Source organism: Ursus americanus, chromosome 3, assembly GCF_024610735.1.
Source record: "Ursus americanus isolate L20-20 chromosome 3, mUrsAme1.1.p, whole genome shotgun sequence".
In the NCBI taxonomy this organism is placed as follows: Eukaryota; Metazoa; Chordata; class Mammalia; order Carnivora; family Ursidae; genus Ursus; species Ursus americanus.
Window position 1 is genome coordinate 95,584,408 of NC_142129.1, and position 62,809 is coordinate 95,647,216.

Genomic DNA, 62,809 nt, shown 5'->3' on the forward strand with positions numbered 1-62,809 from the left:
GTACGTCCACCTTGCTAGTATTTTAAAGCTCCTCACGTCTGCCAAGAGCATGGTCCGAGTGGAAAACTCAAATATTCCTTCGACCTAAAGTAACACTGGAAATTAAGTTTCAAGCAACCATTGAAGATTTTTAAAAGATTAATAATGGAAATACCGTTCTGCGTTGGTGCAGGGAAACCCCTGCCCTGTGAAGCACCCCCCCGGAACCTGGGCACCATCATGTGGCTCCACGGGGTCCCCCCACAGACTCAGTGGTTCTCAAGGTGCAGCCCCTGGACTGGCAGCAGCCCCCCCAAACCCTCTGAGGCAGAATTTCTGGGGCAGATCCCATAATCTGGTTTCAATGAGCCCCCCAGTGAGTCCGATGCCCTCTGGAGTTTGGAGATCCCAGGAGAGGTGGGTAAGGAAGTTTCTGGGTCCAGACAGGGGTTCCAAAGCCCGAAGTGTCACTGACCGGCAAGCTCGAGGCAAGTGGTCCGGTGTCTTTTATTCCCTACTTTCTCTCTGGGAAACGGGGCTAGGACAGCCCCTCCCTGGAGGTGCGGGCGGGGAGGGACTCAGGGCTGTGGGCTTCCTGGGCTCCCCACACAGGGAGCCCCAGCCAGGGGCTCTGGTGCCGGCTCCCCTTCCCAAGCCCTTACCAACTGGCACTCCACCGGAGGGATGAAGACTCCCGTGCTCCTCAGCTCTGGGAGACGCGGCGCTGCGGGAGGACGGGGGGCAAGCAGCCCAGATGCACCTAACGGGGTGGGAACAAATGAAGGGGTGCTATGTTAAGTACCACAGTTTCATTCACAGCCAGCCTGGGCCCCCTCTTCCAACCATATCGGTATTTTGTGCACAGATGACTGAAGCACGCGGCGGGCCACACACTGATGGAAAGTTGTTTCTATGGTTTTTCAACCGTGTGTTCCAAGTGTGGGGTCTGTTCTCAAACCATGACTTCAAACACATTTCTCGTCTTACTATTCAAACCGCCTGCAGGGCCGCTGGGTGGCTCAGTCAGTTAAGAGTCTGCCTCCAGTTCAAGTCATGATCCCAGGGTCCTGGGATTGAGTCCCGAGTGGGGCTCCCTGCTCAGCGGGGAGTCTGCTTCTCCCTCTGCCCCTTCCCCCCTGCTCCTGCTCTCTCTCTCTCTCGTAAAAATAAATAAAATCTTAAAAAACAAAAAATAAAATAAAACAGCCTCCCTCCCTGCTCCCTCCAGCTTCAGCACTGGGGGGCAGAGAGCAGAGCAGGTCAGGCCTGCGCCCCCCTGCCTGCTGCTTCTCTCCTGTTCCCAGGCCACCTTCCTTCACCTCAGCATGGACCTGACTGACCATGGAACAGAAGGGCCCGGACCAGTGGGGAGGAGACTGTGCACCTCGTGACAGTCACGAAGCAATGCCCCAGCGCGTCCCTGCAGTGTAATCGCCACCGTGGACCAGGGAGGGACAGTGCAGGTACGTTTTACGGTGAGATCAGAGCAAGCATGGAAGACAGGCAGCTCCGCTCAGCGGCTCTACCTTTAAACGTGATACCCCCAGAGCCAACAATTCACTGCACCCTCCCATGTTCCCAGAGGGGACAGAGGGGATGCCTGCAGAGCTCAGGACGCAGCTCCAGCGGCCCCGCATACGGCGGTGCATGTTCCTCTGGGCTCCCTGAGCCCACACACCTCTGCTGGGAGGCCCAGCGGGGTGGGGGGGAGGGCACTGGCCCTTCCCCTATATGTTGTGGCCTCTCGGGGCCAGGGGCACCCGCGTCTGTGTCCACGGGGCTGCCAGCCATCCAGAAAGATCCATGTGCAGTGAATCAAATAGCCCTAAACTGAGGTGTGGGGACTGGGGTCTTGACCAGACATGGGCTGCCATTTGGGGATGCCACCCAGGCTCAGCCCCCACCCCAGGGCTACGTGTGTCTGCACTGCAGGTGTGAATCCCGTTCCCTGAGGCTGGGGCTCACCTCCCGGTGAGAACACGTGCGGACTTCACAGCGAGCGGTTTCTGACCTCTCTGCGCTCCTGAGAGGCTCGGAGGGTATATATTTTAATCTAAGCAAGGGCTTCTGTGAAGGGAAGACTGACAGCTTCTTGATGCAATGACCAGGCAGCTGCCGCCAGAGGGCAGACGAGGACCCTTTGTGGAGACCCGGGGGCAGGGGAGTGGGGGGCACTGAGGAGTTCTGAGAAACGGGACACCCTGGGCTGAGGGCCTCTGTTCAGCTGCCCAGTGAGTCATCCCAAGGGTCTCCTTCCCACCCCTGACCACATCTGTCTCCCACAAGCTAGGGACCTGAGAAAAGGAAAAAACAGTAAAGAGAACAATTGGAATGGCGCATATCCTACTGCAAAAGTGGAGGGATTTCTGCGAGGGCCAGGGGCAGATCAGACAGGGAAGGCCCCAGGGGACCTCGACCACTGCAGGCGCTTGCCCCCCAGGCAGGAGCCGCTGCCAGGGCTGCACCCAGCCCACACCTGACGCAGTCAGCCCCTCCGAAGGTGAGCGCTCACGGGGTGTGCAGACCATGCACAGAAGGGATTGTGCCCTGAGAGTTCAAAAACCTTTTCTAATACAAAATGGGGGTGGGGGTGTGGAGAGGCAAATGTAAATACAAGAGAGACTTTTCCTGGCCCTCGTGGGCCGGGTTCTGGCCACTTTCTCAGAGGATATGTGTGCATGAAGCTGCCCCTGGGTGGGACAGCACTGCTCACACACCTGGGGCCAGGCCTCTGGTGAGTCGGGCTGTGCAGATGGCATGGGCCACCTCAGTATCTCCCAGCACCAAGAACGAGACCTTCCTCTCCAGAGCTAGGCAGGGCCGGCTGAGCCCAGGACCCCAAACCCAGGACCCCGGGCTGAGTTCACCACCGCCCGTCTTTCTTCTCCCCCACCTCCAAGGGTGAGGGCGGGGGAGGCACAGGGCACTGGAGTGACTCAGCCCCCGGACCTTCTCCTCAGTGGCTAGGGACTCACGGAAGGTGCTGTGGGGGGCACTTCGGCTTATCAGCTCTATCAAGGAAAACCTACACATACCCAAAGCTGTGTCAAGCCCCATGTGAACAGATGCATGAGGGGGGAGAGCAGGAACCCCCCATGTGAACAGACGCACCAGGGGGGAGAGCAGGGACCTCCCCCCACGTGAACAGACCTACAGGGCTGGAAAGCAGAGGAATCTGCATCTGGCCGGGCCCTGGGGAGAAACTGCCCAGAAGCGCTATTTACATGCTTTGCCTTCTGTTTTTTCCCGTGTTTGTTCCTTCGGGGGCCCCAGCTACAGGTCTGTGCTCTGGGAATGCTCCTTGCCAAGGTCCTGCAACAGGATCAACCCCAGCACCACCTGTGTAAGAGTCACACATCATAGAATCCTTGGAAGCCGCGGACTTCTGGTGCCTCTGGTGGTTTCCAAGGGAGGGACTGTGCCTGGGAGCCCTGTGGCTGTGAAGGGATCTCAGGTCCTGCGCAGAACTCGGGACTGGGAGGGGTCAGAGATCATGCACACACACACACCACAGTTTCACACAAACACAGAACACATGCACACACACAGACACAATCACAGACACACACACATGCATTCACACCCGTGTGCACACTCACAAACATGCCAGCACATACCCACACACCTGCACATTCACACGGATACACACTCATACACAAGCACATACGACAGATACACAGCATCTCTCCTTCACGCTCACACTCACACACACACACAGAGGCAAGAACACAAACACGTTAAGCCTAACTACGTGGAATATTCCTTTTGAAAAAGTCCTGAATACACCCTTTAAAATACAGCTTCTCAAAGTCCCTGAGACCAGTGCACTCACCTCTCTGGGTCATCAGAAACGCCTGTCAGGAATTCCTGGGCCCTAGGGACCAAGTTCCTTCCCGGTGTCACTGGGTCACGGGTCTGGTCACAGCAGTCAGTCTGCTGGCTTCCCCCTGCATCCCCTGGAAGACAGTGGGCAGGGGAGTTTATATTATGCTCATACCTGGACACTCGTCCCACATGGGGAGCAGAAACCCTGCCGATAATATGCTCCCCATCCGAAAAGCTTGCTTCCCTAATACTTTCATGGAAAGCTTCTCTTGTGAAGTGCAGGGGTCTCTGTGTGTCCGTCTGAAATGGGTCAGCGCTCCAGGGGAAGAGGTATCTGGTGGAAGAGAGAGTCTGAGAAAACCCAGCACCATGTCAGGGAGAAGGACTGGCAGGGGACTCCACGCTGGCCTGTCCCTGCTCCCACCTGCACCCTGCTGCTGCCCCCTGTTCCTGGGGCTGGCCCCAGTCCTCCCAGGATAAAAGTCTCTCCTTTTTTGACTATTTGTCAGTTCCCTTAATTCTTTATGTTGAGATTCTAACTGAATAGGGATTTTACAAAAGTTAGCTTTATTTCGTGTTTTACCTAGAAAACTAGACCACTTTTCTGTCTGCTCCAGGAGTGTTTATGGGTGTGCAAGCCCCTGGAGAAGACAGGGGTGCCAAATGGGGGCACGTTTTGTGGCAGAAGCTGGTTCCCACGTGGGGAGGGTGGGAGGGTCCCAGGAGGAAGACCAAGGAGCCTGCAGGTTCCCCCAGGCAGATTTCTCCCCACAGGCAGAAATCCTGTGATTTCTAGAATGTTGCTGGAGCCCTACAGATGGGCAGGTGAGTAAACAGGGCCCAGAGCCCCTGGTGACTTCAGGCCTGTGCTGTTGGCTTTGCACACTGGGGGCCCTGCCACCTGGCCTCCCCAGTGTGCCTCCAGGCCCCTTTGACTGTTCTCTACTGGGAAACCCGTATTTTCCAGCTTTATCACTAAAGGCTTTCAAATGAGCTGTGCACACAGGAAGGATCCACTGCAATCAAATTCTCACTGAGTCAGCAAACAAAGCCCCTCTCCACAGCCCTGCAGCTGCCTCCCGACCATTGTCACCTTCCTGTGGGATATGATGGCCCACTTCCAAGCAACCACCCCGAGCTGGCATTAGCGCCTGCGGTCGGCACAATGTGCTCCTGGGTGTCTCCCTCCGGGTGGGGCCCAGAGTCCAGGGTTGAAGCTCCAGGCCATCGGGCTAAGCCAATATGCAGTAAGGCAGCAGAGAGAAGAAATGTCCCTGGGCCGTCCAACACACCAGCCGTGGCCACCCGGGGCTCCCTGAGTTTCATTAAAGTAAGATTTAGTGTCTCCATCACGTTGGCCGCGTTTCAGTGTGGGACACAGTACTCTCCGGGTGCCGGGAGCCACTGAGGCCGGTGAGGGGCTGTGGGCCAGGCCGGGCGGGGAACAGGAAGTGTGAGGACGTAGGGAAGCCATGGAGATGAGGGCAGCCCGCTCTGCAGTAGACAGGACAATGTCCCAGGAGCCTTCAGGACAGATTCTCCAGATGGAATCAGTTAGTGGCTTTAAGGAACGGCCGTCGAAGCTCCTCACGAGGAGCCACCAAGACTCCAGCAGGACGTCACCTATCAGTTCTGGAGGCTTCTCCCCACAATTTCCCTGCACCAGGACTGAACCCCTGGGAGAACCTTCCGGAAGGCATAGCACCCAATACAGCCATCCAACCCTCTGTGGGTTTTGCTAAATTTCGATAAACAAAAGCCACCTATTTGCATTTTTTTAACCACAAATGCCATATTTGGGATTTAATGCCCAGTGCACAAGGGCAGCACGTCCCACACACCGTCCAGCGGCGCGTCCATAAAATACACGGTGCCAACCAGCTCTGGAGTGCTGCTCCCCATGGGTAATGGCCTTTCGGGGCTCTCAGTGCACATCCGGCTTCTGCTGTGACCACAGGACTCCGTTCCCTCCCCCTCTGGATGGAGCTTAGCTGGGCATGCACCTGGCACCTTACTCCTACCCTACTGTGCGTTCTGCTCCCGGAGGCCCCCCACCACGGGCATGCACATGTTCATTGTCCTTATTTGTCCCAAGCCTCCCCCTTCGGCACGCAGGGCATCAGAGTGGGGGGTGAATTCGGTAATTGTGTTGCAGCAAAGGTGAGAGGAGCTGCTAAGATGTTGGTAGATGTGAACTTACCTTCCTTTGAGCTGACCCCAGGAAGGGGCTGCAGCAAAGAGAGCAGGGGCAGGACTCGCAGGAGCACCCTCCAGCCCGACCTCCTGCAGACCGATCCCATGGGGCCTCCCGCTTGCACCTCAAACCGTGGCAGGCACCCAGGACGGGCCTGCAGTGGCTGGACAGCTCTCCCCTGTCCCAGCCCCAGAGGACCTGGCCCTTAGCATCCTGCCCATCGGCCAACCGGCCAATCAGGAGCATGCTGGGTGGGGGAGCTGGGGTCTCACCCACCCATTCCCCGCCTCCCGGCTCTGCACCCCGCCTCCTCCTCCACCCACCAAGGCCTAGGGGCAGCCACCCCTCAGGCAAGCCTTCCTACCTGGTATGAATGTGCAGGGGAAAGTGTAGGTCCGGCCAGGGAGGCGCCTGTATAAAGTGGGTGAGGGTGACAGTGAGGGGGCGCGCTGCACTCCCAGGGGAGGCCAGCATGGGACACTCACTGGCAAAACCCTTTTCCAGGTGAAACATCGGCTACTCCTGCCACTACTCCTACACACTCAAACACTCGCTGAGGCGGTACCCGGCACCTGTCCCTCTAGAATCTTCTCTCCCCACTGGCTTCAAAAGAAAATTAAATATCCTTAAATCAGTACTTAAACACCCTCATAAGCGATCAATCCCAAACACCTGGGACGCTCTGGCCACTCGAGGGGCAGGGTTGCCATCCTGACAGCCTGATCTGTTTCTTAATTGTTTCCCTCCCCCCACTTCTTTCCTCTCCCTGCTTCCACCTCCCTCCTCCCCCTCTCCCTTTCCTACCCCCTCCCTCTCTCTTCCTCCTCCCCCTCTACCTCCTCCTCCCTCCCTCTCTCTTCCTCTCCCCACCCTCTCTTCCTCTCCCCCCTCCCTCCTTCTCTTCCTCTCCCCTCCCTTCCTCCTCCTCCCTTCCCCCATCTCTTCTTTCTGCCCTCTTCCCTCTACACCCTCCCTCCTACCTTTTCCCTCTTCTACCGCCATACCCTCCCCCCTCTTTCCCCCTCCCTCTACCTCCCTCCCTCCCCTTCCTTCTCCTATCCCCTTCCTCCCTCCTCCTCCCTCTTCTTCCCACTCCCTCCTTCTACCTCATCTCTCCCTTTCTTCTACTACCCCCCCTCCTCCCCCTCCCACTCCCCCTCTACACCTCCTCCTCCCTTCCTCCTTCTCTCCTCACTTCCTCCTCTCCACCCTCCCTCCCTTCTCTCCCCAGCCCCCTTTCCTTCTCCCTCTCAGCAAAATCACAGGGAACAATCCCACTGACGGGACACAGATCATCACAAAAGTCATCATACGGCAATGAAGACTTAAGTGACCACTTTGATTTTTCTCTTACAAAATACATTATGAGCAGGAAAATAACATAACCACTTCTGCATTCATCTTGTTGCAAGGCAGGAATTAAGCATAACTCAGATTGGGGGGATTTCTTAGGGTCCATAGTACACATTGTTACATGTGAGCAGAGTAGGACCGCTGGTGGTACCCCAGCCCTGCGTGGGCCGGCCCACTGGTCTCACTTTCTTTCCTTTGACCTATCTGGAGTAGCTTCCCCCTGAAATCTACACCAATCAAAAGTATTATTACAGGGGCGCCTGGGTGGCACAGCGGTTAAAGCGTCTGCCTTCGGCTCAGGGCGTGATCCCGGCGTTCTGGGATCGAGCCCCACGTCAGGCTCTCCCGCTATGAGCCTGCTTCTTCCTCTCCCACTCCCCCTGCTTGTGTTCCCTCTCTCACTGGCTGTCTCTATCTCTGTCGAATAAATAAATAAAATCTTAAAAAAAAAAAAAAGTATTATTACAGATAACTGATATATTATAAAATAGAAACAAGATCATCTTTGGAAGCCTTTGCTATATCCAACCACCCAGGTCACGTGATATAAGTCAAACGCTGAGTGTGCTCCTGGAGGCAGGTTCAGGACACGCCCTCACCCCTCGTCCCTGGTCCCTCTGGGCAGGGGCCCCTCTAAGCTTCTAGAAGTCGCTGCACAGCTGAGTTGTAGGCGCCACTGACTCCCCAGGTTACTCCAGACGTGTCCACTATGAAGGGAAGTCCCCTAAGTCCCTAGGAGCAGATGAGCTGCCAAACCCCCAAAAGCACCCTGCGCACGACCCTCTTGATGTGACAAGCCTGCCCACTCCAGGTGTTGGTGGAGCCCCTCCCCAGGGGCTCCTCAGCCAGGAGGTGAAGGTGAGCGCTCAGGGGAGCATGACCCCCCACTTCCTCATTGCAGGTTTGCCCCCAGTGAGAGGAAGAAGACAAAGGGACAAAAGCAGGAGGGGACGCCCTAGCTCCAGTCCCACTGCCACTTTCCCTGCTCCTCCTGCGCCCTGCGAGTGGGGGGGATCCCACCTGGGGTTCCCCTGAGAAGGACGAGGGGTTCCAGTCACCCTCTGCTGGGAGCACAGCACCGTGGTCAGGGTGTGCTGGGCAGCCTGACCAGACCCTCCTGGGTGCCACTGGGGAGGGCCGCAAGGACCAGGCCGGGTTCTGGTTTCTAACCTGCTCCACGACTCAGAGAGTGTCTGAGGGCTGCACGTCCTTTACCCCTACAGAGGCAGCCTCTCTGAGGCGCTAAGCCCCGGACAGGGATGCAGAGCCCCCCCCCCCCCCCCCCGCCAGTCTCCCCGAGCGTCTGATGGAAGAGGTGGCCCGTTCCTGTCCTCCCAGGGGTCTTCCCTCAGGTCATCGTGGATGTGTGAAGCCTCCGCCTCCACCACCCATAGCCTGGGACCCAGTGGCTGTCACCTCTCCTCACCACAGACTCAGCTACACCTGGGTTTGGCTCCTTTGCAGGCCGGGAAGCAATCCGTTCTGCAAGGCGCTGTTGCCTCGGTGATGCACGACTCAGAGCTGTGACCCTCCTGTGATTTCAACACGACACATAAGAGTGTACTTTTCTTCTCAGGAAAGGACATGTGTGAAGATGAAGAGTCTAAAGTCCAGTGGTGAGGAGACTGTCTTTGCCAGTGATTACTGTCTGCCTTTGGATAATAAATATTACTCAGTCCCTTAAACGATAATTTATTTTTTTGTTACAAAACCAATTATAAGAGTTAAGAAAATACTTAGGTTTTCAAAGACCGAAATGAAACATTCACAAATAACCAGGTTTAAGTGCTGGTATATATTTTTCCAAACTTTTCGTATCTCTCTCTCACACACTCACACTCACACACACACACACACACACGCACACGCGCGCACAAACACACACGGGTATGTGATTATTCTCAGAACCGGAATCCGACCGTACACATCCGTAACGCTACGTCATGAACACTGAGCCACATCGGTACGCTGTTCTTGCCACGTTCCTTTTAGAGCAGGAAATACTGTCACTCCACAGATTAACAAATCCCCCAGGAATTCACAGTTAGGGTACTTCAGGATTTTTTAGTCCTAGAATACAGAACACCTTTGATTATAAACTCTGCAGAAATTCCTATAATCAGAAATAATAGGTCAAAGGGCACACAAGCCTTTTTAAGGCTTTCCACACACAGTCATGACCCAACCGGACCCCACAGTGTCTCCCTCATCTCGTCGGGGTGGAGACTTCCCACCTCCTGGCTCAAGGACGACACTGAGAAGCTGAAACAGCCATAGGCGCTCGGGCTTTCCTGCAGACCCCCCACTGGAATCCACAGTCAAGGGCAGGACTGCAGCTCTTCAAAACACAGCTCCCTCCGCCCACTGGGCAAATCCACCAAGAACAGGAATGCGACTCAGCGCCTTCTCTGCCTGGACAGAGCCACACTTCCAGCCCAGGAAAACGCAGAGGCCACGTGCCAGGGTGGCCGGAGTGGGTCCTTCGCCAGGCCCGGGGGGACCCACAAGGAGGGTAACGAGGCACCGGGCATTGGTCCTGAGGTGCTGGGTCAGGGATTCTTAAACACCTCTGAGCCTGGGCACTGGGGACAGCCCCACACGACCGCAGCTAGCAGAGCTGGCTTTGTCTCCAAAGTGCAGGACGCGGGTGAGAGACCTCAGTACTGGGAGATGTTAGTCTTGAAATACGTTACCTGTTCAAATTCTAAACTGAGCTAATGAACCTCACCGTGGTACACTGCTCAGTAAAGCTGCACGGTGGTTTCCCTAAGCCCGAGGTGGGGCGGGGAGCGGGGGCCATCCTCAGTAAAGGCTCCGAGAGGCTGAGGCCCAGGCCAGCACGCAGCAGGGCGTGCTGCCAAGAAGCAGACACAGACCCCCGCGTCCTGACCCCCAAGGGCGGCCTGCTTTGCTGTGTGCCCACGGAGACTCGGGCCATCCCTAAAACCATCACAATCAGGTGCTGCTTAAACAAATGCTATATAAATCAATCAGAGGGCAATTCCATGTGGTTTTAGGACATTTTAAAAACTGCTTTACTACAGCCGAGTTACAGTGAAGAGACTCCCCAGACTCACAAACTGATGGGTGGACGCAGAGTCTGAAAGGTAGGACTCGTTATTCCGGCCAAGCAGCGGGGCCTGGAGGAGAGGGTTACTGACCGCAAGTCAGATGCCTGGATCCTTGTCCCATCTCTGCTGCCGGCTGTGTGGCCCCTGAGCAGGCCACAAAATCCCCTCCGCCAAATAAAGAATCCACGTTGCAAAATCTCAAGTGTCTGTGCAGCTCTGACGTGGACAGGCCCTGCCTGCGACACCAGACACCCAAGGACAGGATGCCGATCACGCACGCTGCACGCTGGGCCAGAGAACCGAGGTGCGCCGCACCTGACAGGTGAAGAGACGTGCCGTCTTACCACTGACTTATACTAAAACTAGTCTTTTATTTCATTATACATTAAACATCATTTACATAATCAGAAGGAACGGATTTCCCGGATTGGTAACTGACTACGACATTTTCTTTAACCCAAAAAAAAATAATAAAAGTTTTATAAAGTATTTTCAGACACCGTTTCATTGAACGTCACGATTTCCAAGTTTTACCACGACAGCCAAAGAGAGGAGAGGCTTGAAAATTAAAATATGTTGGGCTTTAAAGAGTTACTTGAATGGGGTCGCTGGGGGGGCTCAGTCGGTTAAGCAACTGCCTTTGGCTCAGGTCATGATCTCAGGGTCCTGGGATCGAGCCCCACATCGCGCTCCCTGCTCTGCGGGGAGCCTGCTTCTCCCTCTGCCTGCTGCTCTCCCTGCTCATGCTCTCTCACTCTCTGTCAAATGAATGAACTTTTAAAAATCTTTAAACAAATAACAATACAAACAAAAATAGTTACTCGAACAAATATTACAACCCATGTGAACTCTCACTGATAAGCATCCGAAGAGGCACTCAAATATCCTGGCTTTTACCACGTACTCAGAAAAGGCCCTAAGGGAATTTTCCACTTGTGCAGATTTCCCCCTTCTTCCTACCCTGGGACACTACCTCACTGCTCGGCTGTCACAGGAGTTAAGACACTGTTCACGACGTCCCGTCCACAGGGCAGAGGAGACTCCCCCACCATGTGATGCGATGGGACAGGCCCCGGGCACGAGAAAGCAGACCCAGCCGGGCCTGGGCCGGCTCTCCCGTGCAGACAGACAGACGTGGTCTCAGCCCTGAACGCAGGCTCCCAGAGCTCTTCATTGCCTAAATACACGTATGCTTTCTAGAATGACCGAGCACAGCACATGGAAGACAGGATGGTGAGGACCATAACTGGGTACCCACACAGGCCTCAGGAGCCCTGGCAGACCAGCAGCGGAGCCCGGGGACACTAGCCTTCATGGGCACACACCCCGGGCTCCAAGAGCTGCAGCCGGACACCCCCTGATACCCCCCTGCTGCTCTGTGTGACCGAGTTATCAGGCTCCGAGGAGCAGAGCTAGAGTTGGGCAGTGCTGGGAGCCTCGACCTACCTGAAGCCTGGATAAATACATGCTTTTGTTCCCACTTTCTGTGTCTTAACAACAAAACAGACACAAGAACAAAGAAGTCATCTAAAGTAGTATGTTTATCCAACAGTCTCTCATGAACTCAATTTTTAGCTGGAATATCACGGCAGGGAGAAGTAAAATGTACAGACGTGCGTGGCCGTGAGGACACATGGCCCCGGGCCGGGAGACGGTCTAGGAGAAGGCTGGGATGAAGTACTGCAGGGAAACATCTTCGTGGAGCAAATCAAAATGGACAATCTTGTTAGTGACAATGTCTGTGAAGAGAAGAAAACCGGTCACCGCAAAGACTCCTCTCACCGAGCCCCTACGTCGTCTCCTGGAGCCTGGCCTCCCCGCGCTCCGCTCCCCGCCACAGGACCGGCCCACAGGCAGGGGAGACAAGGCTCAGAAGTTGGGCGAAAGCCCCCATTTACCAAACTCAGGGTCCTTCCAGGAAGATGCAATTTCCCGCCCGAGAGCGACCTAAGCGTGCGGAGAAGGCCCAGCGTCGCGGCTCACCTCCCCCAGGAGACAGGCTGCGGCGCGCACCAGGGCACAGGAGGGGTACACATCGCACAGAAGCCCAGGTTGGGCACTGCGCGGGGCAAAGGGCAAACTCCACGGGGGGCCTGCTCAGTTCCACAGCAGTAAGAGGCACGAGTGACAGCAGCAGTCAGGGCCCACAGCCACCAAGGGGATGGGAGCAGCACAGGGGAGCTGAGGGTAGGCTGCTCTCCAGGCCTCTGAGGTCAAAGGCTGGGACCAAATGGAGCCCGTTAGGGTGGGCTGGCCCAACTGCCAGGCTGAGGAGGGACCCGTCCCAAGGGACAGGGGTGGGGAAGGGGCACAGCACCAGCAGAAACACCCTCCAGGAGAGGCGGAGGGTGGAGATGGAGGGCATGCGGCACAGTGCCCCAGCGGGGGGCAGCAGATCAGACACCTGGAGGACGCTACCCCAGGGGCAGAAACTACAGGCAGAAAAGCCGGTTTGAGGGACAAAGGATAGGGTAGGAGAAATCCAAATTCTGCTGTGTCACAATCTCCTGGTCCATCTCTGCCACTCTTGGGGACCCCAAAGTCCCCTTTCCGAGGGCACCAGCAGCTGAGCTGGCCACCTGGCCCAGAACCATCAAGGCCCTCTGTCCTCAGTGGCCACGAGGGCATGCTCAAGGACAATGCCACCCCACCTCTGGGCTTCCGTTCTGCACAGGGCACGGTTGGGCTACACTGAGGCCACTTGAAGGGCTCACCAGGACCACAGTGGCACCAGCCAGCAGCCTGTCCGGAGCTCATCAGCAGATCGGGGGCCGTTTAAGCCTGCGTGGACCCCATACTGAGGTGCGGTTCCAGGAACGAGCAAGAGGCGAGGCCGAGGGTTCTCAGGATGCAGCGCATGGCAACACTAGTAACCTGCCCCAGAACCCAGCCATTCCGGTGTCTCTGCCTTAACCCCGGCACCCTGTCCTCCGCACACCACCTCCTGTGCCCCATCACCCCATCCTAGTGCCTTCCGGACGTGCTAACTGCCCTCCTTCGATCTGCTTCACTGTGTGCGTCTCCTTCTGGAGGGCAGCCCTTCCTTGGCACAGCCACCTAGAATTCTCTACTCCTTGTCCAGAGTGCTGGCAATATGCCAGCAGTCAGGTGGACTCCTGGGCCATCCTCAGTTCTGCCCCTGGTGGCCGAGTGTTCAGCCTGACAGTTCTTCCGCGCAAGGCGGAGCTCCCTCTCGGTTGCCAAGGAGACGGAAAGAGCCTTGAAAAGCCGGGGTGGGTAAACCCTTCCTCATGTGCAGCCAATAACTGACCAGGGCCGACAGGCATATGCATAGCCGAGGAAGACAGGGCTGACCCCGATCGAGGAACCATTGTGAGAAATCAGGAGCCGAGAGGAAGCCAGACGCCCAGATATGGGAACAACTGCAGGAACCGCTCGGGTTTAGACCCGGAAAGGCAACAAAGGCAGAGCAAGGGACCTTCAGTCCAAGCCCAATTTATGGGGTCAGGGGCTCCTAGCGTCAGGTCAGACCAACGCAGCAGGACTGGACGATCAGCACCCGTTCTCCAGAAGCTTCTCCCCAGGCGCCAACCCACACATGACGGCCAAGTGAGGCAGCCACAGCCCTGTGCCAAGCCAGCGTGGCTGCAGGCCGCCAGGTGTGGCTGAATCCGGGAAAACCCAAACCCCCACCTGCCCTGGAACACTGGCTCCGTGGGGCCGAGCCGCGTCTGCACTTAGGAGACCGCGTACTGCTACGAGCCCGCCTCCGATTACGGAATCGGAAACGTGTAAAATGATCCCTGTGCACACTCACTGCACACGGCCTTTGTAGGATTCACTTGCTGCCCAGCGAGGAACTGCAGGAGCTTCCGGATGTCTATGTGCACTTCAGCCATCTGCTCTGGGTTTCTGTCCTGAGAGGCGTCCTCAGAGGCTGCAATGACATGAACAGCTTGGGGCGAGACAGGGAAGCCAGGGCAGCACGATGACAGCTGAAATGAACGATTTACATTCCCGTGGGCAGGAAGCAGCCTGGAGATGCCGCAAGGTGTGGACACCATCACCGGCTAAGCGAGCAGGTAGCAGGTGCTTCTAAAATACTACGCGAATTCCCAGCGAATCTTCCTTTACGGTAACCTGAGACATGGCCCACTCTCCCCATTTTGGTCCAAGAAAACAGTCCCTATTAGTCCCCTGACACATACTGAGAAGGACCACACAGAGCTCACGTGAGACCGGTCCTTTGGACGAGAAAGAAAAGGTCCTCTGGGCAAGCATCAAAGACAAGACCCTTATTGTAATTTAATCAAATAAAGAAAACAAGTAACACCCAAGGCAGTCATTTCACACAAGTTAGCAAAGCCTTACTTGTGTGGCCTTCACTTGGCTGGAGCGGCACGCGGGTCACTATAAAGTAAAATCCTTCGCTGCGCCAGGTTGATGGGCCTTTGATAACCCAACTTGCACTTACACATTTTACTGTAAAAGTGGCAGGCCTATCACATGGTTAAGAACATGCGTTGGGGGTGCTAGGTGGCTCAATTGGTTAAGCCTTTGACCTCAGCTCCAGTCATGATCTCAGGGTCCTGGGTTGGAGCCCCCTCGTTGTTCTGCTCTACGCTCTGCAGGGAGCCTGCTTCTTCCTCTCCCTCTGCCCCTCCCCCCCACTTACTTATTCTCTTTCTCTCTAAAATAAATGAATAAAATCTTAGGGGAAAAAAAGAACGTGCATGGCACTAATCCAGTTTCCACGTCATCAGTGGACTTCCTGGGGCCCTGCCTGCCGCCTGCCCAGCATCCACAAGTTTGCCATCCCTGGCCACGAGCCCTGTGGCCACCCCTCAGGTCCCCCTGTTCCCCCAGTCCAGTCAGTTACCCTGTCGTTCGCCACTACTGAATTGGTCCAATGGTCTTTGTCGCCGTGTAGGGGATGAAAAATTTGGTCATGCGAGGAAAGCTGCCATCTGCTAACTTAATTTTGTAAATACTAGGGACTAAAGTGGGAGGAAGCAAACCTTGTCTACCTTGTGAGGCCATTTCAGGTGAGAAATGGGCAGAACAGGCCTCCACGGTCCCCAGGGGACCACTGGGGCAGGTGCTGCTCCACAGGCCTGGGAGGCCAACCTTCCCCACTCGGGCCTCAGCTGCCTGTTCCCTCCCCAAGCATGAAATCGAGCCACCGGATTTCTCCCATTTTCCAGCAGAATGTGATACCTGAAACAATGTATTACACGCAAAACACGAACCACCTGAAAACTTACCCAATGGAGGGTTCCCCAGGTCTTTAAAGTGAGTTGTAACACACACTAGTTCTGTTTCTATTTTCAAGTTCAATTCTCCATTTAGGTTTGCTTCGATAATCTGCAAATTGAGTATTTTATAGTCTTAAAAAAGAAAAGGAAAGCAAAAAAGGGGGAAAAAAGGACATCAGCTTCCGCCAAACCAGGTGACAAGGCAGCCCCACAGCCCCAGACTTCTCCCGATGGCAGCAAGACCCACCCGGCATCCGTGACAGTGGGACTCCAAAACCCCCAGAGGAGGGGGCCCCTCAGAGCGGAGACCCGGAGGTGGTGGAACTGGGAGGGGCCAAGGAGCAGGGGAGGCCTGACTCCAGGCCTCCAGGAAGAGCCAGCAGTGACAGGAAGCCTCAGGAGCAAAGCCACAAGGTGAGCAAAACTGGGACGTGCGGTTTACAGGAGGCAAGGACAGAGAGGGAGAGGTGACACTGAGGGGCCACTACAGAAGAGGCAGCGTGCTGTGACGTGCTGTGGTCACAATGGGACAGAGAACCCTAAGATCTGGACCTCAAACCGTCTTGGTCCCACTCCCATGTCGAGAATGAAAACCCACCCTCTAAGAGGATTCCTAAGCCCCACACCAAGATCTTCGGGAAAGACAGAAAGAACAGTGGCCACAGAGCATGCTCAGAGATGCAGGGTGTAACAGACCATGTCAGGATCCACGAGGGGAAACCGCCAATAATAGAAGGGAGACAGCGGAGCCCAAGTCAGAGTCAGGGGAGCTCAGAAGTGCCTGGTCAGTCCTCACACAGGCACAGCCTGACTCGGAAAGAGAAGGCAACACTTCACCAGTGGAGACCAGACTAGAAGGCGAGGAGCAGGCAGGCCCCAGGGAGGGCGTGGTGAGACAGTGAGGAGGACACACAGGACACAGAAACTGCCCAGCAGCAGCGACACAGAGAACGAAGGACCTGAAGGGAGCCACAGTGAAACCCGAGGAGGGTGAGCAGTCCATAAGGAGCCCTAGAAATGGGGGGCCAAAACATGGGAAGGAACGCTGCCCACGCTCCAGGACCGGGGGGACTGGGGGACATTGCCCGTGCGCTGAGGAAAACCAGCTGGAGCGGCCCACAGCGGCTTCAGAGAAGGTCCCTCGCCACACCTCTCTCCACCACAAAAGCCACACTACTCACAGTGACACAATCAGAGAGGAGAGCACGCAGCACAAGCCAGGTGGCCCATCCCGCCAGGCTGACCTCGCACAGATGGGGACACAAAGCAACGCGGCTCCCACAAGTCCCTCCCAAATGACCCGCTAGACGACAGCTCAACGAGAACATGGGCCATTTGCTGTCCCTGTACAGTGCAAACAGCACCCCCGTGGCCTACAGGGGGCTGCAAGGGCAGAGTCCCATGGAACCGCTTTAGGCTCTGGTAACGGAGACATCGTGCACCTGCTACAGATGGGAAGGGAACGCAGACGTTAGGAGAAGCTTGCTCACGGCCTTATTCTTTAAGCGGCCAAACCCTGTCTCCTAACTACAACCATAAAACCTTGAGAATTTCCTGGGAACATACCCTTTATTTAAAAACCAAGCTCAGAGGTTGGGCTTGGTGACCTGGGCTCAGTGAGAGGTGCCGGCCGCTCCCTGGTACCTGCCCTCCCTCCCATCCCCGCCACTGTCCCAAGCCCATTTCCCAGGTCACAGACAGCACTCCTTTCAAGCTCCACCCTCCACCACCAACCAGCAGGCTTTTGCAACGGAACAAAATCCACCAATGAAGTTCAGAGGGAGATCCGTGTGCTGCTGAACGGCTCACAGCCTCACTGATCCGCCCATGGCACGCTGTGCTGCTCTCCCAGATGTTGGCACCTGCCCCTTTCTAAAGCCTGCAGGTCTCAGGAATCCACATAGCCATTTGCAAGTCGGAGTTCTGTTCACCCACCAACACAAGACACCGCCAGTGGGAAGACACGGGGGCAGCAGAGGCCCGAGACCCAGGGGCAGCGGCAGGCACCCTGCCCACACAGCTCTGGGCTCTGGGGCAGCCACGTCTCCATACATAGTGAGTATGGTCTAGGATTCCTTGTTCCTGTTAACACTGGTGAATGTATTTCTCATTCTAGAAACAAAACCGAAAACGTCTCTGAACTTGAGTAATAAGCTCTTATCTCCTAGGGTTTGTTATTTTTTAAAGATTTTATTTTTAAGGCATCTCTACCCACAACGTGGGGCTCAAACTCACAGCTGTGAGACTGTGAGCGGGAGGAGGGCCACAGGAAGCCTGGCACTGACTCACATGCCCCACGGACTGAGCCAGCCATGTGCCCCGGACGCTCTGGAAATTAAACAGAAAACACCCTCCAGCTGTTGCATCATCTCGGAAATATGCCCTCAAATGTTAAGTGTTTGCTGTCAACTTGACAAGTGAACCCAGAATATGCTGTCATATTTCTAAGCCCACCCTCCTGGAATCTGGAAACAATACCTTACTAAAATAATATAAAACAACTTGTATGTTCTCAGTGCTTTTGAAAAACAGCGGTTTTATAGAAAGATTTAATTCAGGAAAGCAGCTTGCCATTGTGTGAGACTTACTTCAGCCTTCCAGGCTGTCCTCTTTCTTCCGAGTCCTAACACCCGAGTGATCACACACTAAACCCCCTTCCCTGAGCACCCCCAGTGTCGGGAACACCATGCACTCCAGCGTTATTCTCTCTTACAGGTCTGGATAAGACTTTACTGCTTCCCACAATTTCCTTAGTGATAATCACCTACCACTTCTAGAAGACTGACCCAATGTGCTGGGCACACAACAGGAAGTGCCTCTCCGTGCCCAGAGAGCAGCAAGGCCCCCGTGAAGGCGCGCTATCCTGCCCACTTCGGGTGACACCCACCACAGGGCCCAAGGGCTGCATGGTACGGCTGGGAGGGGCCCCGGGTCTGTGTGGCCCTGAGGAGTCCCCCTTTGTCACCACGTCACAACACTGTCACTCCCGCTATAACCACGAAGCTCACGTGTGCAGCTCTGCGAAGGTGCTTCTGAGCTAAGAAGTGAGGCAGAGCAGGACAGAGCTCCCACCACGGCCACCGGCACCTGGACGCACATCGGGACTGGGTCCCAGACCCCAGCCCACACCTCCTGAACCAAAACCTCAGTTGGCCTCATGAGACCCCAGGCAATGCAGGGGGTTTGGGGGGGGGGGACCAGAAGCCTGGAGTAGACTCCTGGCCGTCTGCACAGGTCTCCCCTGCTCCTGCACGAGTCCTCCACACACCGCCCCATGGGCCGCATCCCTCCCTGCAAAGGTGGGGGAAGGGCAGGGGTCTCAGAGAGGGCGTCTGAGCACCTCTGGGCTGAGCCACCTCCTTTTCACTCTTTCTCTCCTGTGACCTTCAGACGCAGAATTCTGGTGACCAAGTCACGCTCGCTATGCGCCTAGCCACTCCGGAACACTTCTGACTGAGTATTCTAGACTACAGCAGCCACGCCATGAAATCTCTGTTTCTACACATTCCAGAGGAGAGAAAAACACCTCTGATGACCCTGTCTAGGCCACTTTGCTGAGTCATTTCCGCTGGACCGAAAGAACAAACAACCAGAGCCTTGGATTAATTGCCCTGCCTTTTCCCTCCTGGGCCACTCTGAGCCTCTCGGAACTGCCCGGAGTCGCCCTGGAGGAAGCTCCCAGCCTGACAACCGATCAACAGCAGAGCAGTCACAGGGGAGCACAGACGTTCTGGGGCAGCCTTATCCCGGGTTAAGTGGACAGGACATTCAACTCCTGGCCAACACCAGCGATTCATTCAAGAAATACGCATGAGCACATGAAATGTGGAATGTGCTGTCCGAGACATAAGGAAACAAGGCCCAAACTGTTGAACATATTTTTCATGTGCCATGGAGATAAACAGGCAGGACGAGGGCAAACATGAAACGCTCCCCAGTGCAGGGAGTAGAGAAGCACTAGAACAGCGTTCCACAGGCCGCTGTGCGTCGGCGGGCTCTCCACACAGGCCAGGTCCCCGGAGCTGCCGGGACACCACGGGGTGAGCGTGAAGGCATCCACGCCTCCGCCAGGCCAGGCCTCCTCCCAGGGCACACAGCCCGAACCGAACACTTGTGAAAGACGTGGACTACTCTTTTCTAAAGAAGTCATCACTTACAAGGTAATTGCTGATGTTTTTCATTTTTTCCACGATGCTCTTCATCGTCTTCAAGACTGGTAAATAAATACTCACCTACAAAACCAATGAGACACATCGAAAGTGTTAAAAACAGGAACATAGTCAAGTACCAACAGGGGCTCGCTACCTGCGTTTGGAACGTGTGTCTGCTTAGCTCTGAAATCCTGCTGTAAAGTTGTCTGAATAAAGCTCCTTTAAAAATAAGAAAAAAAACTTTACAACTTTGCTTCCTCCTTTCTGGTTACCGGGGCCCCTGTGGGCATTCGCCTGGGGCCAGGATGTAGCCCTTCAGCTGGGATGTCCCCGCACACACCCAGGGGATGACACTCAGCGCTCACGGAAGCCCGTCCTCAGAGGGGCCAGAGCCACGCTCCCGGCCTCCTCCCACCCTGACCAACGCCGCGAGCAAGTCTGCCCCCAGGTGCTCAGACCGGGTTCCTAATGATGCCTGAGATGGCGCAGGTGCCTTCCAGCAAGAGAAATTGTGAGCGAGAGGTAGAGGACCCTTTGGCATCATCGTTCCTCTCAGGGGCTCTGAGATTCCTGCCAGCGGGACTGGAGGAACCCCTCTCTTGGCTCCTGCTGAACCGACTGTCCCCCCAAGTGCTAAGTTAGGTTAGTTTTACTCAAGCACGACGATCCAAGCACTCTGCGCTCCTGTGTGTAGAGTGTGGCGTTCCTACTATACGCAGCGCTGTCTTAAGATGTTTTAAGTGAACAGTGAAAGGCAAATACTGCAATTCTCTGTCCTGGAGTGTCTTTAAACATGACTAGTGTTTCCTCTCAGGTACTACACGATTTTTAAATAAAATATACTGCGAGTCCATAACTAACAGCAGGGAATTCAAATCACACCACTGAACACGTCATGAGCGGAAGGCGACAGGCATCACTCACGTCGGAGTCTGGGACTGTAGGTTCTTGCAAATCCTTCCACAGTCTTCTAGGAATAACCTTAACGGGGATGTCATGCGTCACGATGCGGCTACTGCTCGACACAGATAACTGCCAAAAGAAAAATTCAAAGATGTTTTCATAGTGTCAACATCAAAAAAGCAAACAGAGTAACTGAAGCATAAATAGAAGTTGATGCCAAATCTAAATGGAACGTTCTCAATTTGTTCATCAAAGTCCATTCACCAAATATTTATGGCGCGCCTGTTCTGCTCGGAGTCCTGGTAAGGAGTTGGACGTGTGGTGAATAAGACACGTCCCCACGTTCCAGGGACCCACATGGGTCAATCAGCAAGAAACCAACACACACAGGGGCATCTGCCTTCGGCTCAGGTCATGATCTCCAGGTCCTGGGATCGAGTCCCACATCTGACTCCCTGCTCAGTGGGGAGTCTGCTTCATCCTCTCCCTCTGCCCCTCCCCCTGCTCATGCGCACACGCACTCTCTCTCTCTCGTTCTCATTCTCTCAAATAAATAATCTCTTAAAAAAGGGGTGGGAGTGGGGGCTGTAGTGTGAGGGAAGGTGGGGAGGAGCAGCACCAGGCTGTGGGTTTCAGGGAGCCAGAAGAGGATACATTCCAAGCGGGAGGCCCAGGGACCCCAAAGCGTGGGAGCTGAGCAACAAGGGGACGCTCCAGGGAACCATATGGATGGTGGTAGTTGCCGATTTGGCTCCAAGACAGGCGGGGCCGAGTGTGCAGGGCTCTGGACATCACGGTAAGATGTATGAACGCCGTCCTGTGAGCTGGGAGAGCCTATGGGATGTGTGTCCCAAGGACAGCCAGGCGATAGAGGCTTCTGGAAGCAGCACTGAAGATGCATGCCTTCTCGGAGAATGAGAGGTCACCCAAAGGTGTCACAGAGGAGATGGGGAAAACCCTTCCAAGGTGGAACCGGATGGGAAGCGTGATTCTGTGTGGGCATGCGCAGACAGGGGAGGGTGCAGGAGTGCTCTGGCCCAGAGAAAAGGCAGGATCCCAGCCGAATGCGATATGATCACAACAGTATTGAAATACGAGGAGGCCCGACTCCAACAGAAACCAAATATTTGTGCACACGTCTCTCCTTTTAATAAAACCAACTAGCTTTCTCCATATCGTTGAAAAGCCTAGATTTATAGGCACTTGTAGCCCTTCTGGGAAGTGTCCTAAATGCTCCCTCCTACTCACCAGCTCTATAGACACCGTGAGGCAGGGAAAGTGTTTATTCGTCAGTTTGATCTTCAAGGCTCTGGCATTCTGGGCCGTTTTCAACGCTCGAGATAAATTTTCCGACGTCAGCTCTAAATAGATCGCGTTGTTTTCTGCTGAGACACCCTCCATTTGGAATTCACTGAAGAAGTTCTCCTACGGGAAGGAAAAGAAGGGACCTGTGTGGCTTCTCCGGTGGCCTCGGGGTGGCGTTGCCAGGCCTCCAGCACCATCTGCTCACCTGTTCCAGCTCACACCACATGCTCACCCCTCCGTTGGCCACTTTGTCCGAGAGGATGAAGTTCAGCTTCTGCGGGCTGATGCGGAGCGTGCAGGTTTTGGCAAGCTTGGCTATCATGGCACTGACCCCTGTGGTGGGGGTAAGGCGAGGAATCAGCGGGAAGCACATTGAGTGCGCAGAGCATAAGTTAGCTGGGACCACTGCATCAGCCTGGTGACACTTCCCGGTGGGAAGAGAACCCTGTCTGTCCTTCCCCGCAGGAAAGCACTCTGATACCCTGAGGTCATGCTGGCCTCCCCACAGCCCCGCCAAGTGTAGTGGGATGAGGAAAGCCAGCTGGGGGGTTAACTAGCCCCTAGCTGAGGGGTTCACTCACTCAACCTGCACTGAGGCCCACAGGGGGCTGCAGCCCAGAGGCCAGTGGGAGACTGCGCACCAGCAGGGTACAGGGACCCCCGGGGCCCCACCACCAAGGCACGTCTGCTCTGGAAGAAGCTACCTGATTCAAATCAAGTTCTGGAAATAAGCCTTGGTACCTTGGCACCCGCTCTCCTGCCTGCCAGTCCCCAACCTCCATCGCCCCATCCACCCCAGGGAAGCCCCATCCACCTCCATGGCTCCATCCTGAGGGGCATTCTCCCCCCGCTGGCCTCACACCCCGCGTTCTCGTTCCCCCGACCCTCCCACGGCCCCATCCCCCCACTCCCGCGCCCCCCGACCCTCCCGCGGCCCCCATCCTCCATCACCGCCCCCTCAGCGGACCGCCCCGCGGGCTCGCACGCACCCCTCCCCACGGGGCCCCGGCCGCGCGCGCTGCCTTTTTCCGGTCCGCCCACCCCCCTCTCCGTCCCCGCGCCGGGCGTGGCCCCGCTCACGCGTGAAGTGGTTCAGACAGGCCGCGTCCACGATCTTGGCCCGAAACTTCATGGCGGGACACGGGCCCGCGCGGGGCGTCGGTAGCCGGTGACTCGGGTCTCCTCCTCAGCGTCCCGCGGGAAACGCCGCCGCGCGCGTATTGGTTCCGCCGCCCGGCCCGCCCCGGAGGAGGCGGGGATCCAGGGTCACGCCCCCGGGGGAGGCGGGGTTTGGGGGTCAGGTCTGCGGGAGAGGCGGGTTCTGATCACGCTCGGGGTCACACTCCGGGAGAGGGGGTCCAGCGTCTCGCTCCCGGTCATACCCCGGGAGAAGGGGTCCCGGGTCTCACTCCGGGTCACGCCCCCGGGGGAGGTGGGTTCGGGGTTACCGCTCCGGGGGAGGTGGGGATCGAGGGTCACGCCCCCGGGGGAGGCGGGGCTTGGGGGGGTCAGGTCTTGGGGAAAGCAGGTCCCGGATCACACTCCGGGTCACGTCCCCGGGGGAGGGGTGTCCCGGGTCTCACTCCGGGTCACACCCCCTTGAAGGCGGGGATCCAGGGTCACACCCGGGGGAAGGCGAGGTCCGGGGTCACGTTCTCGGGTGAGGTCGGGTTTCGGGTCACGTCCCGAGGGGTCGGAGGCCAGGGCCATGACCGCGGGGGAGGGGACGTACCAGGGTCACGTTCCCGTCACCTCTGGGGAGAAGTGGGATCTCTGGTCGTGCCCCAGGGTGACCGGCCTCTACTCCTAGTGACTCCGCAGTCCTCAACCCCCCAAGAATGAGAAGTGTTTCAGAGGATTCACATTTTGAAAGAACTTTGTGACACCTCTTTCCAATTGTTATAAAACATTAAAAATAAAATCAATAGTTTATTTATAAAGGAGTAAATAAAATTATCACATAAATATATACCTCTCCGACCTAGGGCAGCTTTAGAACGAACCACCTCCTGGCTCTGAGGACAGCACCATGGTGAATTACGGTTTTACATTTAAATGTTTAAATTGTGATCGTTAACCCTTAAAAATAAAAGTCAGCTTTTTTACCAACAAAAAAAAATGGGTTTATTCACTGGAATAGCAGAAAGGAGAGGAATGATATTTTATGGAGAAGAAGGGGGAAATTGGGAGGAGTTGTGTGGAATGACTGTCTATCAGAGAAAAGCAGGATTTCAGGGTGATGCGGTTTCTCCATGCAGAGTTGCAAGGTGTAGTGGATTTCCTGTAGAGGGCAACCTACATTCCCCGTTGGGGCCTGAAGTTGGTGGTTCTCTCCTGTGAAGGGCTCTCCTGGGTCTGTCTTTGACAGTTCTCCCTCTAATTGAGGATAGGGGCACCTCTGCACTTTCTAGCTCCTGGCTGCACTCCACTTTAGTGAGGCTTCCCCTTTATTTTCATATCCTGAAGTCCATAAGTGATAATTCTGCAAGTTTGTCTCAAGATGAATTTCACCAGATCCGCGTTAAAATTCTTGCAGCGTAGATAATATAAACAATGTCGGAGAATTTTAAAAAACAAAATAGGAAACAGCATGAACTGAATCCAAGTTGGTTTTTCAAAGACAAGATTATCCATGTTAAGAATGTGTTATTTTGGGGTGCCTGGGTGGCCCAGTTGGTGGGGCATGTGGCCCTTGATCTGGGGTGGTCGGTTTAAGCCCCACATTGGGCATGGAGCCTACTTTTAAAAAATTGTAAAAAAAAAAAAAAAAGAAAGTGCCATTTTTAATGTGCTTTGCAAACGAAAACCTACAAATTTGTTTTCACCTTGATGTAGAATCAAGATGTGAAAAACAAAACAAAGTATTTGAAACGTGTAAAATACAAAAATTACAATTTTGCCTATTTTAAGATTATAACGAGAAGCTCAAATCCAGTCTACACTGTAATACAGAAGTGTTTACCAAACCAAATGTGATATAATGTCACTTTCAATTTTTCTGTGAGCAAAATATGCTTTTTTATTATGGCATAAATTAATTTTAAAATAAGTAAGTTATTACATGAGGTGGTTGCTGTAGAGATCACATAAATATGAAGAATGCATCTAAATAAGCTTTGTAAACAATGTTTCATAAAATATTGATCTTCATTTCTATTTTTTAAAGGTTTTATTTTTAAGCAATCTCTACATCAACGTGAGGCTCGAACTCACGACCCCAAGATTAAGAGTCACACGCTCCACTGACTAAGCCAGCCAGGCGCCCTGATCTTTACTTGAAATGAGTTAATTTTAAGCCCTAAAAATTAAAACAATTTTTTAAACTTGCTAAGAAGACTTCCATGATAATGCATTCTGCATAGACAAAGGCCCAAATAATATAGGAAATTTTGACCCAACAGTTATAAACTTAAGCTGTAATGATCTTTTCCTGAAAGAGAAAAGGGATCTTACGTATGAACTCTTTCAGTGTCCTTAAACTAAATAGGTTTAGCAAACTAATAATTTCAGTTCTGATAATTAAATATATTGATATTACTTCCCTACATTTTTTCCCAAATGATTGTGAAGTAAGGAATGAGTCACCAGAAATCTCTAGAAACCTGAGTGCTACTGAGTTTTCTAACGCAGGGTACATTCATGTTGCTGTCAGTCTGGCTGGTACACAGCCTTCCGATGTAAAAACAGCCACATCTCAGGGGTTGGGAAATCAGACACAGGATGATGTAGGGAACAGTATTGATATTGTTCATTATGTTTGTGTCCTGTGTGAGGAAATGTCCTAATTTTGTCCTCAATGGAAATACAACCAGAGTAACAGATAAAAGCGTTTACTGGCTGTTGCCCAAAGCTCTGCGTGCCCAGTGTGGGTTGGGTGCTTGTTCATTTTCCCCAGTCCCTGGGGGGAGGACTGTTTGCGGTCCCGGTGTTACCAGTTAGTGTCGGAAATCTTACCCCAGGGGAAGGAGACGGGCACGGCTCAGAGCTTCTGCATCAGATTTGACAGGCAATATTTAGCTTTTTTTTTCTTTTACGTGGAAACACATAAAATGAAGGAAAGCATACTGTAGAGGTGTCGTGAGGGCATGTCTTTGGAGAATGGTACCGTTTTCAGGGATGGTTTTGCTTAAATGGCTTTTCAAATACTTCTCATCTTTTAGATGCTGCAGGAAAAATACTTCCATAAATTTCAAAAACATTTTTAGAATTACTGTTTATGGAGCCCATGACAACTGTCAGGCACAGGCTCAGGGTTAGGGTTCTTTTTTTTTTTTTTAAGATTTTATTTTATTTACTTATTTGACACAGATAGAGAGAGCAAGCACAAGCAGGGGGAGCAACAGTGGGAGAGGAAGAGGCAGACTCCCCGCTGAGCAGGGAGCCTGATGCAGGGCTGGATCCCAGGACCCTGAGATCATGACCTGAACCGAAGGCAGACACTTCACTGACTGAACCCCCCAGGCACCCCAGAATTGGGGTTCTGAGGAAGGGGACACCCACCACCCAGGATGGGGGAGACTGGCATTTGTCGGCTGTCTCCTGTCTTTCACACCCAGGGTACTGTTGCAATATGATCCATACGGGGTGAATTCGAGAGCTATCACTTATGTATCACCTTGATGACAAACCCCACAAGGCAGTTGCTATTAGCCCCAGTTGAAAGATGGAGGCTACGGAGAATTAGCGATGCGGGCCATAGCATCAGGTAGGTTGGTTGGCTTCCTGGCCAGTTTCCTGGGCTACTTGCTGCAAGTTGTGGGTCCGAGTTCTGACTCTGTGTGTATCCAGCCTCTCACGACGTTGCCAGCACTAACAGAGGCAGCTCTGCCACCTTGGAGGCTTCTTGCAGGAACCGGGACCGGGATCCCGAGAAACTCTAACAGTCAGGAAGAGGGCAGTGTCAGGCACCTACGGATGTATAAGAAACTACCCCCCCCCCCAAACTGGTGGCTTCGGCAACAAGGGTCTGTGGTGTCTTCACGAGTCTGTCCTCTTCCGCTTGCACCTGGGCGTCCCTGTGAGCTGCATTCAGCTGGGGGCTGGCCTTGTGGGGGCTCCCCCACACACTGGACAGTTGTGCTGGGTGCTGCCCGAGGCGCCGCCTTCTGCTCTCTGCATCCCCCCCATCCTCCTGGCAGGGTGATTCTGGACCGTGGTCCAAGGAGACAGTGGAAGCAGTAGGATCTCCAAAATGCCTACAACATCACTTCTGTCTGCTTCCATCGGTCAGTGCAAGTCACAGGCCAGCCTACATACAAGGAGGCACAGGAACAGAGGGCATCTCTGGATGGGAGGAGCGGCCAAGTGGAACAGCCACAGGGCATGCATATGATGCAGAGGGAGGACTCTGTGCCCCTAGAACAGCCTCCAGCCAGGTTATAGCCAAGCACGAGGCTTCAGAGAGAGGGGGGCTTACATCCCGTTTCCTGTCCTCGTGTTCCAAGATCTCCAAGTAACTTCATAAGAGCTCCCTTCACTTGTACTGGGCTTGTCATAGGGCATTTCTCTTGCAACCCAACTGCTTGCCCTAGAACGCTGCCCCAGGTCACAGCGCTTGCTAGCTTTGAAACTGATCATGACCCTGCACCTGCCGTTGTCAAGCCTGCCCTCCAGATTCATGCCACCCCAAAGAGTCATGCTCACCGGCTGCAATAGAATTCTATCCTCCATTTCCCAACCTGGGCAGGGCCTCGGGGGCACCGAGGGGTGCCATGGATGCCAACGTCATTCCCACCAAGTGCTGGTGCATGCTGGGGCTAACTGCCAGCTCACCTGCTTTACGATGCTCTTGCAAACCGCCCTCCACGCTAGTGGCTTGGAAGTGATTGTATCGTTCACTCCCTGAAAGCAGTGGCCACTTGGGGACCCCCCAGCCTAGGGAACCCACTTAGCCCTTCCTCCAGGGCTTCAATTCCCCTGTCACCCCCTCCATCCCGTCACCTCCCTCCATCACGCTGTCCCCACCACACGACCCTAATCCCCACCCAGGCAATTGCTGCAACTCCCTGTCTGGCCTCCGTGTGTCCACTCTTGGGCCTCTGCTCCGTTCTCCAGCAGCAGCCAGATGGACATGTCTAAACTCACATGTGATCCCCAGGGACCGCAAAAGCATCACTCCTCGGGTACAGCCTAAAATCTTTACTCTCTTGTCCAGCCTCATCTCATGTCACTTTTGCAAAGCTCTTCAACTTCCTTTCATGCCTCGAAACACCATACACGTGTGTCTCTTTATAGCGACACAGCTAACTACCCCACATGCTGTCCCCCCTGCCCCAAGTCCCCGCGGGGCGGCTCCCACATGGCTTCCTGGTTTCGCCAAAGAGCCCCCTTCTCCACAGAAGCTCCATGTCTCAGGTGGGTTACCTGTTGGCTGATGGGAAGCACGCACCTACAGGGCACTGTCCCCTGGAGCAGATCAGAGCATCCCATGGCCCTGAGGCTCGCTGAACAGACCCTGCACTCAAGGGAGGCCCAGAAAGGACTGAGGTCCTGAATCACGTGCTGTCCTCTCCTGTGACAAAATGAAAGGCACCCTGCCACCGCGCCATGCCTGTGTCCCCACGCTCAGGAATGCACAGGCCAGCGCCCTGGCATCGACCTTCTCTACTTCAGTCTTCTGGGTGCCCCGGCTTTCAGAAGGGCCGGGGACTTCCCTCCTGTGCCCGGGACAGTGCAGAGACCAGTCAGCCTGGGGACCCCCGACCCGGGTCTCTCACTTACTAGAAGCGACCCCACTTCGTATTTCTGCATTTCCTTCTTGTTCCAATTTCCTTCCTTCCATTTCTGTTTCTCATTCTCCTTTACATGACACGTTTCACCCTTTACTGATTTAGTATCTACCTTTCCCCCTTGACCACGGGGAAGTAAGACAGTACACATGTCCAGGCTCCCAGCCCACAGCCCAGAAGACCCTTGTCACTTCCTAAGAGACAAGAGCACCAGCAGCATCTTACATCCTAATGCTTGGTCTTGGGCCCCAGGCCTGACACAGAGCTCCTCAGCCCCTTGGAATCTCCTGGGTGAGAGGAGCGCCTTTGATTTAATGAGGTGAGACTTGGTCCCCCCCCCCCCCCGATGGGGGCTGCTCGCTGTAGAAAGCCCAAGCCCTGATCTGAAGCCTGAAACTTTCCGTCCCACGCCCTGTTCTCCAGACGGCGGAGAGGGGCTGGACGTGGAGTTAGTGACTGATCATGCCTGCGTGACGAAGCGTCCTTAAAAATCCCAGCAGTACGGGGTGCAGAGGGCTTCTGCGTCGGTGGACATGTCCGTGTGCTGGGAGGGTGGCGCACCCCAACACCACAGGGACAGACACGTGTGCACCTGGGACCCTGCCAGACCTCACCCTATGTATCTCCTTGGCTCTTCATCTGTGTTCTTTATTATATAATAAACTGGTAAGCATACGTTATTCCCCCCAGTTCTGCCTTCTGGCAAATAACTGAATCCAGGGGAGGCAGGTGGTCACGGGAACCTCTGATTGGTAGCCCAGCTGGACAGAAATTGTGGGTAACCTGACGACCTGCTACTTGGCATCTGAGGGGAGGGCCGTCTCGTGGGACTGAGCCCTTTACTTGTGGCATCTGCGCGGACACTCTGCTTCGTGTCAGAATGGAGTTGAATCGCAGGTGCCCCACTGGTGTCATAGAATTGCTCGGCGTTGGGGGAAACATAGCCCACGGCTGGTGTAACAAGTGCTGTGGGTGTGGTCGTCATGTGAGAGTAAAGGAGAAACACACAGAAATGAGTTTTTCCCTTACAACCATCATGGGGAGGGGGGCGCCTGGGTGGCTCAGACTGTGAAGCGTCCAACTCTTGATTTCGGCTCAGGTCATGATCTCAGGGTCGTTGAGATCGAGCCCAGGGTCAGGCTCCATGCTGAGTGTGGAGTCTGTTTGGGATTCTCTCTCTCCCTCTGCCTCTGCCCCTCTCCTGCTCATGCTCTCTCTGATTCTGAAAGAAAGAAAGACAAATACAACCGTCATGTAGCAAAGCAAGAGGCTATGTCATACAAAAAGATTTGATGTCTGGGGGCGCCTGGGTGGCACAGTGGTTAAGCGTCTGCCTTTGGCTCAGAGCGTGATCTCTGGGATCGAGCCCCACATCAGGCTCCTCCGCTAGGAGCCTGCTTCTTCCTCTCCCACTCCCCCTGCTTGTGTTCCCTCTCACGCCGGCTGTCTCTATCTCTGTCGAATAAATAAATAAAACCTTTAAAAAAAAAAAAGATTTGATGTCTGAATAGGTAATATGTTCCTGTGGTTCGAAAACAAAATATTATACAGTGGAACATTTTGCTCCCACCTATCTGGGAATCTTCCTGGTAAATTCTGCGGATGAATGCCTTTATACACACACATATATATGTGTATATTTCTTTGTACATGACAACTTGTTGAGGCAGAGGCCATGTGCATCTCTAATGTCGACAGATGTTGCTAAGTTCCATCCGGAGTGGTTGTGCTTGTTTGCATTTTCACCAGCAACGTGTGGGAGCCTGTTTTTCTAAGCCTTTCCCATAAAATATTATCAAACTTTTGAATTTGTCTATTTCGCTGGTGAGACATGGTACCCCTGCCGGGTCACTGTTGCCATTTCTCTTCAAACAAACAAGTTCGGATATGTTTTCATGTGTTTCTGTGAGACCTTGGTTCACACTTTTGGGCCGTTTTCCTGTGGTTCTTGATATTATTATTGCCTCGTTGAGACTCGTGACGTATCGGAAAGTTAGGCTCTGTGATGTCAGCGGCAAATCTTTTTTTCCTATTTTAAGCTTTTGTCGGCCACGCAGAGGAGGTCTTTTTGTTCTCATGTAGCGGGATTTGCGTCTTCTCTTGGGGCTTCTGAAGCTTGAATCATATTTAGGAAGTCTTCCTCTACCCAGTGCCAAACAGGAATTACCCTAAGTTTTCTTGTTACATCTTTATGGTTTAATTACACCCGTAAATCTTTTATCACGTTGGGAGTTCATCGTGTCGTGAAGTGAGGAATGTGAATGCAACTCTATTTTCCTAACGAGCAGATAATTGCCCCAAGCCAGTCGTGTCTTCCCATCCCCTTTTGAGATGGCACACCATAGTGTATACAGTCTGTTCCCACACAGATGTGCATATCAGAAAGACTGTTTTGTACATTCCATTGGTCTGTCAATGTCCTAAGACCCCGCAGTTAATTACTGTTTATACCTCTATCCTTGCTGATTCTGGAATACCAATCCCAGTCTACGGGGTTTTCTTCTTCCACACAAAAAATTCTCCAACACCAACTCGGTGTCCTATGACGCAACTCAAGTCTGACACTATCTCCCTGGAGATGGCATCAGGCGCTACAGGCTAAGGGCTCCGTCCCACAAGACTGCCCCTCCCCCACTTCTCAAGTCCAGGTTGTCACCTGTGCTCCTGGCCTGCTGGCTACAAATTGGAATTCCCATGATCCCCTCCTTGGGTTCAGGGAACTTGCCGGAGTGGCCCAGAGAACTAAGAAACGGTTTACTTACTGGATCACCAGTCTGTTATGAAAGGGTAGGGGCACCTGGATGGCTCAGTCGGTTAAGCATCCAACCCTTGATTTTAGCTCAGGTCATGACTTCAGGGTCCTGAGATTGAGCCCCGTCTTGGGCTCCACTGTTCAGTTTAAGATTCGCTCTCTCCCTCTGCCCCTCCCCTGCGAATGCTCCCGTGCTCTCTCTTAAATAAACAAATCTTTTAAAAAAAATAATAAATGAAAAGGTATAACTCAGAAACAGCCAGAAGAAAGAGATACACAGGGTGAGGTCTGGGGGAAGGGCGTGAAACTTCCAGGCCTCCCCAGGGCACCACTAACCCCCAAATCTCTGCATTTACCAACCTGGCAGCTCCTTGAACCCCATCCTTTGGGTTTTTACACAAGCTTCATTATGTAAATGTGACTGATGTAATCATTGGCCCTAGGTGAATGAACTCAATCCCCAGCCCCTTTCCCTGGAAGGTCAGGGGTGGGGGCTGAAAGTTCCAAACCTCAAATCTTTGGAACCTGGGATCCTTGTTGGTTCCTGGCAACCAGGGTGCTTTTGGTCCTTTGGAGCTTTCCCAAGGTCATCTCATTAGCATAACAAGACACACCCTTCTGCTCCTGTAACTTAGTGAATTGTAAGGGTCATAGGAGCCATAAAGGGGACAAAAAAGCCAAATATATCTTTCGTATTATAAATCACAATGTCATAGAGCTATTTCTCTCTGTTTATTCTCTTCCTTTCAAAGGCTTCCTGGCTTCCTACCAAGTTTCTATTTTCATACGAACTTTAGAATCAGTTGGTTCAAAACACAACTCATTTGGTTTCTTAGGTATATATGTGTTTTAATCTTTTTAAAACTTTCTGAAATTGAGGGGCACCTGGGTGGCTCAGTCGGTGAAGCGTCTGCCTTCGGCTCGGGTCATGATCCTGGGGTCCTGGGATCGAGTCCCTCATGGTTGGGCTCCCTGCTGAACAGGGAGCCTGCTTCTCCCTCTCTCTCTGCCTGCTGCTCCTCCTGCTTGTGTGTGCTCTCTCTCAAATAAATTAATAAAATCTTTAAAAAAAACTTCCTGAAATTGAAAATATCAAATACAGTTACTAAATGTGGGCAGAATAGTATAAGCGAACCCTTGTGGACCAGCATCCAACTTCAACGACCATGTCACAGCCAATCTTTTTCATCAATCCCTGGACGCATGTCCTCCTCGTATATATTTTTGAAACATAGCCCCAACCCAATACATCATTTCATCTGTAAATACATAAATACATAAATATAAATATAAAATATTCAAACATAGGCACCGAAATATTGTTTTTAACAATAATTCCAAATAATAGCCCATAATCATTTCACCAATACCATCAATTTTTTCTGGCTTTTAATTGAGATCGAACTGACTGTGTAGGTTGCCTTAGGGAGAAGTGTCATCTTGATAGTGGAGTTTTCATATCCGCAGAGCAAGTATGTCTTTCCATTTACTGGAGTTTTGATTTAGTGATGGTCCATTTTTTAGGAAGTTCCTTATGGTGGGTTCCCTTCATCCACAGTTCTAGGTCAACTGTGCTCCCGAAGCAGGTGACCCCCCTTCTGATGTACCATCAGGAGGTCAGTACAGTCTAACGCTAGGTCACAAGCCTGTGTCCCTCACCCCCTTCATCCCCTCAATCATCCCATGGAGGATGGGTACAAGACAGATGATAAGAGAGAGACCACATTCACATAGCTTTTATCACCATATATTGTTTTACTTGTTCTATTTTTATTATTAGTTCTGTTAATCTCTTATTGTCCTAATTTATAAATACGACTTTATCATACGTGTATGCATATAGGGGAAAACAGTATATACAGGGTTCAGTACTATCTATGGATTCAGGCACACACCTATCCCCCAAGGAAAAGGGGGACTACTGTATAGGTAGCTTAATTCTTTTATTTATTTATTTTTTATTTTATTTTATTTTTTTAAAAGATTTTATTTATTTATGTGACAGAGAGACAGCCAGCGAGAGAGGGAACACAAGCAGGGGGAGTGGGAGAGGAAGAAGCAGGCTCCTAGCGGAGGAGCCCGATGTGGGGCTCGATCCCATAACGCCGGGATCACGCCCTGAGCCAAAGGCAGACGCTTAACGACTGCGCTACCCAGGCGCCCTTTTATTTATTTTATTTTATTTAAAGATTTACTTATTTGAGGGGGAAGGGGCAGAGGGAGAGAGGGAGAATCTCAAGCAGATTCCACACTGAACGCGGAGCCTGAGATCACGACCTGAGCTGAAATCAAGAGTCAGATGCTTAACCGACTGAGCCACCCGGACGCCCCCCTTTTTTTTTTTAATTGTTGTAGTCTTGTAAATTGTATCCCTCACTGGTTGTTGTTTGTATTTATGAATGAAGTCGATTTCTACACGGTAATTTTGTATCCATTTACTGCCTGCCATTTCTCCTTGTTTATAATGCATCCCTTTATGACTTTACTGCGGTTCGAGGAATTCACCAAGCTATCTGCAGGTAGTCATGGCCAGACTTCCTCTCATTCTTGCCTCGGATTTCTCTGGCTTGCCTGGTTGCATTGACCGGTGCCAGCAATCCCTGCTACATCGCTGTCATATATACGTACATGCCACAGCGGTTCCGGTGGGCATCCATGCCCGGTGTGGCTGTGGTTGCATGAGTAATTAAGGCAAAGATACTAGCATGAGAGACTGCAGAATCCTATCAGCTTCTTCCAAATACATGCGTACCTTTCAGTGCTTCCACCTGTGCGTCATCCTCAAGAGCTCAACTACCACCAGACCATGGCGTTTATTTTCATATCTTTTACTAGTAAAACTCATTCACTTTTTATTGGCAGGTATGAACCTCTTTGAGTTTTCCCTCCCACTCCCATTCGGATTCTTCTGGGTGCAGTGGATCTGAAGGAATAAGAATAGTCCCACATTCTGGACCTGTGGTCACGTCTGCAAGGGTTCCTCTCTAGGGGCTCTCTCCTGGGGTACTGTGGACCCTGAATCTATATAAACATGTGTACTTCAGGTGTCCCCAGTTGCTGAGGATTTTCAGTTTCACACATAATAAGGATTCAGAAACGTCGTGCTGAAAATAAAGAAAAGATACAAATGAATGCCTTATACAGATATTCATCTCCAAGAATCCCAGGGGATGCTGATATAATGGGATATTAGAACTCTTCCTTTCCTTCCTAACCAGTATTTTATTAGACCCCCAGTCTCATGGATGGGAAAACAGGTCCCAGTAAGTAAGTGCAGGGCTCATAAGAAGGACGGAGCCCCCAGGTGGGAGCGGGAGAGAAACAGATAAACGGTCACATATGAGAAACTACAGGTTCATTCATTTCTAACACATATGTCATTTCCAACTCGGATTATCTCGGCATTGGCCAGGAAGTATGGTCTATAACACACTTGTTTTTACATGGGAGGCAATGCCTTCTAAATCTTCCTGTGACCAATGACAAATAACGAAAATATATTTCATATACCTTCGTGGCTTTCAGGGGTTTTATGTTAATAGGTGGTATTTTCCCCTCATTTCCTCTCCCTAACACTCCTCAGTGTCAGGAAGGGAGGTTTGACTCACAATTGTCTAGTATTTATTTTCTCTTCCTGAGCTCCTGTCTGCCTGCAGCCATCTCCATGGGAGATGACTTAGCGACCACCAAACCTAACAGTATCAAGGGACCCATTAGGTAAGGGAAAGACTGAGAAAATGAATATAGTAAAAAAAAAAAAAAAAAGTAGCAGATGAGGAAGAATCTGGCTTAGAACCCACTCTGGTATTTGCCTGGTTTTTAGGCATTAAAATCCATGTAACACTTGGAGCTAAAAATTGAAGCTAAGCCAAGCCTTCCTTAGCTCATACTTTTGTCATAATTATTGTCACACAACATTTTGCATCAACAATGCCCACAACACTGCCCCGGGATGGAGGTCCTCACACCCCACGTTTTCCAGGGCGCTCATTACCTGGAGCTTGAATGTTTGAACGGTACTTCCCGTTTTGTTATATACGAACTGACCTAGGAAAATTTCTTCTCCCTCACATTGTTTCGAGATGCCCTGTGAAAGAAAACAACAGACAAGGGGGTTCTCATGAGTGGAGGTGGTTGTCTGTCCAGGTAGCAACAATTCATGAGACATCTTTGGGGATCCACCAGGAGCACGGTGCTGTGCCAGGACCCAGTGCTGCCCTACACACCCAAGAGGTGTCTAACTCCGGGGCTTGTGAGGCAAGAGGAGACTGACCATAGAGCTGACTGAATAGATAGACAATAGTTAGATCGATTGATTAATCAGTCAATGGATGAGATAGATAAATAGATAGATAGAGAGAGAGAGAGAGAGAGAGAGAGATAGATAGATGATAGGTAGGTAGAGGCAGGGAACTAGAGCAAATCCCAGCATTAACTCTGGCTCAGTAACTGAATTTGCCGTTGGCATACTTTGAATAAAATAAGCTCAAAGTGAGGGGTGCATGGGTGGCTCAGTCGGTTAAGCGGCAGCCTTTGGCTCCTGTCGTGCTCCCAGAGGCCTGGGATCAAGCCCCACATCAGGCTCCCCGCTCAGTGGGGAGTCTGTTTCTCCCTCTCCTTCTGCCTGCTGCCCCCCCTGCTTGTGCTCTCTCTCTGTCAAATAAATTAAATCTATATATTTAAAAAAAAGGTAGTGGTTTGCTTTCTGTCTTGTGACCCAGAATCATGCCATTTATAGGCATTCAAAGGGTATACAAAGCCAGCTGAGCACCCATGTTTTAACTACAAGCCCCCCCTCCAGATAGGGCCACCAAGGAGTTGAAGAGAGGCATAGAGCAACAGGAAACACCTGGGAACAGACACTAAGACAAAAAGTCTGGAGGCAGCCGATTGGTGACTGGTAGAGTGGCCTGGAGCAAGAATGGACTACCCTGGCTGTAGGGGGGACCAGCAGCATGTCTGACGCTGTCATTGCAAGTTCTCAGGAAGGACAAACATGGGGCCACGGGCTGGGGGTAGGACAGGGGGTTGCAAGTGGTGGGTGGGCGGGGGGGGGGGCGCGGGTGTCCCATGCCCCTATTCTCCCCGTGTGTGGTTGACCAAGCTGAAATCTGGGCACAAGATTGCAGGATTCCTCAAGGGTCCACCTGCCCAATATCACACTATGGGGAGTCTGGAAATATCGGCCCAAGCAGACCACCCACCCGAGTGGCTCGCCGTTGGCAGCCACCACCTTGCACGCGGAGCATTCAGCTGGCTTTGTACCCTTTGGCTCTTAAATGCAACAGACAAGCATCACCAGACACGAGAGAAAAGCACCTTTCCACAAATAGGAGAAGTGGTATTTGGGAATAAGGACTGGGAGGGAGTAGGAGAAAATGCAACACGACTATAATTAATATCTATTATTATCTTCCGAAGCTTAAGAGAAGACATTGCATCCATGAAGGAAGAAATTTAGACTCTAAAAAAAGTAGTTAGTTGCAGGAAAAAAAAATTCTTAGAATAATCATGACAGCAGAAATGAAAAATTCAATATATGCATTAGGATATAAGTTGATAAAATCTTTCAGAAGGTGAAACAAAAAACAAAGAAGGAAAATTAGAGAGAAAAGATTTTTTAAATAATAAATTAGGTGATTCAAATCCCCAGGATGCGGACATGAAGTTCTGGTCAGATCAGAGCAGAAGGGCAGAATGGGTCAGAAGGACATCTTTAAAAAATAAAATAAAGAAGAAACTTGGAAACGATCTGACATGAAGGAACATAGTGGCAGGATTTTTACCCTTTGGAAAAAGAGGCGGGGAATGGTTTTGTGATAGGAATATAGAAAAGTAAGCAAATTCAATTAAAACGAACAGGAATAATTAAAACAAATTCGATGTTTTAACGAACAGGAACATCAAAGCCTTACACAAAGAAAATAGTATTCCAATATACTATAGGGCTCAATGAGAACAACGCCGTTCACACAGCAACAGTGAAAACATTGTATATTGATTGAAGAAAGATATGCCATATTCCCTGTGTCTCAAACATGACACACAGATGGACCACTGACCTAGTAATTTCACCTCCAGGTACAGATCCAAGAGAAAGGAACACCAATGTTCCACAAAGACTTGCACACGAATGTTCCTGGCAGCATTATTCATAATAGTCAAAAAAGGGGAAACTCAAATGCCCATCAGCTGATGAGTGGATATATAAAACGTGGTCTATCTACACTATGAAATATTTATCATTCAGCAATTTATTTATTCTTATTTTTTTTAATGTTTACGATTTTTTTAAAGATTATTTAAGAGAATAAGATTGAGAGGGAGGGAGAGGCAGAGAAAGTCTTACGCAGACTCCGTGCTGAACGCAGAGCCCCATGTGGGGCTCGATCCCAGGACCCTGAGATCATGAGCTGAGCTGAAACCAAGAGTATCGGATGCTCAACCCACTGAGCCACCCAGGTGCCCCTATCATTCAGCAGTTTAAAAAAATCAAGTGTGGACATCCGTTATAGAGCACAGAGGAACCTTGAAAACATGATACTAAGTGGAAGGAGCCTTTCACTGAAGACCACATATTATATGGCTCCACTTTCATGAAATGTCCAGAGTAGGCAACTCTGCAGAGATAAAGCAGGTCAGCGGTGCCGGGGGAGGGGAAGCGGGCTTGGCGATGAGAGCTGACAGCTAAGGAGGGCAAGTTTTCTTTCGGAGCAATGAAAATGTCCTAAAGTCGATCGTGGTGATGGATACACAACTCTGTGCGTATACTAAGAGCCACTGACGTGAACGCTTTAAGTAAGCCAATTGCTGGTGTGTGAATGACATCGCAATAAACTTGCTTTTTAAAGAAAAGTAAGACCTAGACATTGGGGGAGGATGGCAGAGCCGTGGACGAGGACTAATCTTCATTTTTCATCGGAGGAAGTCAGTAGATAAGCAAAACTGAAAAATCAAGAAGTAAAAGCAGGGCCACTTGGTTGGCTTAGTTGGTAGAGCATGTGACTCTTGATTTTGGGGTGATGAGTTCAAGCCCCACATTAGGCATAGAGGTTACTTAAAAAAAGAAAAAAGAAGAAATAATGGTAAAAGCAAATATGAAGGCAAGTGTACCAAAACAAAGCAGCTAAAACTGTGGCCAATGGAATCTTCCAGAGAGTAGAAACCTGGGGTAGGAGCCCTGGCAGAAGAAAAGAGTGTTTGGTTCTAAGCATATGAGACTGTTGATTTTTTAATTGTGCACATATAGGTTTGATCAAAGTAAAAAAGAAAGTAATAGAAATCATCTGCTCCAACCCTCTCTCTTTTGTAGAGAGCAAAGCAGAGGTCCTGGAAAGAAGTCACTTTCTCACAGTGATAAAAATGGTCAGCTGCACAGTTCAGATGCCATCCCAGCGCCTGATTCCTAGCCAACCCCCTCCTAGCACAACCCACTCTGCACACGGATTCTGATTGTCTCTCACATAGACGGAAAATTCCTTGGGTGCGCTGGAGATGTTTCCTGAGGGAGACACCTTCTCCGAGATGTGCTCCATGGTAATGGCGGTTGGTTTGATCTTCCTGGCAAGCTTGATCAGGGCGTGACCCTGGGAACCCGGGAAGGCCCAGCACTTCCCAGGGTGGACATCCGGCTGGAAAGAAAACACCGAGTTAATCTCTTATCGGGTTGTATAGATCCATGACTGCAATATTGGTCAGCAAAACATTATTGACCACAGATCTCGCTTATGCCTATAATACAAAAGCACTGTGTGAGGTACCTACCACACAGGAGAACTGCCAAGATACCCAGGGGTTTGGTTGTTCTTCCAGAGCACATTATGCTTCTATCCCTCAAAGCCCTTTATTATAGGACTATCTATTATATGATTATATAATATAATTATATAATATATAATTATATAATATATATATATATATAATTCATTGTGCATTTTCTTTTATTGCTCTAACTAGACTGTATGTTGCTAGAAGGCAGCCAGTTGGCATGAGTGGTGATGGCGTGCTGGTGGTAAAGACAGCGATGGAAGTGATGGTGGTGGTGGAGGTGACGATGGTGGTGGAGGTGATGGTGATGATGAAGATGATGGTGGTGGTGGTGGAGGTGATGGAGGTGATGATGGTGGAGGTGATGGTGGTGGTGATCGTGGTGAGGATGGTGGTGGTGGTGGAGGCGATGGTGGTGATGATGACGATGGTGATGATGGTGATGGTGACGATGGTGCTGACGGAGGTGATAGTGGTGATGATGGTGGAGGTGGTGGTGGTCAAAGCGGTGGTGGTGGTAAGGAAGAAAAATGTACAGAATTCCAGATCTAGAGTCTGCAGTGAGATCCGTACGATTGCCCTGGAAGGTATTCCTACCTTGGAAACTGACTTCAGGTTGTAGGTTGTAGTTAAGAGCAGCCCTACCATCTCTTGGTGTCTACCTAGAGCCTTCTGACTTGAACTCACATGTTATTTGGAAATGTTTCCTCTCACACTTGGACTTTGTAGGAATGTGTTGGTCTGGAGAGCGTGTGGCACGGTGCTGACATTAAGGGGTGTGCACCTGGAGCTGATGTTTGTTGAAAGACTGACGTTTTCAATGAAAAAGGGGGCCCACAGGATCAACTTAAGGAAAAGATATGGAATGCAAACGTCCTATTTAAGAAATAATCTAGCTTACTGATTTTAAAATGATAAAAAAAATTGATAATGAATCAATCATAGTTTACTTCTCATAAAATAAGAAAGAATGTATATAGTTTGATGACTATTAAAATGCAAGTAGAGGGGCGCGTGGGTGGCGCAGTCAGTTAAGCGTCCAACTCTTGATTTCGGCTCAGGTCATGATCACAGAGTTTTGAGATCGAGCCCTGTGTCGGGCTCTGCATTCAGCATGGAGTCTGCTTGAGATTCTGTGCCTCCCTCTGTCCCTCCCTTCCCCCCAAAATAATTAAAAAATAAGATAAAATAAAATGCAAGGTGACAGTCACAGGTTCTGTGACAAGTTCAGAGTGGCCTCCATTTTGAGTGTTAATATTTTCATGATAAATAATAGGCACAAAATCCTCAAATATAAAGAGATTCCTCTTAGTCTAGCTTTTACCTGCAGAATAATATCTGGAGGCATTTCGTAAGTTAAGAACCCGATCCCATGCCAGTAAAGTTTTGCTTTATTATTTTTGTAACTTTCCGAGGTCCCAGCTTCAATGATAGAGGCCCCTGCAAAGATAAAACAATTTTGAAAATAAAGAAGTACACGTCTCAAAACACATCACTTGTATTTTCACCACATTGTTAGAAAAGTATTCCCAGGCAAATTGCAAGTAATGGGACGTTCACACTTGGGAATTAGTAGGGAGAGTACAGCTTCCCGCTCTCATTACTGCTGAGATTTTGTCACTTTGAGAAAACATGCTTGCTCCGTGTGGCTTCACATTTCTGAAACTGGTATTGAGTGAATTCCAGAACAATTGATTCAGAGGTGGAAATATGATGTGGACTGTACTTATTACCTAAACAGACGTACAGATGCCCATATTTTACAGCTCGTGGGATGAGCCTTTTATGTCAGCCCAACCTACTTAAAAAAAAAAAAACACATAAAAAACAACATCAGGGGTGCCTGAGTGGCTCAGTCCGTGAAGCAGCTGACTCTTGATTTTGGCTCAGGTCAGGATCTCTGTTTTTATATTTTGTCCAAATCTTTCCGTTGCATGTAGTCGGTTGGGGTGGGAGAAGCTGGCATGGGCTCGCTCCATCTCGGTCCAACCAGAAATTGGCATGACGTTTCATGCTCACATTTATTGAGAAACCGTCACGTGTTCGGCTTGTCCTCGTTCTACGTGGACTATCCCTGGATTTACATTTGTCGTCATGGATTTTTCAAAATGGAAGCCGTACATGCATTCAATAGAGGGAAGAAAGCATAAAAAGGGTGTATCCGACTGCCAGTCCTTAAAAAAAAGAAAGAGGATTCTCTGGTTCGTCTCCCTGTGTCTTTGTTTATTTAGATTTTGTTTATTTATTTGAGAGAGAGAGAGCATGAGCGAGAGAGGGAGAGGGAGAAAGAGAATCTCGAGTAGACTCCCTTCTAAGCAGGGAGCCTGATGCGGGACTCGATCCCAGGACCCTGGGATCATGACCTGAGATGAAGGCAGATGCTTCACTGACTGATCCATCCAGGCACCCCAATAAGTATATTTTCTTAATAAAAAAAAATAGAGAGAGGGGTACCTGGCTGGCTCAGTCAGTAGAACATGCAACTTTTGATCTCCGGATTGTGAGTTCGAGCCCCACACTGGGTGTAGAGACTTCTTAAAAATCAAACAAAAAAAATCTTTAAAAAATAAAGTAGAAAATAAAATATAGAAAATAGGGACAGCTTGGAAGCATTCACTTTTCAGTTTTTACTCACCAGCTGATTTAAGGGCATAGTCGGCCATCTGGACTTGGTCTTCTCTCAACTTCTTAAGGACGTAATTTACCAAGTTTGACATCTCCTGTGCAAATATTAAAAAGAATTCTCTGTGAACAGTCTCGGTCAACTGCTTGAGTTTTGCCAATTCACTTTGTTGATTCGGACCTAAGGGCCATAATTTGCAAAATACAAACAGTGAACATTGAGAGAGCTGCCCAGAGCCAGACGCTGCCCGCGGATTTCTAATGCCGTCCATAGCGCTGTGGGATCGCCGCTCCCCGGGACCGCTGAGATGTGTCCAGACGCCCCCCAAGTCCTAGCAAGGATGGACCCAAGACCCCTTCAGAAACCCTAACGACCCCCTCGTCGTGCTCTGCAGTGAGGCGGTCACAGGAGGTTGTGTGCCACCTGCTGGGTCCCCCCCTTCATTCGCATCTCTGTTTAGTAATAAAGACTCGACCATTCTGTAGATACTTGGGCATCAGGCCATTTACATGGAGTTCATGACTGCTCGTTAGAAAGTATCACCCTTGGGGCACCAGGGGGCCCAGTCAGTTAAGCGACTGCCTTCGGTTCGGATCATGATCCCAGGGTCCTGGGATCGAGCCCTACATCGCATCAGGCTCCCTGCTCAGCGGAGAGTCTGCTTCTCCCTCCCCCCTCCCCCACTGACTCTCTCTTTCTCTCTATTTCTCAAACAAGGTCTTCTAAAAAAAAAAAAAGAAAAAGAAAGAAAGCATCCATCCTTGAGTTAATACCGGCTTCTTAAGGACCTTCTGATTCTAAAAAGGCAACTGTCCGCAGAGGACCCACTGTTGAAGTTCTCAGTGACGCGGACCCTTGTCCCGGGGCCATGACAATACAGGGCGCGGAAGGCAGGAGGTGTCACGGTCAGCTTTCTGGGTGCTTCAGAAAGTAGACATTAAGGGAAGAAGAGAAGCGAGCGCGGGAGACGGGCAAGAACAGCCAGGTTCACGGGCCCCGGCCTCGTGTTCCCTAATCGGGTGCTGGGGAGGTCAGGTGCACCAGCTTCGGCTCTGTGAATGAAAGTACTCTGCCCTTTAAGTTTCCAGGGGCTGCATTTCTGAATGATCTTCTGTTTGTTTTACTGGAAAATAAAACGGAGTCGGGTATTGACTTGGGCGGGACGTCAGTCATATTATGACAGTCTTCTCCGTGACACAGCAATGAAAAGCAGGTTTCCGGGGCAAACTTCCCTGGGGTAAGCTCCTGTCAGAGAGAACGTTCAGGAGGAGGACACAGACTCATGGCAGCCAGCACTTGAATTTTCCGCTCCCAGAGCCTGTGCAGTGCGACCCCCCCCCCCCAAGCGCCCTTACCTCGTCGGTGGCCTCCAGGGGCTCTGGGTCCTCGCCTTCGTCCGCGTTCCAGCTGTAGTGCAGCCCGTCCCGCGTATCTCTAAGCAATGCCTTCAGAACATCTATTTGTTCAATTAAAAATAGAATTTCACGGAAGTTGTTCTCCAAAGTCTGGCTTTCCTTCCTGTAAAGGGAGACCCCCGATGTGAAGGGAGGGAGCGTGGGCTTTCCGCCTTGGGCTCGGCTTCAGGAGCAGGGGAGGAAGAGGTGAGGGGCTTTATGGTGGAGGAGAGACAAAGTGTCCAGAGAGGGAGCTCGGGACGTCCCTTTGTCTAAAACACTGCCTCTCAATCCCTACGGAAAGCAAGGACATTCAGGGGAAGAAGCTTCCAGAGGGTGTCCCAATGCTGGGGGCGTGCTCTGTGGAGGCAAGTAGAGCTCCTCCAAACTTGCACGACCCTCGTCCCCCCAGGGGGCTCTACCACCCTGACCCGAGGCTGCATGACTTCACAGTGTGAAGCACAAGTCCCCACCAGCCACCTTGTTCCCTTGTGCAAATGGGGAACACCCTGCCTTTCCAGTGGGCTATGAATCAGAGATTTCATCCCGAGCCCTGAGGTCCCGTGGATCGGGCTCAGGCAAGGACGGTTATCTGGAGGCTGCATGGCTGGAGATGACAGCTGGGGACAGCCACCTGACAGCAGGAGGGCACAAGACGTTGCTTTCCAAGAATGGCTTCTGCCACTTGGACACTGTGGGAATTACTGGTGGACACAATGAGATGAACGTGTCAAGCCAGCAGGTGTTTCTTTAGGTTGAAAAATGTAAGCGCTACTCCCCTGGTGCCTCCCCCTCCATTTGTAAAACAATACATGTTCCAGGTTTGGCACGGTTGCATTTCAGCGTGGTTATAACAGTTTTCACATTCCACGAGAAAATTAGCAACAAAATAGAGATCCTGTTTGTGATCTTGTGTCCTGCTGCACCTCCCAGGCATTTGATACATTATTATGTATTATACTCATTAAATACATACATTATTCATTGTTACAGCTCTTTTGAAGGCTCTGTCATTCCCCATTACACGGATATTCTCCAATGTATTTAACCACTGGCCCGTTTTTCTTCTCCAGGCTGTTTTCATTTTTTTAATCGTAACTAATCTTGAAAGCACGGCTCGGTGTATATTTCCTTAAGGAATGAGCCCCAGAAGCGGGAGTGCTTTTAGTTTTATGGTTTTAGAAAAGCATTCTGCTGCCAGAGTCACACCAGCAAGTCCCGCGACTCAGAAAACCTCACTCACTTTAAAAGCTCCAGTTGCTCTTTGGGCATCCGAAGTCTGGCCTGGAAGAAACCAGAGGACCCAAATCATTCCACATCCTGCCTAGTCAAGCAGAGTTAGTGTTCTTATTCGTAAAGGGGAAAGAAATCACATTTCCAACCTGATAGACAGGCATGATGGTGGGGGGGGCACTCCGAGTGTCCTCGAACACACCTGCATGTCTGTCCGCCTTCCTGTAAATAGTTGACATTTTGTGGGGACGAGTAACAACCAAATCTGAAAGTGACAATGGAGTCTAAGAGGGGCGGTTTCTCAAGGTAGTGAAAGTGCTCACTGCTCCTGAGGACACAGAAAGGAGGTGGGGAGGAAGGGGGAGGTGGGGAGTGAGGGGGAGGGGAGGAAGGAGGGGGAGGGGAGGAGGAAGGATGGAGGGTGGAGAAAGCGAGGGTGGAGGAAGAAGGAGGGAGGGGACAAAGGGGGAAGGAAGAGGGAAGGGAGGGGGACAGAGGGGGAGGAGGAGGGGGGACCGAAAGAGGAGGTGGAGGGAGGGAACAGATGGGGGAGGAGGAAGGAAGGAGGTATCAGAGGGCCATGCTGAGGCCTTAGGCTATTCTTGTTATAAGGAGGGGCGTCCCCTTTCTACATGAGGGACCCAATGGATGGCGGGATTCCATTAGCAGAATTGCAGACGTTGACCTAGGCTGAAAGGTGTCTGAACAGGTCCATCTCCTGTGTGCCAGGGTGATGCTCCGGCCAGGCCCAGAACGAGCAGGGGGTGAGGATGCCGCTGAGGGCGCACCTGCAGGGCCCAGGTGGAGGCATCAGCAGAGAGGCGGACACGGGGACAGGGGACAGTGGGCCTGTATTTGGGCTGCGGCACACCCAGCCTCTGGCTGGGCACCAGCTCCTCTGTGCCCTGAGCTCCTCGGCCGCGTGGCTGCCAGGCTCTCCCACAAATGGCTGCAAACCCAGGAGCCTCGCACAGTAGAACGGTACCCTTTGGTCTCGGAGGCCGTGCTTTCCCCTGAAGCTGGGAGAGAGGGACCTTCGGCCTCCTGTTTCTTCCGGCGGCATCTGGTGGCTCCTGGCTCCCTGCCTGCGCTGCCTCCTTCCAGTCTCTGTCCGGCCTCCCCTGGGCGCCTCCTCAGGGACCCCTGTCTCCGGCTCCAGGGCCCGCCTGGGAAATCAGGATGATTTCATCTCAGGATCCCTGGCTGTACTGAGGAGACTCTCCATGTCGAGGTGACACTCACAGGTTCTCAGGCTGGGGACCTGGCCAGCTTTGGGGGGTCATCTTCCAACCCACCACAGTGACCATCCATGCACTCCTGGGGAGCAGTTCCCAGCCTCCTCTGCTGATTGGTCTGCTCTTCTGTTTCGCAGACCTGCCCTCCTACCCGTTTGCCCTGCGCGAAGTAGCTCGGGCAGGGAGGGCATCCCACGAAGGCCTCTGCGCCTGTGTGAGGACCGCGGGCCCAAAGGAGCACAGTGTGGTGTGCAGTAAAGTGACTCTGCTGGGTTGTTGTTTTTTTTAATTAATTTTTTGGGGGCGTTTTGCCAGTTGGGGGGGAGGGGCAGAGGAAGAGAATCCCAAGCAGACTCCGCGCTGAGCAGGGAGCCGGATGCGGGACTCAATCCCAGGACTCTGAGATCATGACCTGAGCGGAAGGCCGATGCTTCACCAACTGAGCCCCCCAGGAGCCCCTAAAAATCTCAGGATTTAAAAAAATATATTTTGTTTTGGCTTCTCCCCCAAAAGGGTGTCGAGGGGCTTCCACGACAGGAACATAGCATGAAACGACACAGGACGATAAACCAGCGAGGAAGTAAAGGGATAAGGAAAAGGGGATTGGAAGGTGAGATCGCCGTGCAGGACGTGGACGGCACACAGGCAAGCCTTCCCTGCCTGGACGTTGTCAGCCGTGGGCCCCACGCGGGGTTCCAGCACCAGAGCCACTGACACTGACGTGGGGGGTTGGGGTGGGAAACAGGGATGACCAAAATTCACACCACGCACCGTGCTAAAAACACCGAAGATCAAAGGTGTGGGAGAAGCTGCGTTGCACCACGCCTGGTGACGCCACCAGCACGGGTTCTCTGAGAACTTTCTAGAGACCCTCCCTGCCCGCTGTGGCCCCCCCACGGAGCTCTCTGGAGTCTGCGGTCAGTCTGCATTTGCAGTCACCTGAGCACTGAAGGGATCAAGGAGGGACCGGGGGAGAAAGAGCTGTGTTGTTTGTTGCTGTCATGTTTTTTAAAAAACTGTTTTATTCTTAAAAGTATGGAAATCTCATACGTTTCATACACGTCACAAATTTGCACATCACCCTTGTGCGGGGGCCACGCTAATCTTCTCGGTCTGGTCCCAAGTGTAGTGCACGGGCTGCGTGCCCAAGCGATCACTGATGTGTTTTGCTTTTTCAGGCAACACGGGGCGCCTGGGGGGCTCAGTCGGTGAAGCGTCTGCCTCTGGCTCAGGTCATGATCTCAGGGTCCTGGGATCGAGTCCTGCATCCAGCTCCCTGCTCAGTGGGGAGCCTGCTTCTCACTCTCCCTCTGCCTCTCCCCCTACTTGTACTCTCTCCCTCTCTCTCTCTCTCTCTCTGTCAAATTAAAAAAAAAAAACGAATTCAAGCCCCAGGCACACAAGTAATCTCCCTAATTGTTCTAAGTAGGCTTCCTAATCCATAAATGGATTAGTAAACTCTTGTGAAATCCTCATTTTAAGGAGCAAGTGAAATGTGTATTTAATGTGCTTACAATCACTTCGGCTCTGGGGTTATTAGTACCCAGATAATGCAGGAGGCACGGCTAGCTTCTTGAAAAGCAGTAGTAAGTTATTAAGGTTCACTACACAAAGGTCACCTAGAAACCAGGAATCGTTTATCCTTCTCGTAGGAGTTAATCCTAAGTGAGAAATTAAGCATGATTGCAAAGATTTGGAAAGAGGGATGTTTAGGTTTATAATATCAGAAAATTGCAAATAATCCAATTGTTTGGAAATAAGTGTTACTATGTTACTTATTCATGTCTATTCCCTGGAATATTAGTCAGGCATAAGATACTGTTATAAAATGGTATCCAGGGCTGCCTGGGGGCTCAGTCGGTGAAGCATCTGCCTTCACCTCAGGTCATGATCCCAGGGTCCTGGGATCGAGTCCTGCATCGGGCTCCCTGCTCAGCGGGGAGTCTGCTTCTCCCTCTCTCTCCCCTTCTGTGTGAGCTTTTTTTCTCTCTCTCTGCCTCAAATAAATAAATAAAATCTTTAAAAAATGATATCTGAAGAGAAGGGACTGTTGTTTAAAATCTATTGTTAATTGAATAAAAACAGCTTCTATTGCTTGTAGCTTGGGATCCATAAAGAAATCAGGAAAGAAAGAAAGAAAGAAAGAAAGAAAGAAAGAAAGAAAGAAAGAAAGAAAGAAAGAAAGAAAGAAAGAAATAAAGAAAGAAAGATAGAAAGAAAGAAAGAAAAGAAGCCACCTAGAAATAAGTCCCAGTCAGTGCCACAAGGTCTCTAAGAGGGCTTTCTTCTGAGTGAAAACCAGGTAACACTGGTCAATAGTGTGACCACAGTGAAACCCTATCCCGCTGAGAAATTCTGGCTTTAGAGGCTCAGCGGGAGAAATTTTTAGGACGAAGGCACTGCTGAGTGTGCTGGTCTGTCCGACACTGAGAGGTGGAGGGAAGAAGGTGTTTTGAAAATGGGGTAGACAACACTGTCAGATCCTTCATTCTTGGGGGTGGTATTTCCTGAGGCCCTGTGTACCTGGCGACTGCCTTAGGCTCCAGACAAGCCCCCCGCTCCTTACGGTTCTGTGTGGGGGTGGGGAGGAGGCAGGAAGAGGCTCCACAAGTCAACCACGTGTCCACAGTAGAGGCAACACGGGGCTGTGCAGACACGGTCACGGGCAGTCTGGCCACAAGCCTCTGAGGAGGAGACCCCTGAGCTGGGCGGGAATGTCATGGAGAAGCCCCCCTTGCAAGATCTGGGGTGGAAGATTGGAGGCAGAGGGAGTGCCCGACATTGAGGCCCCGATAAACTACCGGAGGAGTTTGAGTGTGTTGGTCAGGGTCCTCCAGAGAAACCCAACCAGTAGGATGTGTGGAGAGAAAGAGAGAGATTCATTTTGAGGAACTGGCTCCCATGATTGAGGAGGCTGGCGAGTCTGACACCTACCGGGGAGGCTGGCAGGCCGGAGGCCCAGGGAAGTATTCCTATTGTAGCTCAAGTCTGAAAGCCATTTGGGGACAGAATTTCTTCGTCTTTGGGGGACCTCAGTCTTTTTCTCTCAAGACCTTCAACTGATTGGGTGAGGCCCACCCATGCTACAGAGGCTAATTTGCTTTACTCAAAGCCTATACATTTAATGTTGATCACATCAAAAAATACCTTCACACACCATCTAGAACTAGTGTTTGACCAAACATCTGGGCACCTAGCCTAGTGAAGTTGACCGATAGAATTAGCCATCGTAATAGGGGTCAATCCCAAATTGGCAGTAACCAGAGGCCTCTGTTGCTCATGCTAGAATTCTCATTTCTGTTTTCCTGGTGATGATCTGACCATCTGGCCCCAGCTCCTGTGGGCCTGGGTCCTGGCCTTTGGTGTGAGGGCTGCGTGGCGCAGGGAGTATCTCAGGCTGACCCTCCTTTGGGGTTTCCTTGGGGCTCTCCTTTCATCCCCGATCTGACACTCGTGATACACAGATTCCAGTATATGCAGAGCGGGTGGCACCCCTGCAGCTGGGAGCCATTCCAGGTATCAACCTGTGAACTTCCCAGGGGACGGTCCTCCCTGGATCGGATGCTGCGGGGACCCTACCAGCACCGTTGCCCCCTGTGGGGACATGGCCAGACACACTGCCCTCCAGTAGTTGCCGGAGAAAAAGGAAACAGGATCTCAAGAGCAGTGGCCATGAAGTCAGGTGCAAGGTAACTGCCTGGGTGGAGTCCGTCAGTCTGTCCTTCTTCCCGCCGCGCCATGGCAGACCTGGCCCCAGTCATTCTTCTCTGGTCTTTGGAGGCAGAGCATGGAGTGGGCAAGGCCTGGGCTGGAGTGCTGGGGAGGCAGAAGTGGGTGGACCAGAGAGAGGACACCGGTGTCTGGCCACAGTCTAGCCCATGTAGATGGAACTAGCTTCCGGACAAAGGGGAGACCTCCCCGTCCGGAGCATCAAGCAGTGGTTCACAGTGATGTCCTGTTGGCCAGTTTCTGCGGGCTACAGCCTCCCCTGAAGACCCATTGTCTGTTCAGTTTTTGTAACAGAACACCTAGCCTGGGGAGCTTATGAGCAGCAGAAATCTAGTTCTCACGGTCCCGGAGGCTGGACGTGTGAGATCAAGGCTGGGGAACTCGGCCTCTGGTGAGAATGGCTTCCTGGTTCATAGCGTCTTCTTCCTGTGTCCTCGTGTGGCGCGGAGAGCATGGGGGCACCGTCTATGGTCTCTTCTGGAAGGGGACTCATTAGCTGTGAGGCTCCAACCCATGATCTCATCACTACCCAAAGCCCCCCCCCCATCCCTGGGGATTAGTTTCAACTGAGACCACGTCAACATTCAGTCTGTGGCATTCGGACCCTGGGCCCCCAAATAAATGTCCTTTGCAAAATGCATTCATTCTATCCCAATAGCCTCCAAAGTCTTAGCTCATTCCAGCACCGACTGAAAACTCTAAAGTCCATAGCCTCATCTAAATAGCACCTAAGTCTGATATGGGTTAAGATTCCAGAAAAAAATCATCCTGAAGCAAATTCCCCTCCAGCTGTGAGGCTGGGAAACAAACACGTGATGTGCTAAATAGAATGAGACAGGTAGAGGGTGACATCCTCACTGCACAGGGAAGAAACGAAAAGACACAAGGCTTCCAAACATTCAGTCTATCGAGGAGCCTGTGGGATCAGAGGCTGGGGAGAATCTGTAGGGTCTCTTAGTCATAAAACCACTTAACAGGACTCTGGTCCCTACACGATTTCTATTAGATATTCACATGCAAAACAAAGGCAACACACTGCCAGTTGGAGCATATTAGATTTTAAACGAGTGCCATACGAAATGATTTAACAAAACGTCACCTGGTAATTATAAAGCCTCGAACCGTATTCTGCAATTAGAGCATAAAATTGTCCGGATCTCTGAGGAAACTCTGTTTCTTTAAGCCACGTGTGATTGCCAAGACCTGTGAACGACAAGACCAGCTCTGATGAAAGAGTTTGTCTGCAGCCATTGACGATATTCTACATGTATTTGTTCTAAAGATTTTTATTTTAAAGTCATCTCTGCACCCAACGTGGGGCTGAAACTCACAACGCCGAGATCAGGAGTCACGCACTCCACCGACGAGGCCAGCCAGGCGCCCTGATATTACGTGCATTGATAAGAACTTCTCTAAGCATGAAAGATACATACATTCTTAAAGAAATATCAGATCCTTGGGTAACAATATGGAAAATGTCAATACTGGGTGCTTAACAAAATCAGGTTTCCATTAAAATGTTCATATGCAGGCAAAGACGACTAGGATCTGCTTGTGTTGGACTCTGAAATCTAATCTCAAACTCACAGCAAGCAGAAGCCTGAAGAAAAGACATTATTGTTGTTAAGAGTGTGGGATTCCTGCTCCCCTGCCTGCCATCCCCCGGTTTCCAGCATGGTGGCAGGGACTGGGAGGATGGGAGGATGGGAGCCCACAGTGCTGGTGCAGCTTGCTGGTTTCAGGGGGCTGATACAGACTTGCTCTTAAGTCTACAGTGGGAGTTTTGACCTGTCCGTGTCCCCACTCCCTTAGGCTAGAAGGGCTTTCTGGGAGGCTGTGATATCTGTTAAAAGACTTACGGACTGGGGCTCCTGGGTGGCTCTGTCGGTGAAGTGCCTGCCTTCAGCTCAGGTCATGATCTCTGGGTCCTGGGATCAAGCCCTGCGTCGGGCTCCCTGCTCAGTGGGGACTCCGCCTCTCCCTCTCCCTCTTCCCACCCCTGCTTGGTGCTCTCTCTCTCTCTCTCTCTCAAATAAATAAATAAATAAAATCTTAAAAAGCAAGATTTAAGGACATAGATTGGTCTTCCCCGCCTGGGCAAGGAACAGTGAATGGGGCAAGTCGCAGACAGACCCCAGAGCGTGGGAGGGAGAAGGCGGAGGAGGTAGTGTCTTGTGGGACTAGGGCTTGGAAGGGAACAGGGAATGCAGCACGCATGTCTGGAACTGGGTGCTTGTTCAGAAGAGAACACAGAGAGGATCCTCGGCTTGCCTCTCAGGTGGCTCTGCGGGCTCCGTCTGAGCCGGACGTGAAGGTTAAGGCAGAGTCGTGGGTGACCCAGCTTAGCGTCACAGGATCAAGACTTGGAGAGTCCTCGTTCTCTCTCTTGATGACCACTGAGACAGCACACACTGAATCCATCAGCAAACAAATGACTATAGCCCTCAATGAGGAATCACAGCAAACCCTGGGAAAGGGGAGAAATCTGACCTCCAGTGTTACCACACTGAAATACTGAAATGCCCCACTTCTGACACCAAATTACAAGGCACACGAAGAAACAAGTATGGCCCATTTAAGGAAAAAAAATTGACCGAGACCATCCCTGGGAAAGTCCAAACACTGGACATAACAGATAAAAACTATTTTTTAAAATTTATTTATTTACTGAGAGATAGAGAGAGCACTCATGCATGCTCGCAGTGGGGAAAGGCAGCGGGAGAGACAGACTCAGGCAAACTCCCCTCTGAGCACAGAGCCCAACGCGGGACTCGATCCAATGACCCTGAGATGATGACCTGAGCTGAAACCAAGAGTCAGACGCTTAACAGACTGAGCCACCCAGGCTGGAACCTTGATTTTCCTGGGCATTTTGTGCTTCCAGTCATCTATATATTAAAGAGCAATTTTCGGTAGGAGAAGAAGGGGAAGAAGAAAGGGGGGGGTAAACAGAAGGGGGAATGAACCATGAAAGACTCTGGACTCTGGGAAACAAACTGAGGGCTTCGGGGGGGGGGGGATTGGGATAGGCTGGTGATGGGTATTAAGGAGGGCACGTATTGCACGGTGCACTGGGTGTTATACACAAGTAATGAATCATGGAACTTTACATCGAAAACTAGGGATGTACTGTATGGTGACTAACATAATATAATAAAAATAAATAAAGAGCAATTTTCCATGTGCTGGGGTTGAGACATGCAATACTGGCCATCAGAAACCTGCGAACAGCACGTTCAGCCATTTCTTCAGCCCCCGGGGATGAGTGAGTCTTTCTTGCCATGTATCTGCAACATTTATTTACTTCCAGAACTTTCTCTGGCATTTCGTTCCACGGAGATCCCCCTCCCCACACAGAAGCATCCTGCGACATGGTTTTAAGGACCTTACCTATAAGAAGGAGGGTCAATATAGACACCGTACTTATGACAATCTTCCACGACTGGGTTAACCTAAAGAGAAGAAAAACAAAAAGAACGTAAGGGTCCAACACCATTAGCCTGTACTTTGAATGTAAAACTAACCACTACAACCAAGTCCACAAATGTGCTTCTTCTAGGCTGAGTCTGAGAATTAATTCACTTCTTAACTGAGCTTTGGAATTGAAAGAAAACAGTTTCTGGGGTGGTGTATTTTTACACTCAAACAGACGTCAGGCCCCTCACTGTCACACTGGTTAAGGTTATGCTGTGTTTAGGTCTCGTGTGTGCACGGGCGTTTTCATGTGTGTGGAGATGCCTACAAGGAGAAAACAGAAAGGGTTATCCTTGCGGTCTGCAGGCAGAAGGAGAAGAGATTTGAGTCTGATTTCATGGAAATTAGGTATTAAGGTGCCTGGATGGCTCAGTCGGTTAAGCGTCCGACTGTTTATCTCAGGTCATGTCATGATCTCAGGGTCATCAGATAGAGTCCTGGGCTGGGCTCCAAGCTGGGTGTGCAGCTTACTTGGAAGGAAGGAAGGAAGGAAGGAAGGGAGGAAGGAAGGAAGGAAGGGAGGAGAGGAAGGAGGGAGGAAGGGAGGAAAGCAGGAAGGGAGGAAGGAAAAGAAAAGGGAAAGGAACGGGGCGCCTGGGTGGCACAGTGGTTAAGCGTCTGCCTTCAGCTCAGGGAGTGATCCCGGCGTTATGGGATCGAGCCCCACATCAGGCTCCTCCGCTATGAGCCTGCTTCTTCCTCTCCCACTCCCCCTGCTTGTGTTCCCTCTCTCACTGGCTGTCTCTAACTCTGTCAAATAAATAAATAAAATCTTTAAAAAAAAGAAAAGGGAAAGGAAGAAAGAAAGGGAGAGAAGGAAGGAAGGGAGGGAGAGAAGGAAGGAAGGAAGAAATCAGGTACTCAGCGAAAGAACTAGGACGATTAACAACTGTCTGAAAAAGTTCTTTAAATAATCGGGGGTGCCTGGGTGGCTCAGTCGTTAAGCATCTGCCTTCAGATCAGGGCGTGATCCCCGGGCCCTGGGATCGAGCCCCGCCTTCAGGCTCCTACGCTGGGAGCCTGCTTCTTCCTCTCCCACTCCCCCTGCTTGTGTTCCCTCTCTTGCTGGCTGTCTCTCTCTCTCTGTCAAATAAATAAATAAAATCTTAAAAAAAAATCATAACACTTCCGTCTACCATCTACATGGAAAGGACACAGATCCTAACCACCCGACTCAGTGGACCTTCGCAGGATGCGCACACCCGCGTCACCTCAGCAAGAAGCAGCGAAAGCCCACCGCAGCCCCTCTTGTGGCCCTACCAGACCCTGTGCTTTCCACCCCAAAGGTCACCTCTGCCCCGACCCAGAAGTTTGTCTCGATTCTTTGCCCTCGGAGGGAGGTGAACTTGAAACCACATCCTCTATAAATATTATTGGTTGGTCATGCGGGGTCTGCTGCCTAAAGAGAGTTATTCAAAGGTGGATTTATAGCCCGGGTGAGCCCTCCCGATGGGCTGAATGAAGTGAAAATGACCACATGCCTATGTTTGGCAAAGGTTACTTCTGTTTTTTGGGAAAACCCTGGCTGTCAGCCTCTGCTTTTCAAAGCCCCTTGGATGCCTTCTCCCTGCCTGTGGGACCCTGTCTTCTGCGGGGAGTGCGCTTTGCTACTTTTGATTGGGACCGTCCAATACTGTCTTCTTGTATCATGAGACAAATGACACAAAACTTTGTAGTCCTCCCTCCCTTGTATGGGCAGGACTGTTTCTGTGCAGGGGCTCCGCTGTTACCACTTGAGGGGCTATTCTGTGACTTTCCATTTTTGTTTTCCCAGCAGGCGGCCCAGAGGGGGCAGGGGAGACGGGCTGCAGTCTTTGCCCTCACACCCCCCCACCCAGGGCTTCCCTGCAGCTTCCTTGCAGCCAATCCACTCCTCTCTGACGACAGGACACAGTTACTGGCTCCAAATGCGTGCCCGCTAACCGTGCAGTCATTTGTCACCCAAGGATGCGCTCAACGCACTCTGTGTCTAGGGATCTAAACCGTGGGGCTAAGCACCATGAATCACAGAACATGGACGAGCTAAGTAAAAACGGAAATAATCTCTGAAGTCCTAGAGTGAAATAGTAATCTTGCCGCTGCTGTGGTTCATTCTTCTTTAAAGGAGGCTTCTGGTTCACAATCCTTGTGCCCCATGGGCTGGAATGAATCAAAGTACCCCTGACATGGAAGGGAGACCGCATGCCCCGTGATCTAGAGACACTTGCGGGGGCGCCTGGGTGGCTCAGTCGGTGAAGCCTCTGCCTTCGGCTCAGGTCATGATCCCAGGGTCCTGGAATCGAACCCCACGTCGGGCTCCCTTCTCAGGGGGGAGCCTGCTTCTCCCTCTCCTCCCCGCTCATGCTCTCTCTCACTATCTCTGTCACTATCTCTGTCTCTCTCTCTCTCAATAAATAAATAAAATCTTAAAAAAGAGAGAGAGAGAGAGACTCCTGCCAGGAAACTGTTAGGAAATGACTTTCTCTCAAAAGGAGAAAGGCTTTTATTGGGCTATTTTCCAAGTAAACAGATCGCGTCTGGCCTGCGGGACATACAAGGTCTGAGAGCTTCAGAGTCACGCACCCGTTGGTGTCAGCATTCCCGTGCTCGTGCTCCGAGAGCAGGATACTGAGGCTGGCGCTGCTGCTGGCTTCCTCCGAATGTCCTCTAAAAAACCTGGCGCTCCTTCTCGGCTTCGGTCTTCCACTCATTTTCCCCCACAAGGTAGCAAAGAGCTGGGAGAAGAAAGAAGAGCATCCATGTGCTCTTTGCTATTTTATGGGAAGCATGACGCCCTACAGAGAGGATCTGGGATTGGTTTCTTGTCTTACTTCTCTAGTGTTTCTCCTTCGAGGGGGAAACTGTGAGTAAGTGGATCTGGAAAAGCTGCAGCCCCTTCTGTTGCATCACCTTCCGTGACACATCACAATGGCACAGCGCCCGGGTCAGGCAGCGCACCTGCAGCCGCCTCTCCGCCCGCACAGCCTCGTCCTGAACGCCCGTGTTCATGCTTCCCTGTAAAGCCTTCTGAACCACCCGCACGTCCTGCCAAGGTCCCCCTGTACCCAGCTCTCTGCTGTCACCGACCAGCGGTTTGCTGCGTCCTTTTCACAAGTGAAATACCACGGAGACAACGGGAGACCCCAAAATAACACTCCCCAATGACACACCTGTCCCTTCCTTCCCACAGGGAACTACGATCTGGAGATGGATCTACAGAATTCCCATGTATTTTTGGATATTTTATCACCGATATATGTGTCCATACAGAACACAGTATTGTGTTTGCTTTCGGCCGAAATGACCTTCCTCCGTTTTCTCCTGTTGTCTTGGGACGCACTCACTCCAGCTCTCTCACTTTCACGGCTGCACAGTATTCGGTGATGTATTTTATCACATACACATCTCAGTCATCGACCTGGTCTTGTATGGACGCTCACGGAGGCTGCTTTTAGCTTTTCAGCAGCACAAATAATGGCCAACACCCATCCTTGTGCGTGTCTTGCACCCTTCGCCAGGCCCACACCTACGAGTGAGTTTATTGGGTACATGGTCCCTGGGTGACAGCTTTGGAGCATGACCCCTCGGGTGCTGGCAGCGGGTGGCTGCTGATGGGGACACTGGGGATTCTGCCTCGTTCGTTCCCATGTGTGTGCGTGCACGTCTGCGTGTGCATGTGTGTACATGGTGTGTGTGTGTGTGCCCGTGTCTGTGTGTGCACGTCTGCGTGTCTGTGTGGGCTCACGTGTGTGCGTGTACACGTGCATGTGTGTCTGTGTGTGCACGTGCACGCACGTGTGTGTATGTGTGTGACAGTTTGCTCTTTTTCCTCTTCTAATTTTTAACATTTTCTCTCTCTCTTTGATGTTCCTCAGTTTCCCTTCGATACACGGAAGTGTGACATTAGTTCTTATTGTTCCGTTGGACTCGGCTACTTTAAAGGTCCATTTGGGCACTCCTGCATGTCCTCATTTCTGGAATATTCCTCCTCCATCAGTTCTTCAAATGCTGCTTCTCTGCCAGTGCCTCTGGTTTCTCGCGATGCCCGCCTATCGACACGGTGAATTCCTTTGGATCGACTCCCCGTAGCTCACTGTCCCGTCATAGCTGGTGTTCTTGCGAGTTCTTCCCTCTTTTTATCTATGCTGCTTTCAGGGTGAATTCATAAGTGCTACTTAACAATTCACTGATCTACTCTTTGACCCTGTGAGGTCCGGATCTATCCCAAGAAATCCCAGCACGTCTCCTTTTCTACCTCGTTGTCCCAAACTCAACAGGGACAGAATGAAGCAGAGGGACGCGCTGACTCCGGGCTGCGCTGACTCCGGGCTGCGCTGACTCCGGGCTGCGCTCTGATCCCCGCTGTGGGCTGTCCTCCCTCCCACTTCCTGGTTTTCTTTCAAGGATACGGAATGCGCATACAACGACATATTTATGTAAATGTGGTTATGAGCAAACACATATCTGTGTATGTTTGTATCTATAAATATACTCATCTCTTCACATTGCGGAATTGGTAGCTGACCGCAAACCATGTTCTGCATCTTGCTTTTTTCCCTTAAAACATCTGTCTTGGAAGTCCTCCCAACTCCCTTGGAGGTGGCCTTCCCAGTCTTTCATGGCTGCATGCTGTTTTCCGAGTGCCGAAATCTATCCAATCTGCCCCATAGTGATGAGCATTTTTTAAATTTTTTATTTTTTATTTTCAAAAAAGATTTTATTATTTATTTGTCAGACAGAGAACACAAGCAGGAAGAGTGGCAGGCAGAGGGAGAAGCAGACTCTTCCCTGAGCAGGGAGCCTGATGCAGGGCTGGATCCCAGGACCCTGAGCCGAAGGCAGACGCTTCACTGACTGAGCCACCCAGGCGCCCCAATGAGCGTTAAAAAAAAAAAAAAACAAAACCTATTTATTTATTTAGAGCGCTCGGGGGAGGGGCAGAGGGAGAGAGAATCTCAAGCAGACTCCACACTAAGCGCATAGCTAGATGCAAGGCTCCATCTCACAGCCCTGAGACCGTGACCTGAGCCAAAATCAAGAATCGGATGCTTACCTCACCGAGCCAGCCCAGCGCCCCGATGAGCATTTTCACATTGAAAACCACATGGACTCTGGGAAACAAACTGAGGGCCTCGGAGGGGAGGGGGTGGGGGAATGGGATAGACTGGTGATGGGTAGTAAGGAGGGCACGTATTGCATGGTGCGCTGGGTGTTATACGCAACTAATGAATCATCGAGCCTTACATCGGAAACCGGGGATGTACTGTATGGTGACTAACATAATATAATAAAAAATCATTAAAATAAAAAAAAAAACCACATGCAATAAACAATGGTGAGCTTACATTATTCTGCAGCTGCCGATAAAACAGATTTTTAAGAAGATACCCTGTTTCTTCTCCCGGCTAAGACCCTTGTTCTCCAGGAATCTTTTTTTGGCCTACCAGGTTTTGGTTCATTTCTTCCTCCTTTTGCTTGAAAATTTCTTTTTTTTTTTTAAGTCAATATCAGTTCTTCCTTTATTTCTTTAAGGGCTGTGTAGTTATTTTTATTTTTTCATTCTCTTTTTAAAGAGTTTATTTATTTATTTCAGAGAGAGAGCAGGAGCACAAGCGGTTTGAGGGGGGTGCAGAGGGACAAGGAGACTCCATGCTGAGTGCAGGGCTGGATGAGGGGCTCAGTCTCATGACTCTGAGATCAGGACCTGAGCCCAAATCAGGAGTCTTCACCGATGGAGCCCCCAGGTGCCCCCCAAATGCCATCTTTATCAGACTATATTTTAACAGAAATATTGTGAAAAGGACCACTCAGCCTCCTACCTGCAACTGGGTTCCCTTTCTTCTAATTGGCACAGATGGAAATTCTGATTGACACCATCTTTCTTAGTGATTCCCTTCCCCGCCTTGCCCCGCTGTGCTTTGAGACCCTTCCTCCGCAGGGCCTTCCCGGCCCCATGATCAGCACTTCCTGACTGAGCCAGGAACAAGAGAAATACACTGGGCTGTGTAACCACAAGTCTCGAGTGCAACCTGTCTCTCTTCTCGCGTGTTCTGCAAGCACTCAGATGAGCCAAGTCCGTCTTCACCACTTTGCTTGGAAATAGTTGCAGCTGAATGTCCAACGTCTCAAGCTCTGTCTTTCCTAGAACACCGGGTCACAAACACAACGCAGCCAGGTTCTTTGTCACTTTACAGCCGGGGTGGCCTTTGCCCGTGTCCCGTAAGGTACTTCGCATTTTCATCTGGGACCTCGTCACCGTGGCCTTTGTGGGCATATTCTACGGATATTCTGTCCATGAGCATGCTGGCATTCTCCAAGGAGGACCAGGCTGTCTCTGGAACTCCTCTTTGCTCTCTGAGGGGTCACCAGAAACGTCCTCGGTTGTCTGTGCACGGCAATGCAGGCTTTTTCTAGCATATGCCTCAGAACTGTTCTAGCCTCTACCTGCTACCCACATCCAATGCTGCCTCCACAGTTTTGTATCTTTGTTATAGCCCCCCCCCCCCCCCGGCACCAGGTCCTGTTGTAACCCGTTCAGGGGGAAGCTTTGACAGAAACCACAGATGAGATGGGCTCATGAGCAAGAGAAATTCATTTCTTGCAGCTCTGGAGGCTGGGAGTCCGAGATCCAGGTGCTGGCAGATTCGGCCTCTGGTGAGGGCACACTCCTGTTTACAGATGGCCTTCTGGCTCTGTCCTCACACGGGGCAAGGGGCAAGGACCTCTGCGGGGCCTCTTTCATAAGAGCACTAATCCCATCCATGACCTGATCTCCTCCCACAGGCCCCAGCTCCAAATACCATCACACTGGGGATTAGATTTCAACCTACAGATTGGGGGGGGGGGCGTCAGGGGACACACACATTCCGTCTCTAGCTGTTTTCCTTGTCATCCTCATTGATGACCTTATCCTCCTCACCTTCAGTTATGACCCTTCCCAACTGGGAACTAACTACCAGGCAGGCCCGTTGAAAAGCTTGCATGCAAACTGATGTATTTCTTAAGTAACCAGGACCCAGTCTGTTCCCTGGAATGAAGAAAGGCAGTAGAATACTACATTAATATATAAAAATTTCATCTCAGGGCACCTGGGTGGCTCAGTCAGTTAAACATCTGCCTTCAGCTCAGGTCATGATCCCGGGGTCCTAGATTGAGCCCCATGTCGGGCTCCTGGCTCAGCGGAGAGTCTGCTTCTCCCTCCACCCCTCCCCCTGCTCGTGCTCTCTCTCTCTCTCTCTGACAAATAAATAAACAAAATCTTTAAAAACATCTCATCTCATTTTGGGATACAAAACAAAAATCCTACAACTCTGCTCTAAACACTGGTTTCCGATAGACTAGATAACAATAAACTTCAAATAATATCATGTAAGTTATCGACTTTGTATTTCTCCCAAACAATACAATTACCTTGGCCTTGTATAGAAATTGGTGTTATACAGGGATTTAATTTAAACCAATCTAAACTCTTCTGTCACTTAAGTATATTTTGTGTCCACTCTTTGTTACTTTTCCAATTTTTTTCTGTTATATCTCAATCTTAAGCAAGGCATCTTGCTTAAATCCATTTTAAAATGTGAAATTTTTCTACCAAAAAAAAAAAAAAAGGAAAGAAAGAAAAGGCCATTATCACTTTAATGCATACTACAGGGCGCAGAAGGTGCTGATGGGGACACAAAGAAATCCTGTGTCCCTCTGTGCCCTCAGAGAGGGTGGTCTTATTTTCCCAACTAGGGTGAAAACCCAAACTGCCATGTAATATTGAGATACCAAAATCTTTGTCACAAAAGAAGAGTTTGTCTTTAAACCACTTTAGAGTATAATTATTTTTTAAAGATTTTTTATTTATTTTAGAGAGAGAGAGAGCTGGGTGAGGGGGAAGGCAGAGGGAGAGGGAGAGAGAGAATCCCAAGCAGACACCCAGCTGGGCATGGACCCAACATGGGGCTCGATCCCAGGACACTGAGATCATGACCTGAGCTGAAACTAAGAGTTGGACACTTAACCAAATACATCACCGAGGTGCCCCTCATTTTAGATTATATTATTAAAAAAACCACTCAGTTTCGAAACCCCTCCTGTTGGTGAGGCCCTGGTGTAAAGAGTATGCCCCCTGATGGAGAGAGGGCAGATGGCATCCCAGGGGAGGATGTCTAGGGAAGGGAATTGTCCCAGGCCTTTTAGCCACTTGGGGTTGGATACATAACAAGGATGGGCAAAAGCAGAAATGAACATGTGTCCTGGGAGTTGAAATAAATCAGCTCAGTCAATAACAGGGGTATACTAAGAGAGACGAGGCAGGCAGGATAGGTACAAGGTCTTTGATCGGAATTTGTACTCAAATGCATTTTTTTTCCTTTTTTCAAAATTCTGCTGATATATATATATGATATATTTAGAATAAGATGTCTATATACACAATACATAATATATAAAATTTTATATATGATATAAGATATATGTGATAAATACAGGCATCTATATATAGATAGGCATATAAGATACATGTAGGAAGGGAGCCTGGGTGACTCGGTCAGTTAAGCATCTGCCTTCAGCTCAGGTCATATTCTCAGGTCCTGGGATTGAGCCCCTACTTGGCTGGGCTCCTTACTCACTGAGGAGCCTGCTTTTCCATCACCCTCTGCCCCTCCCCCCTGCTCGTGTACTCACTTGCTCTCTCTGTCTCTCTCAAACGAATAAATTAAATAAGTCTTTTTTAAAAAGATACATGTACGATCTACATTTTATCTAAACATCTACAAATAAGATTGCATAAAATGGGCATCAAGTGGGCTTGTGTGTGAGGACATTGGGACCCTTCTAAGCACTCAGAGCTGTTAGGGCACTGTGAGAAAGGGCAGGCAATGAGATCTGCTGTTCTCAGCAGATTATCCTGCCTCACCTTTTCATCTGCAGGGCGCCCTACCTAGATTTTTACTTGATCTGACATCTGTAAACACTGTGCTTTTAAGCACACTCTGGAAGCGGGAACTTTCTCCTAAGGGAATGATCGCTCTTCATTATTGGAATTATGAGCAAGAGAAATTCAAGTTTCGAGTTATGATTTCCATTCCTAAGGAAAGTCATCAACTTGGGTGACGTCTGCCCTTTTCTATCAATCCAGTTCATAAACAGAAAAAGATACTCTCTAGGACCACTGCAGTAACGAGGATCAACTATGCTATTCTATTCTGTTCATCCATTCATTCATTTATTGTAAATTAAAAAAAAATTTTTTTAATGCCAGTGTAAGTTACCATACAGTGTTGCATTCCTCTCTGATGCATTACAATCAACTATTTTCAGAAACAACCTTCTCTTAACCCTACAACCCCCTAGGCAGACCAGGCTGTGACCTATACAAAAGGAAGCCCCTGTTATTCTTGGTGATAGCCTAAGGGCCTCTACACACAGTGGGACAAAAATGTGACATTGCAACCCGAAATATTCCTCAGGGTCTTATCTGAGAGCCGGGTAAACCGCAGAGTCAGGGTTCCTTCCGGTCACAAGAGCTACGTTCTTGCCACCCGGTCCCAGCCCCCGCACCTGTGCAGATCCCCAATCCAGGCAGGCCGGAAGTCCGCCGTGAAATCAGGTGTTCCCCAGAAACATGGCCAAACGCTTTAAAAAAGTGTCTCTCCATCTGCAAACACGGAAACACTCCTGAAAACATTCGGTAGGAGGAAGGACGTTTACATCACCATTTCACTACTGTTACACAGTTGGCAGACACGGCTCTTGGCTGCTTTACCTCCTCTTTTTATTTATTTATTTTTAAGTTGATTTAATTTTAAAGTTTTTTTTTTTTTCAGTAATCTCGACACCCAGCGTGGGGCTCAAACTCACCACCCCACATCAAGAGTCTCATGCTCTTCCAACTGAGTCAGGAGCCCCTATT

At 50.9% G+C, this 62,809-nt stretch overlaps 2 protein-coding genes and 1 pseudogene across 2 annotated transcripts; all 3 read right to left on the minus strand.

Annotated features, from left to right (window-relative positions):
- Positions 1–11,945: 11,945 nt before the first annotated feature.
- HUS1 (HUS1 checkpoint clamp component) lies at positions 11,946–23,222 on the minus strand. Its single transcript, XM_045793592.2, has 8 exons — positions 23,078–23,222; positions 22,203–22,330; positions 21,941–22,117; positions 20,714–20,821; positions 19,796–19,870; positions 15,648–15,747; positions 14,201–14,320; positions 11,946–12,161 (listed from the first exon to the last, which is right to left on the minus strand). The coding sequence occupies exons 1-8, from the start codon at positions 23,127–23,129 to the stop codon at positions 12,079–12,081; spliced, it is 843 nt and encodes a 280-aa protein (XP_045649548.1). The 5' UTR covers positions 23,130–23,222; the 3' UTR covers positions 11,946–12,078.
- Positions 23,223–34,461: 11,239 nt separating this feature from the next.
- On the minus strand, positions 34,462–55,622 carry SUN3 (Sad1 and UNC84 domain containing 3). Its single transcript, XM_045792194.2, has 10 exons — positions 55,495–55,622; positions 52,849–52,910; positions 50,558–50,661; positions 44,505–44,545; positions 43,223–43,385; positions 41,880–41,964; positions 40,569–40,684; positions 38,941–39,108; positions 35,472–35,564; positions 34,462–34,581 (listed from the first exon to the last, which is right to left on the minus strand). Exons 1-10 carry the CDS (start codon positions 55,620–55,622, stop codon positions 34,462–34,464), a joined length of 1,080 nt encoding a protein of 359 aa, XP_045648150.2.
- Positions 46,776–46,876, minus strand: LOC123789676 (U6 spliceosomal RNA; annotated as a pseudogene).
- Positions 55,623–62,809: the final 7,187 nt, after the last annotated feature.

Bases quoted from the DNA above. Each gene is read 5' to 3' on its own strand.
- HUS1 (XM_045793592.2), bottom strand. From the start codon at position 23,129: ATGAAGTTTCGGGCCAAGATCGTGGACGCGGCCTGTCTGAACCACTTC. The intron at 19,871-20,713 runs GTGAGTGATGCC...TTGGTTTTGTAG, and splicing joins CTACAGTCCCAGACTCCGAC to GTGAGTATTTATTTACCAGT. The intron at 12,162-14,200 runs GTGAGTGTGCAC...TTCTCTTCACAG, and splicing joins TCCTACAAAGGCCGTGTGCA to ACATTGTCACTAACAAGATT.
- SUN3 (XM_045792194.2), bottom strand. From the start codon at position 55,622: ATGAGTGGAAGACCGAAGCCGAGAAGGAGCGCCAGGTTTTTTAGAGGA. The intron at 50,662-52,848 runs GTAAGGTCCTTA...TGTCGTTCACAG, and splicing joins ATTGACCCTCCTTCTTATAG to GTCTTGGCAATCACACGTGG. The intron at 34,582-35,471 runs GTAATGAGCGCC...CTTTATTTTCAG, and splicing joins TTCAAACATTCAAGCTCCAG to CACGACGTTTCTGAATCCTT.